The sequence below is a fragment of the Apium graveolens genome, chromosome 5 (genome assembly GCF_009905375.1).
Source record: "Apium graveolens cultivar Ventura chromosome 5, ASM990537v1, whole genome shotgun sequence".
NCBI lineage: Eukaryota > Viridiplantae > Streptophyta > Magnoliopsida > Apiales > Apiaceae > Apium > Apium graveolens.
Window position 1 is genome coordinate 241,367,183 of NC_133651.1, and position 72,089 is coordinate 241,439,271.

Genomic DNA, 72,089 nt, shown 5'->3' on the forward strand with positions numbered 1-72,089 from the left:
TTTCTAGTCGATCTTGGGCTGCTACCAGCTGTCCTTTGATTTGATCTATCATGTCCTTGCTTCTTTGGGTCACTGCTGGCCCGAGCATCTTGCGCTCTCCAACTTCATCTTGAAACAAGGGAGATCAGCATTGTCTTCCCTAAAGGGCCCCTAAGGCGTCATCCCGATATTGACATAAATCTATTATCGTAAGAAAACTCGATTCGTGCTAAGTGATCATGTTAGATATATTTGAGATGTCATGTCTAATCTATTGTGTTTAGTTTCAGAACTTAATATCAAGACTTACTGGAAATCAAAACTTACTGAAGTCAGAACTTATATCAGAACTTAAGACCGTCAGGATTTATATCAGGACTTAAGTGCGAATACTTCAGATAAGGAAAACAGCTGATTAACAGGAAATGATCGTGACTAAAATAATAGAAGATATGCATGAAGAGTTAGAAGACTAGAAGACTTATAGAAGATAATATCTGATTGATATATTTTAGGAGACAGAATTATATTCCATATCAGTTAGAAGATATCTTATAACTGTGTACTATATAAACATAGCTTAGGGTTTACACTATATGTGTTATCATTCACGAGAAAGATTATACATTGTAACCTAGCAGCTCTTAGTGATATTTTTCATCACTGAGAGAGAACAACTGTTCTATTGTAACAGAGTTTATTATATTGAATATATTTGATTACTGTTACATACTTGTGTTCGAAATCGATTTGATTGTATAAACACTATATTCAACCCCCTTATATAGTGTTGTGTGACCTAACAAGTGGTATTAGAGCCTTTCTGTTAACACACATACAGTAAGATCCAAACAATCAATCATAACTGAAGAAACACAAACTCCAACTAAGCCCACCAAAACTCAAGATACTCAAAACACTCAAACCCACAGTCGATATGAGACTATTAGGGTTCCCATACTGAGACCATCTAAGTATCCCATATGGAAAGTGAAGATGGTTATGTTTCTGGAAGCTACAGATCCAGAATACCTTGATAGAATTAATGAAGGACCATATAATCCTACAAAGCTCTCTGTTGTAGTTGCTGATCAACCAACAAAGACCATACCCAAAGAGAAAGGTGAATACACACCTGAAGATATCTCATCTATTGCCAAGAATGCAAGGGTAAGGCATTTGCTGCATAGTGCAATTGATAATGTCATGTCAAACAGGGTAATTGGATGCAAGACTGCAAAGGAGATATGGGATGCTTTGGAAATAAGATGCCAGGGAACTGATGCAATCAAAAAGAACAGAAAGACTATACTCACTCAAGAGTATGAGCACTTTGACTCAAAAGCTGATGAGTCATTAACTGATTTATATGATATGTTTGCCAAACTCTTGAATGATCTGTCACTGGTGGATAAGGAATATGATCATGAAGATTCAAATCTAAAATTCCTTTTAGTTCTTTCCTGAAAATTGGGATTTGAAGTCAACTACCATAAGAGACAACTATGACCTTACTGAAACTACTCTTGATCAAATTTATAGTATGCTCAAGACTCACGAACTTGGGATGGATCAAAGGAGCAAGAGGCATGGAAGAATGTCAAGGACAGTTGCTCTTAAAGCTGAGGAGGAATCTCCTAAAGTGGTTATCTCAAAGAGGGGAAAAGGAAAGGCTCTCATCATAAAGTCTGATTCAGAATCATCAGATTCTGATGATGATGATTCAGAAACTGAAAGTTTATCTGAAGTGGATGTTGATGCAACTGTGTGCTCTTATGGTGAAGGGTATTACAAAGATAGCCTACACGAAATTCAGAAAGGGCAAGAAGTTTTCCAGGAAAAGTGGAAGTTCTGAAAAGAAAGGATTCAGAAAGTCTGAAGGCAAAGGAGGAAAGTCTGACAGAGAAGACAACTCAAATGTCAAATGCTACAATTATGGTGAAAGAGGCCACATATCTCCTGAATGCAAGAATGGAAAAAATGATAAAGGCACGGCACTTGTTAGAAAGAAGAAAAGCTGGACAGACACTTTAGATTCTGAAGATGAGGTGAACTATGCCTTGATGGCAAATGCTGATAGCAGTCCTGAAACTGCTGAATTGAAGGTACCTCAAACAACTTTTACTTTTCATACTGATGATATTACTGAGTTGAGATTATATCTTAAAACTGAAAGGAATATGTCCTAAGTCCAATCATGTATAAGGATTTAGGAATAACTTTTATGTAATCTGTTTTGATTTCATTGATATTAATAAAAGACTTGTTTTGTTTTTATTACGGGCTTTATCTATTTAAGTGTTTAAATAAGATATACCATAGTTTAGAGTAAAGCTTTTTATGGATTATGATGAGATCATAATAGTGAGACCTAAAAAGATGATAACTCTAAACTTAAATAGTTCCTGGTCATAGGATTACTAACTGGTAATTAATAATCCGAAAGATCGGTACATACTATGCTTGCTTCATTATGAAGGATGTCTGTTCTCATAGACATTTGTGTGGTGACACTATAGCTAGTATGTAGGTGCTTATTATAGAATAAGTTCACTGAACATGACTCGCACAGCTGAACAACTGATGGAGTTCACTCACGTGTCAGTAGTTGTTCACATAGTGATAGTTGTACAAGTATCCTTAGACTTGATGTCATCATAGTCATCTTGTGTACACTAAACTATGCTTTGGTTTAGTTCTTAGTCTCCAGGGATAATTATTAGGGCTCTTCTGGGTATAGGAATTTGTACACGAAGATAGTGTATGATCAATAAAGGATCTACCCCTTCCAGTGAAGGAAGCGAATGTTCAAGGCTGATCCACTTATGCTAGTTCAGGAATCTCTGGCCAGAGTGAATGAAATTAGAAAGGAGTTTCCAATTTGCATAGAACTACGCATAGTAAATGGTAAGCAAGTGATTGAATTAGATAGGCTTGACACGAGATCCATGCCTTGTATTTAATCGGGACATTGTAGGGTAGAAGGAGTTTATTGTACGGTAACTATTCACTGAATAGGTTCTTGGTATTCTAAGCAGTGAATTCATATTATCCGGATAGTCGCGATATGCTGAGAAGTATCCCTCACGATGTAGAATAAATGTGATTAATTAATTAATCATATTTAATAAATTAGAGAATTTATATAAATAATGATAAAATAGTTTTATTATTATTTATTTCTACTACCGGCTTAATATTGAACCTACAGGGTCACACCATAAAAAGAGAATAATTTAATGGTGGAGGAATTAATTAATAATGGCTAATAATTATTTATTTATGAAATAAATAATTAATTGGCAAATTTAATAATTGATTAAATGAGATTTAATTGATTATAAATTAACTAAGAAAAGTTCTTAATATTATTAATTAAGGATTTAATTTTTAGAAATTAAATCAAGAGAGAGAATTATTTCTAAAGTGTTTAGAAAAAGGATTAATAATTAAAAGGTGTTTTAATTATTAATGAGAATAATAAATGGGATAATAATAATATTATTTATGGGAAAATTTCAGCTGAAAATTTTCCCTATAAATACACTATTATAGACCCTAATTTTATTATAACCCCATCGAACCCGAAAACCCAAAAAGTTTGGAAAAACCAATTCTCTCCACCTCCTTCCTCCTCCTTAACATCGTTTTCTTGGTGGATACCGGTGGAGTGCTTCACACTTGAGGAGCAACTGCTAAGGATCTCTGATCGTTGTCTCCGAATTATTTTAAAGGTTAGATTCGATCCCTCGAATTTTTATTCATGATTTATATGCTTTTATTTGGATTTTGTATGTGTAAAAGTGTTTTGCCATGCCCCCGCTGCGTTAAAAATCCAACATTGATATTAGAGCATAGGTTGTATGCATATAGATCTGTGGTAAAAATTTCAGAATTTTATGTGTTTGTATGAATTAATTATGTTTTTTACAAGTTATATCATAGATTAATTTTGTCTGATGAGAAATCGTTTCTCAGAATAATTTTGAATGTTGATCTGGGTTCTACAAGTGTTGTGGATCGTCTGGGTATTTTTTTCATAATTTTATGATGTATAGATTTTTTATTATGAATTTTTGAAGTTGTTGCAATTAAATTCGTAATTGAATAAATCATATATATATATAAATTGTTTGTAAGTATGTATATATATATGTACTACATCTGTGTGTTGTCTGTTGATGCTGTTGGCAAGGAGGCAGACAGAGAACAGCGGCTGTCAAGCGCTGTCATGCGCGGTTTCCGAGATTGCGGCGGCTGCTGAAATAATAAAACAAAAAAAAAATTGTGGTGTCACGCATTCTGGGAATGCGTTACACACCTGTGACGCATTCACGGAATGCGTTACACCCTTAAATGGCTTAAAACGTGTGTAACGCATCACCGGAATGCGTTACAGGGCTTGTAACGCGTTCCTGTAATGCGTTATAGCCCGTCTGTTGATTTTAAAATTGATTTTCTGGGAGTTTCGTAACTCCGTTTTGGGCGTGCAATATACCGTTGTATTCCATGAAGTGTTTTAAAGCTGTTTTTGACTGTTTTAGTTGCTTTTAAATGCTTCATGTGATACATAGAGATGTATATTGCTTAGACCAATATGCTAGATGATGTAACATGCCTACCTTGATGTTTATTCATGTTTATATATGTGATATATGCTTAGTTTATCATGCGATGATAGATTTAAGTGAACTTAAATGAACATAAGGCGTTTGTTAGACAACCTAGTATAGTGAAATTGTTTCATAACCTTAATAACAATATTATGAATACAATCATGAGATTCTTGTGTTTATGAAACACGTAATTGAATATGAATTTTCGATATGAGAGAAAGGATGATTCTGTCAACAACAGATTTCTATCTATAAGAAAGGGTTATTAAGTGACGCCTCTTGACAATGTTCCACCCGATCTGGGAATCATCTGATTATTGATTATTGATTTGAAATATTTAATTTAAAAGGAAGAATCTCTTTATAATATGATTATGATTGTAACGTAATATAATCCCTCTAAAATTAAATAATATCAAGTAGTAATTGGTCGATGACACAACGGGATTGTGTCAGTCATAACCTTCCAACATGGTAGAAAGTAGTTCTTATTTTTGAATCATTGTCGTTTCATGCCACAGCCGAGGGCTTTGATTTCGAAATAAGAAATACTTGTCTATTACATAGAGATGTGTACATTGAATAAGAATCTAAAGGTCGTTACGTGCCACAGCCGTGGGCCTTTGGGGACTGATTCAATTGTACGGAATGTTGGGTTAGACTTGACTTAGAATATTGAGTTTGTCGTGCCACAGCCGTGACTCAATTATTCAAGAGGCTAAAGTTTGATTAGGGAATAACATTAGATGTAATTGATAAGAGTTGTCTGCCTATTGAACATTACATGGCGTTTCGTGCCACAGCCGAGGTTGTGTAATGGAATGTAGGATCCCAATTCTCACTAGCATTATGAATGCTTAATTTTTCACGTAGGGGGTTGAATAAATTAGGAAAACTAGTGGGAGCCACTTATGAATAAAGACCCGATTCATATAGTGTTTTGAAATGAAATCGAATATTTGCTAAGTGTTGTTATATGTTTATCATTTACAGATTTACTTTGTACGTTATGTCTTCTGCACTATCACTCAGGAGCATACTGGATGCTCACAAATTGACTGGTCCTAATTATGCTGACTGGCTTCGAAACTTGAGAATTTTTCTCAGGATTGAGAAGTTGGAATACGTGATTGACTCACCTAAGCCTACTGAACCTGCTAGTGATGCACATAATGATGAACATGTTGTGTATCGTAAGTGGATAAATGATGTAAATGTTGCTCAATGCATCATGCTAGCTTCCATGAACATTGAGCTACAGAAGCAACATGAGCATATGGATGCTCACACTATCCTCATGCATCTACAAGAGTTGTATGATATGGCAGGGAGGACAGCTCGATATGAGATATCGAAGGAGTTGTTCGGTTGTAGGATGTCTGAGGGATCATCTGTGAATGACCATGTACTTAAGATGATCAATTTGATTGAACGTCTTGGACAACTTGGTTTTGCCATGGATGGGGAGCTGAGCCAAGACTTGGTCTTGCAATCGCTTCCGAGTTCGTTCTCGCAGTTTGTTGTGAACTTTTACATGAATAAGTTGGATGTCAGCCTGCCTGAACTCCACAACATGTTGAAGACCGCGGAATCGAATTTTCCCCCTAAGAAGAGTTCTGTTCTTCTAATTGGTGAAGGTTCCAATCCTAAGAAAAGGAAGTGGAACCCTTCTAAGAAGAAGAAAGTATGTGAGAAAATGCCGGTTCCACCAAAAGCTGAAGACCCCAAGAGCAAAGTTATTTGCTTTCACTGTAACAAGGTGGGGCACTGGAAGAGGAACTGCAAGGTTTACCTTGCAGAATTGAAGAAGAAGGGTAGTGAGACTACCGCTTCTGATTCAGGTATGTTCATGATAGAAGTGAATATGTCATTTCTACTTGGGTATTCGATACCGCCTGTGGTTCTCATATCTGCAATTTGTTGCAGGGACCAAGGAGAGGTAGGACTCTTGAGGAAGAGGAGGTGATTCTACTGATGGGAAATGGAGCAAGAGTTGCTGCTGAAGATGTAGAATCATTTCATTTACATAGGCCTACGGGCAAGACTATTGTTTGAAATAATTGTTATTTTGTTCCCTCGATTGTGAGGAATATTATTCCCATGTTAGACTTGGCTGGATTTTCATTTATTATTGAGAATAATGAATGTTCTATTCTTAGAGATAATATTCTTTATGGACGTGGTACTTTAAATAATGGTCTGTATAAATGTGACATAATTTACTTCAGATTGAATAAACTAATAAAAGAAAAGGGATGATGAAAATCTCACTTTATAGTGGCATTGCAATCTCCATTTAGTAGACATGGAGAGAGGGCTGCAAATTTGCTAGGAATGGTACACACAGATGTATTTGGACCAATGTCTACGCAAGCCATGGGTGGATTTTCATACTTCATTACTTTCATAGATGATAGATCTGGATTCGGATATGTGTTTGATGAAACACAAGTCTGAGGCCTTTGAAAAGTTCAAAGAATATAAGTATGAAGTGGAGAAACAACCAAACATAGTATTATAACTCTTCGATTAGATCGAGGTGGTGAATACTTGAACGGAGAGTTTCTGGATTATCTCAAAGTAAATGGTATAGTCTCCCAGTGGACTCCTCCAGATTAGTATCTGAAAGGAGAAATCAAACTTTGTTAGACATAGTTCGGTCCATGATGAGCTATGCAAATCTTCCAGTATTCCTATGGGGTTATGCATTGGAAACCTCAGCATATTTACTGAATAAGGTGCCTTCCAAAATCTGTTCCTCAAACTTCGTATGAGATATGGAAAGAAAGGAAACTGAGTCTTAAACACGTTAAGATTTGGGGATGTCCAGCTTATGTCAAGAAAGTTGACCCAGATAAGCTGGAATATCGTTCCGGAAAATGTAGTTTTGTGGGATATCCTAAAGAGACTTTAGGGTATTACTTTTGCACCGATCATCGGGTGTTTGTCTCCAGACATGCTACCTTCTTGGAAAAGGAGTTTATCCTTGAAGGAAACAGTGGGAGCAAAATTGAACTTGATGAAGTTCAAGAAGCACAAACTACTACAGATCGAGTGGAAACACCTGTTCTGACTGAACAACCTTTTGTGGAACATCCCATTCATAGATCAGGGAGAGTGTCTCGCCAACCTGAGAGGTAATATGGCCTTGTCATTGAGAATGACAATGAGTTGTCGATCATTGATGATGACGACCCTGTGACCTATAATGAGGCTATGAGTAGTGTTGATTCAGAGAAATGGCATAGTGCCATGAAATCCAGAATGGAATCTATGTATACGGTATACAAAAGATAAATTATAGCAGATGGCCAGGTGGAGACCTTTAATGCCAGGCTTTTGGGAAAAGGATTCAAACAAAGGCAATGGATTGACTTTGATAAAACCTTTTACCTGTAGCCCTGTTAAAATCAGTTCGGATTTTGCTTGCGAATGCTGCTTACTACGACTATGTGATCTGGCAAATAGCCAGATGGTTTTCTTTCCAAGGGAAATGAAAACCTAGTGTGTAAGCTGCTGCGAACCATATGTGGTTTAAAGCAAGCTTCTCGAAAGATGGAACATTCGTTTTGATGAGACAATCAAAGAGTTTGATTTTATCAAAAAACGTAGATGAACCATGCGTCTACAAAAGGGTTAGTGGGAGCGCGGTAACATTTCTTGTATTGTATTGAATTAGAGTTGACACACATAACAACATAGCAGACCCACTCACAAAGCTACTTTATGAAAGTCACTTTGATCGTCATAAAGACAAGATGGGTATTAGATACCAGAGTGATTGGCTTTAGCACAAGTGGGAGATTGAAAGGAATATGTCCTAAGTCCAATCATTTATAAGGATTTAGGAATAACTTTTATGTAATATGTTTTGATTTCATTGATATTAATAAAAGACTTGTTTTGTTTTTATTACGGGTTTTATCTATTTAAGTGTTTAAATAAGATATACCATAGTTTAGAGTAAAGCTTTTTATGGATTATGATGAGATCATAATGGTGAGACCTAAAAAGATGATAACTCTAAACTTAAATAGTTCCTGGTCATAGGATTACTAACTGGTAATTAATAATCCGCAAAGATCGGTACATACTATGCTTGCTTCATTATGAAGGATGTCTGTTCTCATAGACATTTGTGTGGTGACACTATAGCTAGTATGTAGGTGCTTATTATAGAATAAGTTCACTGAACATGACTCGCACAGCTGAACAACTGATGGAGTTCACTCACGTGTCAGCAGTTGTTCACATAGTGATAGTTGTACAAGTATCCTTAGACTTGAGGTCATCATAGTCATCTTGTGTACACTGAACTATGCTTTGGTTTAGTTCTTAGTCTCCAGGGACAATTATTAGGGCTCTTCTGGGTATAGGAATTTGTACACGAAGATAGTATATGATCAATAAAGGATCTACCCCTTCCAGTGAAGGAAGCGAATGTTCAAGGCTGATCCACTTATGCTAGTTCAGGAATCTCTGGCCAGAGTGAATGAAATTAGAAAGGAGTTTCTAATTTGCATAGAACTACGCATAGTAAATGGTAAGCAAGTGATTGAATTAGATAGGCTTGACACGAGATCCATGCCTTGTATTTAATCGGGACATTGTAGGGTAGAAGGAGTTTATTGTACGGTAACTATTCACTGAATAGGTTCTTGGTATTCTAAGCAGTGAATTCATATTATCCGGATAGTCGCGATATGCTGAGAAGTATCCCTCACGATGTAGAATAAATGTGATTAATTAATTAATCATATTTAATAAATTAGAGAATTTATAAAAATAATGATAAAATAGTTTTATTATTATTTATTTCTACTACCGGCTTAATATTGAACCTACAGGGTCACACCATAAAAAGAGAATAATTTAATGGTGGAGGAATTAATTAATAATGGCTAATAATTATTTATTTATGAAATAAATAATTAATTGGCAAATTTAATAATTGATTAAATGAGATTTAATTGATTATAAATTAATTAAGAAAAGTTCTTAATATTATTAATTAAGGATTTAATTTTTGGAAATTAAATCAAGAGAGAGAATTATTTCTAAAGTGTTTAGAAAAAGGATTAATAATTAAAAGGTGTTTTAATTATTAATGAGAATAATAAATGGGATAATAATAATATTATTTATGGGAAAATTTCAGCTGAAAATTTTGCCTATAAATACACTATTATAGACCCTAATTTTATTCTAACCCTATCGAACCCGAAAACCCAAAAAGTTTGGAAAACCCAATTCTCTCCACCTCCTCCTTAACATCGTTTTCTTGGTGGATACCGGTGGAGTGCTTCACACTTGAGGAGCAACTGCTAAGGATCTCTGATCGTTGTCTCCGAATTATTTTAAAGGTTAGATTCGATCCCTCGAATTTTTATTCATGATTTATATGCTTTTATTTGGATTTTGTATGTGTGAAAGTGTTTTGCCATGCCCCCGCTGCGTTAAAAATCCAACAAAAACCATGTTCATTAGTTTTAGAGATCAGACTTTAACAAATGAAAGATTAACATCTGAAAGTATTGCTCTTAGAAACAGAAATGACTATTTAGAAAAAGAGTTAGTTATGTTCCATCAAACTCAGAAAGAAAGAGATGATGCTTTGTATGTTAGAGATGAAGTGCTAAAACTGAATAAATCTCTTAAATCTGAATTAGAAAAAGGAAAGAGAAATCATCAAAACTTGGACTAACTCTGACAGAACAACTCACAATATACTAAGTAGTGGAAACTGGAAAGAGGGCTTAGGTTATGAAGATGATAAAGTAGAAAAGGAAAATGTGTCATATAAACTAAACTTTACCAAGAAAGCTGAAAAGCCTAAAGTTAATCATGTTAAGTTTGTAGCAAAAACTGTAATGTCTGATTATGAAAAGATGAAAGATTTTAGAACAGAAGTCAAAGAAAAGTCAACTTCTGACAAATTAAAACAGGACAAACCAGCTTCAATAAACATAAGTTTAATGACTAAGAAGCAGCTTAAGTATAAGCTGAAAGAGACTAGAAATGTGAACAAGGTAAAGGAAGCTAGGAAAATTAGGAATGGAAAGGAAAGTGTGAATAAAAGCAATAATATATGCATGTTCCTAATGCTCCTAGAAATAAATGTTATAACTGTGAAAACTCTAACCATCTTGCTTCTTTTTGTAGGAAAAATAAAGATATAAACTCTTTACCTCCTAGATCAGGAGTTAAGAGTCAGTCTGTTAGGTTTAAACCACAAAATCCTTGTTTTCATTGTGGTAGTTTAGAGATTTCCATTTATACTTGTAAGGAATATCATAGTTTGTACTTGTAAGGAATATCATAGTTTGTCACTGGCTCTTCAAGTTTTGATTCATCAAGTTCTGATGAGCCAAATTCTGATAATTCTGGAAACTCTGATTCTTCAATTCTTGAAGGATCCAACTCAAATTCTGAAATTTCAGAGAGCATAACTTCAGGGGGAGCATCAGAAAATGCTAATGGAGACAACATGGATTATGGGGGAGGATCCAGTTCTAGAGATCAACTTCCATCTGCAAGGAAGTGGACTAAAGCACATACACCTGACTTAATAATTGGAGATCCTGAAGCAAGTGTCAGAACTAGAACAACAACATCAAATGAATGTCTCTATCATTCCTTTCTATCTCAGACTAAACCAAAGAAAGTGGAAAAAGCTCTTCAAGATGCTGATTGGGTGCAAGCAATGCAGGAAGAGTTAAATGAATTTGAAAGAAATAAAGTCTGGACCTTAGTGCCAAGACCAAAGAACAGATCAATTGTTGGCACAAAATGGGTGTTCAGAAATAAAACTGACAATGATGGCATAATTATAAGAAATAAAGCAAGGCTGGTTGCTAAAGGTTACTCTCAACAGGAGGGCATTGACTATGATGAAACATTTGTTTCAGTTGCTAGATTGGAAGCCATAGGAATCTTTTTGGCTTATGCTGCTAACAAGAAGTTTAAAGTCTTTCAAATGGATGTGAAAAGTGCTTTTTTCAATGGAGAATTGGAAGAAAAGGTATATGTTGAAAAACCTCCAGGATTTGTAGATCCAAAACTTCCAAATCATGTCTACAGACTTGACAAAGCACTTTATGGCCTTAAGCAAGCTCCAAGAGCATGGTATGAGACTTTAGCTTAATTTATCTTGGAAAGTGGATTTACCAGAGGCACGATTGACAAAACTATGTTCTACCTCAACCATGGAAATGAATTACTTTTGGTACAGATATATGTTGATGATATCATCTTTGGTTCTACAAATGCCAAACTCTGTGAAAGGTTTGCAAAGCTAATGCAGTCAAGATATCAAATGAGTATGATGGGAGAACTTAGCTATTTTCTAGGACTTCAAGTCAAGCAAAATGAAGAAGGTACTTTCATAAATCAATCCAAGTACACTAGAAATTTACTCAAGAAATTTGGAATGCAAGACTGTTCAACTGCATCCACTCCCATGGCCATTGCAACCAAGTTAGGTAAAGATACTGGAGCATCAGTAGATATTACTAACTACAGAGGTATGATTGGCTCTTTACTCTATTTAACTGCAAGTAGACCTGATATCATGTATACTACCTGTCTTTGTGCGAGATTTCAGGCTGATCCAAGAGAACCTCATCTAATAGTCGTGAAAAGAATTTTCAAATACCTCAAGGGTACAGCTGATCTAGGATTGTGGTATCCTAGAGAATCAGATTTTAAGCTACTAGGTTACTCAGATGCAGATTTTGCGGGATGCAAAATAGACAGGAAAAGCACTAGTGGAAGCTGGCAGTTTCTTGGAGGCAGATTGGTTTCTTGGTTTAGCAAAAAACAGAAATCAATTTCCACATCAACTGCAGAAGCAGAATATATTGCTGCAGGAAGCTGTTGTGCACAGATTCTTTGGATGAAGAATCAGTTACTGGACTATGGGTTAGAATTTTCTAAAATACCCATTTACTGTGATAATCAAAGTGTTATTGCTATGACAGGTAATCCAGTTCAACACTCAATGACAAAGTACATCAGCATTAGGTACCATTTCATAAGGGAACATGTGATGAAAGGTACAGTGAAATTGCATTTTATTCCAACAGATCAACAACTAGCAGATATCTTCACAAAACCACTATGTGAAGCTACTTTGATAAGCCTGATAAATGAACTTGGAATGGTTTCAGGTCCTTTCTCAAAATTTGCTTAGTTTTTGTTCTCATGCATCAGACTTTATGATTAGTGTTTGCAGATAGTCTTATCTCCATATAATTTGTGCTTAAATTGTTATATATTAAATACTGATTGTTATCTGGTGTGATTCTGTATACTCTGATAGTGTTTTGAATGTTCTGTGACTATTCACTCCAGTGAGGATTATATGTTAGATGCTGACTTAGTAGTCTTTAACAAACTATGTATCCCATGTTTGAATTAGTTGTTTATGTGGAAATCAATAACACAAGCAAACTCTGATTTTGATCTTAGTCAAATTTACTTTGTGTATCTTATTACTAAGTCACAAACTGGATTTTTGCTTCTTATCTGTCAAATTCTGATGTCAGTAAATCTTAAGGATGGACTACATGCTTGATAAGCCTCACTTATCTGAAGAAAAGAAAAGCAAAGAAAATTGAAGTCAGGTACTCCTTTGAGATCTAGAGTAAATATGTGAAAGGGAAGACCCAAGTGCATTGCTGGTATTAAGTTATATGCATTAGAAAAGCAAATAAATTTTTCTTGGTGACTTTTCACATTCTCTGATTACTGGAGAAATACTCTGATAATAACATAAATTCTGATAGCAATTGTGACTCACTTACACTGAGAAGCCACTGTAGAAAGAATGTCAAAAGACGCATAAAATGAGCATAAACAGTTGAGGTGGACTCATGCATAAATTTATTCTATAGTAGACTTCAAAATTAAAGACAGATTTTAAGCACATTTCTTAGTTATGCCTTATATTTAAGATATACTGAAGTTTATCATACTTTAATCTTTATCTGATCATTTGCAAATGCACACACTCTCACTCCATATGAATGATGAAAATTACTGTGGTGATTAAGTTGTTTTTGACAAACAGTTAAGTTTTATTGGTATAAATTCTGAGGACAAGTTCTGATGAAAGTTCTAATGATTAAACTCTGAAGAAACCAGTCAGTATTCGTATAAAGAATCACATAAATAGACATTCACTTTTTGAGTACAGAAGCCATGTTCTGATGACCGTTAAATTCTGATAATAGTCAAGTTATGATGTAAATCCTGATGGAAACTCTGATGCTTACGTGGCATTATTTATTTACTTGACTTATTTGTGGTATTTACTGTAACGGTCATATTTATCATAAAATAATTAGGTGAGATAAAACAGTGATAATCATTTGGTTTATGGGTTGCGTGTTTGTTTTGAAAAATGGCATGTGAGCAATAATTACTGCACATTTCCCGTGCCCACTAACCACTGTTTTGACTATTTACTGCGTGACAGGTGTCTAATGTCGGTTCTGCTTCAAAATTTAATCGTTGTAATTAGTGGGTGTATAAATAAGAGAGTTAAAAGATTTTATAATCTTTTACCTACTTTTCTTATTCTCTAATCTCTCTTATTCTCTCTCACTCTCTAACATTCTCTGAAGCTATTTTCTTATAGGCATTTTATTAAACACCTTGTGTACACACTATTCTCACTTGATTTTTTACCGAAATGGCACCAAAGGACATCATTTTTAATGGAGCCAAGTTTGTTCCCAACAACTACATGGCTATTCTTAGCAAGGACGAAGCTCCATCAGATCTTCATTTCGTTTAGGACTTTCTTGCTAACAGTGAGATCGGGTATGCATTGACCTAACCTCAATCACTCTCAGGAACACAGATACTGGAGTTTTAGAGGTCAGGAGTTTATGATGATGGTGGTGAAGCTGGATCCCCAAGTATTATCTTTACAACAGGGGAAGATGAGCACCTGGTTACTTTGGCTACAGTTCGCCAAACTTTACATCTTCCAGAAGATTATACTTTTAATGCTCAGATTGATGAGCCATTTCTACAAAGTATGATGGCCAATCTTGGCTATGAGAAAGGTTTGTCCAAGCTGGGACAACTGAAGAGGCCATACATAAGAAAGGAGTGGAGTTTCTTCTTTGACTGCATCACCAGAGCTTTTGCCAACAAATGCTCAAATTTTGATGATATCCCTATACTGAGTCAACAAATCGGGTATGCTCTCATTAATCAAAGTCATTTTGATTATGCTAGTGTTGTGCTAGGATTTATTGGGGATAAGATGCAAGAGGAAAAAAATACTGTTTGTTTTGCTAGATTTTGTCAACTCATTTACAGTTTTTGTTGCTCTGATAAGCCCCATAATTTTAGTGAGTCAATTCCACCTTTTAAACTTGCTAAAAGGGCTTTTACTGACTTATTATCTACTGATAATAAGAAGAATGTACTAAGACCACTCCAAATTCCCATATCTGTTAAACAAATCTTAGTAAATTCTGACCCCAACAAATACAGAACCATATATCCTGATGTAGCACCATCTCAACCTCCATCAGCACCTACAACCAATACACAACCAGCTCAAACTTCTCAACCACAACCTACCATCAGAACATATTTTCAACCAGCTCAATCATCTCAACCATTAGTACCTACCATTAGAACCTCACCTCTAAAAACCAACCCAACCTCTGGTACTTCTCAAAAGGTGCCAGTTGTAAAAACTGACAAATCCTCTAGGCCTAAAAGGACTATTTCTGTGCCTAAATCTCCACCAAGGAGAAGGAGAAGGATCATTCTGAGGGATGAATCTGATGATGAAGATGAACAGATACAGGTTCCCACATCAAGAGCTGTAGAGTTAGAAGCTGAAAATGTAATTTTTCAGAAGGAGGTAGAAGCTGAAGAGGCCACCCCTCAGAAAAAGTCTGAAGCTGAGGGTTCTAGTCTTCAGAAAAGAAAAAGGTTATCAAACTCTGATATAGAAAATGTCTCTCCTCCATCAAGAAAATCAAGAATAAAGAAGAAGAGAGTAGGTGTGAAGATTACACAAGCTCAATATGAAGAAGCTAAGGAAGGGGATCAGGAATCTCTGATCTCACAAGAACCAATTATCATTGAAGCCCTTCCAGCACCCAAAGACACTGTTCATGACACAGTGATCACACCTCCTATCTCTCCAATCAAAGCTACAGATAATGTTGAAGAAAAAGACACAAGTCCTGAAATAGATATTCACAATTTGAATATACCTTATGTTCTCTATCTGGAAGCTCCAACTGCAGCTTAGCCATCTACTGTTACTTCTCCAATCTTACAAGCTGAGATACCATCTACACCAATTCTGGATCTGGAAACTAAAGATCAGAATGAAGTTGTTCCAGAATCTCCTTCAGTTACACACACTCTTGTGTTATCAGAAGATGAGGAGATGTTATCAAGTTCTGGAGACAGTGCTCTAGTTAATGCTCCCATTCTTGGAAAGGAGGAACTGCTTACAAAGTTTGTTGAACAAGATGCTCCTGTTCCTTGGGAAGAAACTCACAGAGGAGTTGAGTGGACAAAGAAGGGGAATGAATCTGATTTCATTCCAAGCTCTAAAGTTCTGACAGAACATATTGCAAAAGCTGATGAGTTGTTGACAAACTCTGATTTCAAGCACCAACTCAAAGCCACAACTCTAAGTACTAAAAACCTTCAAGGTCAACACTCCATTACTCATGAAAAACTTGACAAACTCCTGGAAAGAGATGATAAGCTAGATATGGAGAACAAGATAGACAAAAAGAGGTTTATCAGACCTATTCATGAGAAAGTAGAGGTAATTGAGAATGTTCAAGAAAAGCAACATGCCCAAATTACTGAGGTCCTAATGAATCAAGCCTCTCAACAAGCTCAACTGGATGAAATTCAATCTTCAGTAGAACTTCTTCTATCTGTACTCCTACCAGATGATGCCAAAAAGGGGGAGAAGGTAATGAAGTCCAAATGTTCAACTAGTCAAGTACTGAAGAAGAAGGATGACAAGGAAGATGACCAGGGAAATCCAAGTAAGGGTCAAGGTCAAGGGCAAAGCAGCAAAGTTTCTTCAAGGAAACTAATTACTGATGTTAGCAAATCTTCTACTTCTACACAGAAGAAGACAAGTTCTGAAGCTGTAGATGCTCAAGCTCTGATAGCAAGTTCTCATAATCAAAATATGATATCAAGTTCTGATGTTCTGATTCAAGCTGAAAGTCAAGACTCTCAGAAGTTCTTGCAAACTCTGAAGCTCAAGGAAAGAGAGACTACAGTCTATTATAAAGATCCCAAGATTCAGACTCTTGATGAAGAAATTGCTAGAAGACTATTTCTTAAGCATAATCCTGGAATGGATTGAGAGACTCTTAAGGAGGAAGAAGCTAGATTTACAGCTGAGAAGACAAATCTTAAATCTAAAGCTTCTGATGCAAAGAAACCTCCAAGGCCTAAGGTAAAAGGCATTGTGATCAAGGAAAAGTCAAATTCTGAGGCTTCAAAGCCCAAGACAAGATCACAAGTTAAAGTTGATCCCAATGATAAAGGGAAAGGAAAGATTGATAAACCAACAAAGCCACATGAGATGAAGATTCCTCAAATCCTGATTAAACCTGTATGCAAACTGGTTCAAGTATTTGATGATGCTGCTGCAGTAGATGAAACTGTTGAAACTCTGAAAAGAAGGAAGATAACTGTAGAATCCAAGACAACCTCTGACACAGCTCAAGTTGTTCAGAATGAAGAACAATAAGCTATAGAAGAAATAACAAATTCTGATCAAGTCATCAAGACATCAACCTCTAACAGTGCTCAAGTTGATTTGAACAAATTGACAGTTACTGATAAGAGAAAACTCCTATGGCAGAATGTTAATCCATCAGATCCTAAGAAAAGCCAGCTGCTATCTGATTTCATGATTGTTGGATTGAAAGCCTGAGAAGCAAGAGACAGAGCTGGATTAGTTTCTGAAGAAGCCAAAATCAAGACAAGAGTTGAAGTACTTACAAGAGATCCATTCTTATTGACTGACAAACCTCTTGAAGTAGTTACACAGAAACACCTTGATAAGGTTATATCTGTTCAAGTGGTACCGGATGCTCATGATAAAAGTAATGTCAAAGAAAAACTGATTATATTTCTTGAATATGGAAGGACATATAAAATGTTAGAATCGGATGTGCTGAACAAATCTCTGAAAGAACTTCAATTCTTTCATTATCTTTTGGAGATAAAGTCTGAGATTACTAGGAGATGGTCAAATTTCATAATGAAGACCATAAGGGATAAAGCAAGAATTTCTGGATCAAGGGTTACAGAATTTATTCCAAATATTGTTGAAGATGATGGAAGTGAAATTCCAATGAAGAAGGATTCTGCTAAACTTGAAGTCATTCTGAAAGAGAAATGTTTGTGCTATAATGAAGATTCAACTCACCCAAGGGTAATCAGACTTGGTGATGGTTTGGAAAGAAATCATATCTCAGCACTTATGACTGCAATCTACCAGATTGAAAGTCAAGATGAAGAATTGTAGCAAGTCAAAGCTACACTAGCTCAAGTCCTGAGGAATGCAGAAGAAAAGCTGAAATCAAACTTTGTCAAGAATCACTTTGGATTCAGATTGACTCAGTAAATTTGGTAAAAGCTACAAGGACTGTAAGTTGTAGTTAGTTGTCTGATTAAACTCTTATTACATTTGTACTTAAATGTTTTTGACATCATCAAATCTATTAACTTGTATATTTTTCTTAATTTATAAGTTGGGGGAGATTGTTAGATATATTTGAGATGTCATGTCTAATCTGTTGTGTTTAGTTTCATAACTTAATATCAGGACTTACTGGAAATCAGAACTTACTGAAGTCAGAAATTATATCAGAACTTAAGGACGTCAGGATTTATATCAGGACTTAAGTGCGGATACTTCAGATAAGGAAAGCAGCTGATTAACAGGAAAGGATCATGACTAAAACAATAGAAGATATGCATGAAGAGTTAGAAGACTTGTAGAAGATAATATTTGATTGATATATTTTAGGAGACAGAATTATATTCCATATCACTTAGAAGATATCTTGTAACTGTGTACTATATAAACACAGCTTAGGGTTTACCCTATATGTGTTATCATTCACGAGAAATATTATACATTGTAACCTAGCAGCTCTTAGTGATATTGTTCATCACTGAGAGAGAACAATTGTTCTATTGTAACAGAGTTTATTATATTGAATATATTTGATTACTGTTACATACTTGTGTTCGAAATTGATTTGATTGTATAAACACTATATTCAACCCCCTTCTATAGTGTTGTGTGACCTAACAGATCATTCTAAATTTCTTTCAAGTCTATCACACAGACTCTCATTATATCATCTAGCTCTACAACTTCCGCTTCTCAATACTTATTCTTTTCCAGTTTGCAATCGTTACTATCTTTAGTACAAAATACTACTCTGGATATACCTTTACTTGCTATAGTTTTATAACCTTTTAATAAACGCGTCAACCTTAGTATCACGAACGCGTTTCCATTCCGAATACCATCATACTTATACTACTTCTTTTCTAGCTGCTTCTATCTTCGAAAGCTTGATCCAACATATAGAAGTAAAAGAATTTATTGAGAGATCACTATGATCATGAACACTTGTTACACCGTATAGTTAGTACAGAAGGTGGCCAGCCTTTTGTACTTAACAAGCAATTAAACAACATGTGGTATCCTACTAGGCTTCTATCACACAGATAGATAGTCATTCGGCAATACCTCCCCTTCTAGAAGGGTTGTTCTTCTTAGTTTACACGAAATGAAAAGGAGAGAAAGAATAATTTTAAGAAAAAATATGGTCACAATATATCTGTTTTGGAATCTGCCTCTGAACTATAGAGGTTTATCATATGAGAATGAAACATATATGTATATATATATATATCAACATCAAGTATTATCGCATCGCAATTCACGTGCTTGAATATTTACTATTCGGTCCATCATTCTATGGACCCATGCTCTTACTCGAGCTTATAAACAATCACCTTTGAAACTCCCTCGACATTGAAAATTGAATATGTGATTTCATTCTAGACATCATCGTTATTAGAATTATACACTTTCCCCACAACCTTCCTCGTTATAGTAATACGACTCTCTGTCGATAAGAAGGAATAAATATTCAATAGGTAGATAATCGACTAGTTAGTCTATCAATGATAACTTATACACCACCATGACCCGATTAGTGGTACTCAATCTTAACATCCATTACAATACAACTCTCACGGTTGTTATCTTCTCATTATTCAAAGAATCGTTGCTGCATTGCTATAGTCCATCGCAGACCTACGGTAGTCATTCGTTTTCCATGAAATCTTAATAGCTAACCATACGGAGTCCATACCTGTCGTATCGAATTCTTCTAAAGAGGCAACATGATCACTATTCATGATTCATGAAGAACATTCCTGAACTTGACGTACATATGACATAAAGCAGATAAAATTACATAAGAGTTTCAATCAAAGCAACGCTAGCGTGTTAACACCATTACTAACCATATGTCTTTATTAGGAGATATGAAGCTCAAAGGTTCATTTAGTCTTTTCGTGACATGGTCCTGGCTTATCTCAAGATAGGACCTTCTAAGATAGATAGCCCGCTCACAGCGATTACATGAATTAAATCTTTACTAAACTACTATTACAGTTGAGTATCGCACAATTATCAGAAGGAATGTCAATTTTTCACACCATAATACAACCTTCACAGCTTTAACCATCATCACTGTATTCCTCTGGCACGAGTGCCTATAACTGCTCTATTATACTTAGAGTGCTGGCCACCTTATTGGCCTTTCCTGATAGTAATAGTTCCTTATAATCAATGTCTTTTGAACGATCTTCAACTAAATTTTCTACCTCATTTCCAATCACTGCTTGTGTGAAAATGCTCTTCCTTAAGCTATGGTGAGAAAAAAAAATATCACCATTTTTCATAAGTTATTGCCTCGGTCTTTAGAGGCAAGCATTGTCACGACTGACCCTCAATCATACTTAGGACGTCTCTTATCTTCGGTCCTTCTTGTTTTCACCAATCTCGACCTTCATTGGGTCGATCTATACTTCTTATGGTTCAACACGTGCCCACCTGGCATTATTATAATTACGTCATATTTCCTTTATTAAAATTTCTATTCTTGAGAACTTTGAATATTACCTTTCTCCTTGTAAAACCTTTAAGGTTATCCTTAAATCCTTCATCATGTACTCCCTAGGTACAGGGTATATCAAGATATTATTTACTAATATTAAAACCATTGTTTATATAGTTCTGAAAACTCTTTCCACTGATCTTTAAAGGTTGTTGTTGCCTTAGTCCTTCATTTCGTACTACCCAAACTCATAATGTCCCTATTAAGGGTGAAATGCCAACCTTTATGCATTCCCCCATGGTTCATCTCAAGTTATTGAGGTTTTATCCTTAATTCTACCCTTAAAAGGTACTTGCATCCATCCATGGATAAATCAAGTCATATATCCCTAATAAGAGTATCTTATTCAATCATTCCCACCTCGATAGTCTATACCTAATTTCACAATAGCATCCTTCTTCAAACTGAGGTCAATCCATATGGCCTCCAAAAGATAACAACGGTTATCCGCTTTTCTTGCCTGATTTAGTAATGATAACAAGGATGTTCTGGAAGATATTGGTTGTGTTCAACGTGAACATTTTAGTTCTAATTACTCATTTACCCTATTATGTATCTCCACAGTCATCTCAATATTAGGATATCATTTATACCCGCAGTCTCCCTTTTGGGCATCAAGTCATAGGTGTTACATACACTTCATATTTTTGAAGGTTACTTCCTTCATCCAATTTCTTAATTTCTTGCTTTCCTGTCTCCTCAGTCCATCCGTGTTCCCTTATTAATCCATCGATCTATCTCGGAGTTTCATCGAATACTCCCAACTTAAAGGGGATTAATTATATGTATCGCTTACGCCTTCAAACCTTGACTTTATCTCATGATCAATCATCATTGCGCTGATGATGACACACTTGTCTATATTTATTGCTAGGGTTTCTTAGGGTTTCACATACCTAACTCACTTATCGCTTCTCAACTCTATTTTCTTTATATTCCTTTATACTCCTTCCCATTTCAGTCTTTTATTTTCGTTTTTATTGCAACCATTTCGTGAACCAACATAACATAAGCATTGATTTCAAACATCCCGTCATTCTGGATTCGTGTCCTTCGAACGAACCTTGACAAATTTCACAACCTAGATTCATGATTCATCATACTTGTCCGCCTCTAGTCTGGCTCTAAAACTTTTACACTATTTCTCTATCTTCTTTAGCCTTCCACCAGCTGGTGGCCTCTCTCTTAGGAATGTAAGAGGAAAAAAAATAATCTTCTGCACTTCATCAATCATTTAGAATCTCAAATAATTCCTCCATTTCCTTTAGCCAGGGTCTTGCCCGGACTGGGTCAGCTTGTTTCTTCTAACTCTGAGAGCTTATCGACTTAAAGGTCCTGAAAGAATTTCCCACCGTATTGTTTCCTCAGGGTGGTGGTAGGGGATAAAAGTATAATTTGTGTTTAGGAAGGTCCATGAATTTCCCCATAGGAGTACCATCCTGGTTCTCCCTATCTTGCTCGACTTCTGATTTCTCAGTATGAAATATTTCATCCTTCTCCCATAATCGGGGTTATCTTGTACGTTAAAAATCCTTGTTTTTCACTTCATTATGTTATGGGTTCCTTCTTTCTTGATGGTGACCTCCCTGACCATCATATTTAGGGTTTTCCCTAAATCTTATTCCTCAAACTACGGCTTTCATCTAAGATCCCGTCCTTAAGCTCTTGAATGTTTGGAACCCAAATTCTGTAGGAATATCTCATTATTCCCTTATCATCTTTCTCGATATTAATCTCTTCTCCCGTCACTGGATCTCTGCCTTCATTCATCATTTTTTCTTGGCATAGTCTGATCTTTTCCAATAATTCGGGTTGTATTGCAATCTGAAACAGCTTTTGGGTACTAGCTCCGGTTACCTTCACTTCTATTTCTATTTTCTCGAAATCTCTTATCAACTCTTCAGAAGACATTATCACCTTGAGTCTCTACTTTCTACTAAGGGCGTCAGCCACCATATTGGCTTTTCCTGGATGATAAAGAATCTCACAATCATAATCCTTGATTTGCTCTAACCACCTCCTCTGGCGCATGTTGAGCTCTTTCTGCGTGAAAATATACTAGAGCTCTTATGGTTTGTGTAAATCTCACACTTCTCTCCATACAAGTAGTGTCTCCAATATTTAAGGTAAAACTATTACCGTGAGCTCAAGATCATGGGTGGGGATATCGAATTTTATATTCCCTTAATTGTCTTGATGCGTACGCGATTACCTTACCGTGTTGCATAAGCACGCACCCTAATCCCTTGTGCTAAGCGTCACTATAAATCACAAAATCTCCATTTTCCCTCCGGCAACGCCAATACAGGGGCCGTTACCAATCTTATATTCAATTCGTTGAAGACGTTCTTGCATTCCTCTGTCCATTGGAACTTCTCAGTCTTACAAGTAAGCCACGTTTAAAGGGGCTGCTATCTTTGCAAACTTGAACGAACCTACGGTAGAAACTGGCCAATCCTATCTCTAGTAGTCACCCTGACTAAGGTAATTAATTCCTTAGTAATCATCTCCCCAGTCTTGTTAGGATCCTTCACGAGATCCTCCTCAGCAACAATTCCTTCTGGGATAACATCCTCAACCGCTACATCCTTAATGTGAACATCGTCTGGTCCCTCGTTAGGGTGCTCTATTGGATCCACAATCTGATCCCCAATATGTAGTAAAACATCATCGCATTATTGCTCTTGAACTCAGGGTTCGGAGTCCCGCTACCATATATGATAACGAACTACGCTTCTATCATGATATTCATAAGGTTTCCCGTAATGGTTTTAACTGTCAGTACTACGTTAGGTAGTCTGACTATGAAATTGGCAAGAGTTCTTATTATCTTAGTAAACTTATGATTTTAACGTCTCATCATCTCTGAGGTTTATAACGCTTAACTCTGATACCATTTCTGTAACACCCCCAAATCTGGGGTCGGGGATCCGGGTTGTCACGAGTTCCATTTCCCTTAATAACACTCAATCTTAATAAACAACCAACTACTGCTTATGGTGACACCACAATATACACACACACCACAAGTTATAGTCTCATAGATGAATACCAAAAATAACACAAGTCATTTTATTCCACAATTATAAGTCATTACACCTCAAAAGGGTTTCTGAATAACTTTACATATTCTTTGACATGATTACAATTCATAAATATACATAAGTCTGGTACATCAACAGTTGGAAACCTAGTCTATTGGTAGTTCCTACCTCAGCTACAACGGCATCAGCGCCTACAGGAAACTGCGGAACGTTTCCTATCCGCTCGAGAATTGGGAGCTTGGTCCTGTTCATCTTGTCTAGTTGTTGTTGTGTGATGAAAGAATAAAGCAAGGGTGAGCAACAAGCCCACCAAAATAACATGTATAATAATTAACAATATATGAGCATTCTCATAGTACTCATGAAAGTCTTGGTCAACCAGAATTGAACCAAGTTTGATATCTTAACGCGACCAAGTCGTAAAATAATCTGTATATATGTATATATACTTTTTAAAATCTTGGAAATCATCTTCCATGCATAATATACACAGAGTTCCAGTTTATAACTGTATAAAAATATCGTTGCAAGGTGATCTCATATATCTAACCTTGTCTCAACGTTTTTCTGAAAATTTTTGTCATGCATAAGATAATTATTAACTAGATATAAGTTGAAAAGATGAAGTTACAAGATACTCCAATATACTTATATCTTTTCCGAATACTACTTGAACTACCACCGTTCAAGGTATAATCAGTTTCAAAAGTTCACCACATAGATGAGACTACAAGATAAGACTTGAATAAAATCAATATTTAAAATATCATTCAAAAGAAATGAAGTTACGGGATACTTAATTAAGTCTTGATATATATATATACACACCTATATATCTCTTTCATACTTTCCTTGAAAACCTCTGTTACGAACAGTATAAACAGAGTTGTAATACCCAGTGAATTTGGAAAGAAGAAAACTTTGGCATAAACCTGATATCTTCCTGATCAGGCAAAGATACCAATTAAGTCACCTTTTTTACTAGTAGATGGATGAATTCCCCACTGGTCATCACCCTGGCCGCATTAGGACCTTATGTTGGACTGCCACTCAGCCACTTATGCTTTGATGGACTGCCAGTCAGCCACTTACACCTTGATAGACTCCCACTGAGCCCATGTCGCTTATGCCGACGTATTTAGATTTGGCTTACTTCCCGAATGTTGGGCAAGTAATCAAACTCTTTTATCAAATTAGCAACTTCGTTGCGTCAAAAATACACCACAGAGCCGAATCCCTTAGGTTTTGAGCGAGTATTTAAATCCCCATCGAAAGGAAGATCTTAAAATTTGAAAATGAGTTTTGGGATCAGCTCTAACTTTTAAAACCATTGTGAAGACTCGAAAACATTTTTAAAAGCGTTTGGAATAAGGATGATTTGATAGAATAAATCAATTCCAAGATAATCAAAGAATATCTGTATATTATGCTATAAATTATATTTCACTAACGAATAGCTTTTATCAAAGCAAATGTAGTAAAAGTTTTGAAAATAAATTTCTGAAAATATTTAAGGTAAGAATGATTGACGATATCAATCCTTTCTCGAATACTTGACGAATAACGAAACATTATTCTTTAAGAAAATAAAAAATATTATTTAATAAAATAATTGGAGTCATAAGTCCTCGAACGAATATTCAAACTAATGTTCACTTATAATTTAAAACTATCGAATAAACATTATTCGATTAATAGTTTAGAAAACTATATATATATATAATATACTCGGGAACATCGCCTCCCGGTTTAGAAAAATCTTCAATTTTGGGTCCGCTATACTAAGGGTATACGCAAGTACTGCTTATCTCTAGCATAGATATTATGCAGTTTATAAGCAAGTGAATTGATAATGAATATTAAGATCTCAAAACAGGCATGCATATATGTATATATCATATCAACATGCTTCAATATATCGCAAGATTTTCTAATAACAATCATGCACTTATCACAAGATAATGTATATATATATTTACATCACAACAACAATATAACGGGTAGAAAACTTGTCTGAGTGTTCTGGGGTAGACTTAAGCTTAGAGTGGGTCCGGTAACCTATGAACAACAATATAAGCCGGAATTAGACCACGGTCACTTCAGAAACTAATCAAAACTCACTCATACCCTAACGGTCGCTTACGGTCGCTTATACGCTTAACGATTTGCGTTAAACGCTCGCGTACCCTCGGCTCCACTAATTTTAATAAATTAACTGTTATGAATTTTAAGGCGACTCTTTAACGAGAACTTTACTAACTGCCTTATTCACTTGACATAATTCTCTCATGTTTCAATTAATCATTTAAGGGTCTCCATTATGGTTTCAAAGTTACTCGAGGTTTCGGGGTTCGCTCGCGAAATGCCGTTACTTAAAATGGTCGTTTCTCATCGCTCATAACTCGGATTTAGGAGAACGACATATCAAAACGAAGTTCGTAACATGAACTATCTAAACATGGCAAAGGTTATAATCTTGTAGTGAGTTCATGGGTCCTAAAGTTAAGCACATAAACAGTTAAGGAAATTTGGGCCTAATGACGACTAGAACTTAGCGATTTCCAATATTTTTACCACTCCAAATCAATCCCTTCCAACTACAATCCATCCACAACTTCAAGATTCAAACCTAGGCTACTGATCTTAGCCAAAACAAGCTCAAGAATATAAATCCAATTTAATATTATACCATCTCCATAACCAACTACTCTACTTAACAATCAAAGTTCAATTCAAGCTCAATCATTCAAACAACTACTCATCCATCCAAACCATCCCAAAATTCAAGCAAAAAAACTTAGTACTTAAAGGTCCAGAAGTTTTATACCTTTATTTGTGAGTGGAAAGTTGCTAGGAAGCGTTAAAACCTTGATTAATCCTTATACAAGCTTGGATCTCACAAACAATCAAGAAAACACAAAGTTAGATTTTAAAGTTTCTAAAAGTACAATTGAAAACAACTATAAAATTGAGGGTCTTACCTTATTTATTTGGATGAGACTTGTGAAGAAGAGTTGTAGGCCATCTCAATACCTTTCCAAAGAGCTATAGAACATACTATTTTAGTGAGTATTGAAGGAGATATGGCAGTTTGAAGTTGTTGATCTGGTTTTGGCCGAGAGCAAGCTTTGAAAAATGGGGTGATGAAATGCTTCTTGGATTTACCTTGGTTAATTGGCGTGATGTTTTATTTGTTTAGTTAATATAACCTTGATTTGATTAACCAAGGTCATAATACATGGCCATAAATCATCCTTGGATAAATATCTTTTAAACCATGCTTATGTCATCAAGCACGTGTCATCTTGCATCCACTTGTAGACACCTTGTGGTTTGATGATGTCATAATCCTTGGCTTCTTGTACAAGCTTGTCTCCATGTCGCTTATTTGTTTTACGGTTCGCTTAACTCTGGTTCTCATTAATAGTTTGAGAGATCATATTCGAGATCTTATTACTTGGGCTTCCCTGAACCTTTATTAATATCTTATATTCCTTTAATGATCCTCTGCTATAATCCTTAAATAAAAATCCTTTTAATTATGTTTCCTTATACTTAATCCTTTCGATATCTGGAGGATTTTCGGGAAAAACCAAAGTGTTCGAATCTGAATTCTGACGACCTTTACATACACTCATTTACTTTATGGAATACTAATACACTCTCAAAATTTCCATAACAGTACTACTATATAGTGTGGTTTGATAATTTTCCTTAATCAGCATCATCAGCAGAAAGTTACTATTCATCAGGGTTTCAAATATTTCCAAAAATTGGGGTTATTACACAAAGTCTCCTAAGAACTTAATAACTCAAGTACTAAAGAGCTCACTCGTGATCAATTATACATACCACTTATTTTTTTTCTTTTTTTTCTCTTTTTCTTTTTTTTTTCTTTTTTTTCACAACTTCTGAACGAGTGCGTTTCGCTCCATCTCGTTCAACCCTAGACTACTCATATAAATATGAGCCGGTTACTAGCCATTTGACACCTAGACAACACAACTTAGCAATGAAATCTAATTTTTCTCCAATTTCTAAAAATCCATGTTATATTATTATTAAGAGAATATCCTAAATTCCAAATATAAACAAGTGATTAAACCTCGACAAACAAACAAACCATGACCATGATCTAGTACTTTAGCAACCTATAAGACTTAGTGAAAAACAGTTGTCTCTAGCATGCAAATCAATTCGATAAGACTTCACATCACTAAATACGACATCACTACACTAGCATCAATATCACAAGTCAATCAGAAAAATTATCTACGGGATCATGTTATTATGCAAATGCATGAACTATATGAACAAACTACTATAAAACTACCAAAAATAAAAAAAACTACATGGCAATATATGCAACTATATGAACTAAATTATTATGAATATGCAAACTATATGCGACTCATACAAAACATATTCCTTCAACTACTACCCCCAAACTTAAAATATTCACTGTCCTCAGTGAAGGTAATAGTAAGGAATCAGGCATACCTAATCCGAATTAGGATCCTCACCCTCAACGGGTGGAGTGTCATGCTTGTCTGGAGGTGGATACGTGGAGCCCTCATTGAATACTGGCCACTGGATGTCAACACCGGTGGCTCTGAAAGCTGTCCCTAATGCATGGGTGAGATCACCTGCAAACCTGATGTGGATGTCATGCATCGCATCCATCCTCCTAGCCAGACGCCTATACTGCGCCATGCTCATGCCAGCTCCAACATCATCTCCTTCCTCCTCCTCATCTGCCTGTTGTGATGGCCTCACCTCATCTCCTAGCTGAGATCTTCAAGCAGTCATGCTCGTCTGGGTGGCCCCAGCAGTTGGCCTCCCACCAGGTAGATGGAAAAAAGTATAACCAAGCCCCTTCAGATCGGGCTTGCCTCCATCCCACTCTTGCATCGTAGCCAAAGTAGTGCTGTCGAAAGGAGCACTCAGGATCTGCAACTGCTCATGTGCTGGCCAATGAACACCAACTGCCACACACAATTTTATCACAATGGACGCATACTGTATAGACCCCGTGGTACTCCCCCTCAAGAATTTCAGAATACCCTGATAAATCACCATCCCAATATCCACATAATCGCCCTGAAGAATGCCCCACAATATCCGTGCACGCTCTACATTAATTTCATTCACATGCGAAGATGGCATGATGTTAGCACAAATAAATGTGTTCCATGCACGGGCAAACCTGTTCATGCTGGAAGCCAGGAACGTAAAGTACTTAGAAGTGCCCCTCTTGATCTTCCAGTGTGTATCAGGCATGCATAGTGTAGCAACAATAAGATCCAGATTAAAGTCCTCTGGAGTCTTATCATTCCAAGTATCCTGACCGGGCTTCCTCGCGGGCTGCTCAATCACTCTCCTATTGGCATCAGCACTATACTCCACAATCATCCCTCGCACCACTGTGAAGCCATTCTTCTCAGCCTTCGCGTTCGCATAGAACTCGTGAACAATACTCATGGGCACAGCAGCGGGTGCCTCACAAAAAGGAACTCATCCCATCTCCAGAATCATCTCCAATAGCTACCATCCTTCCCCGATGACAGAAAACCTCTATCCCTAATGATAGGCTTTGAGAGAAGCCGCGTATACTCCGCTTCAGCCTATGAAGTAGAAAACCTCGGCCTCACACCATCAGCACTCGAAGAATCGGTGGTGGTACTGCTTACTTATGTTCTTTGTCTCTTGGGTGCCATTGGAATTGAGTAGAGAGAATAAGAGTTTATGTTTGAGAGAGAATTTATGTTTGAGAAATTTGTGAAGTGGTGAAGAAGTTTGTGTATGAGTGTATGTATTTATAGGAGGTGAAAAGAGAATTATATATGGAATAGAAGTCGGATTTGATTATGGGAATAGTGGAAATAATGGGTTTGATTTGGAGAGGGAAATTTGGGATGTGGTAGAATAAAATTCGGGTAGTAATTGATTCTGTAGCAAAAATCCCGTTTTTCCTCTTCAAAATTTCTATTTTGATTTTTCTCAGTCGGGAACTCGGCGCGGCCACGCGCTGGGACAGCGCGGGCGCGCTCTACTTCTTCCAAATCGGCGCGGCCGCGCGCTAGATCAGCGCAGGCGCGCCATGTTTCTGTAATTTCAGCGCGGCCGAGCCCTAGATCAGCGCGGGCGCGCCTGGCTTCTGAAGCTCGCCCTGAATTTTTCTATTTTTCATATTTTTTGTGATTTTCTCTTTTCCTCTTACTTTCTCTACTTACTAATGTACAACAAACTTGGGTTGCTTCTCAAGAAGCGCTTGCTGTACATCATTAGCTTAACGTAGAAACTCGAGATCAAACATATAATAAAACGGCACTAACCACCTCGCGGTTTGCCGTGTCACCATAGTAATGCTTCAACCTCTGGCCATTTACCTTGAATGCTTGGCCCAGATCATTCTCAAAAATCTTCACCCCTCTGTGGAAAAACAGTATGGACAAAAGACGGAGATGAGAGTTGAACAAAAGAACTTGTTGCCCCGGCACAAATAATTTGAGAACTAGACCCCGATCGTGCCACCTCTTGACTTTCTCCTTATACATTTTGTTATTCTCATAAGCTTGAAGTCGAAACTCGTCGAGCTCATTTAATTGAAGCATCCTCTTCTTACCAGTTGCATCCAAATCCAAATTCAATTTCTTCAAAGCCCAATACGCTTTATGCTCTAGCTCCACCGGCAAATGACACCCCTTACCATAAACCAACTGGAACGGAAACATTTCCAACGGAGTCTTGTATGCTGTTCTATATGCCCAAACAGCTACATCAAGCTTCAAAGACCAGTCTTTCCTCGATGGACACACAACTTTCTCCATGATGCGCTTGATCTCTCTATTAGACACCTCAGCTTGCCCATTTGTCTGAGGATGATAAGCCGTAGCAATGCGATGATTCACATTATACCTTTGCATCATAGAGGTGAACTTGCGGTTGCAAAAATGCGACCCCTCATCACTGATTATAACTCTTGGAGTTCCAAACCTTGTGAATATCTGCTTGTGAAGAAAATTAAGCACCACTTTCACATCGTTCGTTGGCAACGCCTTAACTTCAACCCATTTTGACACATAATCAACCGCCAACAAGATGTACTGATTGTTACAAGATGAGACAAATGGCCCCATGAAGTCAATTCCCCAAACATCGAAGACCTCAACCTCGAGAAGCACATTAAGAGGCATCTCATCCCTCTTAGACATATTACCCATACATTGACATCGATCACATTTCAAAATGAACTGATGAGCATCTTTAAACAAGGTTGGCCAAAAGAAACCTGCTTGAAGAATACGAGCTGCTGTCTTTTCTCCACCATAATGTCCTCCATAAGCCGTTGAGTAGCAATCTCGCAAGATCCCCCCCATTTCACTGTAAGGAATACATCTTCTGATGATTTGGTCAGTTCCTTTTCGAAAAAGAAATGGCTCATCCCACAAATACCACTTCACTTCATGTAGAAACTTCTTCATTTGAGCATATGACAAGTCGGGAGGCATGATGTTACTCACAAGGTAGTTCACAATATCTTCAAACCACGGTTCTTCTTCTTGCACTCCAAACAACTGCTCGTCGGGAAAAGACTCATTTATCAATGTCTTATCCAATGAAGTAATATTAGGGTTCTCCAAATGCGAGAGATGATCAGTGACTTGATTTTCAGTCCCCTTTTCCTTGATCTCTAGTTCAAATTCTTGAAGCAAAAGAACCCATCTAATCAATATTGGCTTCGAGTCCTTCTTTGAGACGAGATATCGAATTGCAGTGTGATCAGTGAAAACTGTCACCTTAGTCCCAAGTAGATAAGATCGAAATTTCTCAAAACCATAGAATTTCGCCAAAAGTTCTTTCTCCGTAGTAGTATAATTCAGTTGAGCACCATTTAGGGTCTTGCTAGCGTAGTAGAACACATAAAATATGTTATTCTTCCTCTTCCCAAGAACTGCTCCAACTGCATAGTCACTTTCATCGCACATCATCTCAAAAGGTTCATTCCAATCAGGTGTAGTTATGACAGGTGTCGTGATTAAACTCTGTTTCAATGTCTCAAAAGCTGCAAGGCACTCGTCATCAAACTTGAAAGGGACATCTTTCTCTAGTAACCTGCACATCGGCTTCGAAATCTTAGAAAAGTCTTTGATGAAATACCTATAGAAATCCGCATGCCCAAGAAAACTGCAAATTTCCTTAACAGAAATAGGTGGAGGAAGATTCTCAATGACCCCCACCTTGGCTTTGTCCACCTCAAGACCCTTATAAAAACCTTGTGCCCAAGAATAATGCCATGCCGCACCATAAAATGACATTTCTCCCAATTGAGAATCAAATTGGTCTCAACACACCTCTTGAGAATGTGTCCAAGATTTTGCAAGCATTCATCAAAAGAATCGCCAAATACAGAGAAGTCGTCCATGAACACCTCCATATTCTGGCCAATTATATCAGAAAAGATGGCCATCATACATCTCTGAAATGTGGCTGGTGCACCACACAGACCAAAAGAAACTCATCTGAAGGCGAAAGTACCAAATGGACAAGTGAAGATAGTCTTCTCCTGATCCTTAAGAGCGATACAAATCTGATTGTAACCTGAATAGCCATCCAGAAGACAGTAGTACTCATAACCAACCAATCTATCAAGCATTTGATCAATGAAGGGTAAAAGGAAGTGATCTTTCCTAGTGGCCTTGTTCAGCTTCCTGAAGTCCATACAAATTCTCCACCCCGTGACTGTTCATGTAGGAATAAGCTCATTATTCTCATTTGCTACCACAGTAATTCCACCTTTCTTTGGCACACATTGAACTGGGCTCACCCATGAACTGTCAGAAATAGGATAGATGATCCCTGCATCTAGCCACTTAAGAATTTCCTTCTTTACTATTTCCTTCATGATTGTATTAAGTCTTCTTTGCTGCTCGACCGTAGGCTTGCTACCTTCCTCTAGCAGAATTTTATGCATGCAATAAGAAGGGTTGATTCCCTTGATATCTGCTATACTCCAACCAATTACTGATTTGAACTCTCTCTGAATACTCAAAAGCTTTTCCTCGTCACTACCTGAAAGGTCAGATGCACTAATCACAGGCAGAGTAGATGAATCACCTAAAAAGGCATACCTCAAATGCTCAGGTAAAGGCTTAAGCTCGAGAATGGGAGCTTCCTCAATAGATGGCTTGAGGCGTTTAGGAACTTTTTTCAATTTCTCCATTCCAAGATATTCAAAAGGCATATCAATCTTCCTCTTCCAGGGAGATGCATTCAAATATTGCAATTACTCTTCACCTTCATCATCTTCACTGTTTGAATTCCCCAATAAGGCCTTTTCTAAGGCATCAGACTGTTGAGTGGCATTTATGACACTTTATAATGCTCTAATAAGCTTTGTACTGATGCATTTGTACTCAAGTTGTTAAGTGTTTTAACGTGTTTTCTAGTGTTTGCATTTCAGGCATTAATCTGTGAATCAGGTGAATTAGCATTGTTTTGGTGCTAATTTGGTGTCAAGGTGGTGTTGGAATCAAAGCTCGTGGAAAGCCGGATCGAAGCAGCAAGGAAAAAGATGAAATCTGAGTTTTTCCCAGAAGGACGGCGCGCCTATGCTGTGATAGCGCGCGCCCGTGCCAGGATTCCAGAAAGGCAGCACCCCCGCGCTATGATAGCGCACGGCCGCGCCGGTGTGAAAAATATGAATCCTGATTCTAATTCGATTCTAAGTGGGGAGACTTCTAGATCGTAAAGGGCTGCTATATATATTCAAATAAGAATGTTTTCATGGGAGATATGTACCAGAAAACAAGGAGAGCCGTAAGAAGACAGTTTTTAGCACGATTCAACGAAGACGGAGAAGATCTTGTTTTTACTTGTGACTCTTTGTTTTATATTGTATTTGGATGCTAGTTTTCTTACTTGTGAACCTTACTCTTGTTTTGTACTTGGTTTTATTTATTCGTTATAAAGACTACGTTTGTTATACCATGCTTTCATCGGAACCCACGTTGATGATGAGTCCGATTATGGGCTAATCATTTTCGTGGGGTTCTAGCGGATTAATTTATGGATTTATTTAGATAAATTATTTCGATGCCTTAGTATGTGGCGATTGATTGATAGCCTAGTATTGGTTGTACGTATTCATCTTATGAGCGTCGCGAGCTTATAAGATAGCGTGTTAATTCTTAATGAAGTGAGAGTGAATTTAAGGATTTAGAACTTGCCATGCTAGCATAGGTTCATGTATTATTATGCGTGATTCGTAGGTAATTTTAATCATCTTACTTGCCCTGTGTAATCAAGATAGATAACTTGTGCTTAAACCGTAATGTTGTCAAATTCTATACACATATAGGGTCTCAATATAATTGGTGTCTATTCAGCTTCTATCTCTTTTGTGGATGTCTGGTAGTATGGTACTTGTGCAACGAAAGTTGGCGTTTATCAATTTCGTATGTCTGATTAGTGTCATCACTATTGCATGCTAAGGTTGAGAACAATAAGGCTATTGAATAAAGTATTTAATGAAGTTGGAATCCCATGTTTGTCATATATATTAATTTAATCAATCTTATTTTCTTAGTTATAATTGTTAGTTTAATTCTTAGTTGTAAACAACCTCAATTTGTTATCGTCTTAGCATTGAATAATAACCATACATTGTTGCTCAAGTGCGTGAATTAATTAGTTAACCAACAAAGTCTCTGTGGGAACGAACTAGAAAAGATTCTATATTACTCGCAAACGCGTATACTTGCGTATATTATTAGCGCGTGTTTAGCGACCAAAAAGTTTTTAACACCGCTACCCGGGACTGCAGTGTTAATTATTATTTTATGTATTTTCCATCAGTGGTCGTTAAAGTTCATTGACTCGGACATTGTTACTTAGCTGTTTCCTTGTCTTATTTCAGGTACTCTAGCGAGGGTGTATGCATACGCGTTCGCGTACTCATAAGAAAAATCTGGATCAAGCCGAGGAGGAAGCGATAGTGGTTCATAAGGAAGTTTTTTAGGAAGAAAAGAAGGTAGAAGAAGAAGAGAAAGTTGAAGAACCAGCTTTAGTAGAAATGGGTGATCAAGCGGAAAATCCTAATATTTTTATGGACTATTCTCAGCCTAAGATTAATGACATTCAGTCAAGCATCATCAGACCAGCCATCAGGGCTAACACTTTTGAGATCAAGTCAAGCACGATTCAAATGATACATAACTTAGTTCAGTTTGGGGGTTCTCCTACTGAAGACCCCAACATGCACATCTAGGATTTCATCGAGATCTGCGACACTTTGAAGTTCAATGATGTGATTGAAGATGCTATCATGCTGCGACTCTTCCCATTTTCTCTAAGGTACAAGGCTAAGTGCTAGTTATATTCTCTACCAACAGGGTCTATCACCACTTGGGAAGATCTTGCTCAAAAGTTTCTCACTAAAGTCTTCCCTAAGGCGAAGACCGCTGTAATCAGGAATGCTCTAACTCAGTTTTCTCACAAACAGGAGAATCTCTGTGTGAGGCTTGGGATTGATATAAGGAGATGCTAAGGAAGTGCCCACACCATGTCATGCCTGATTGGATGATTATCAACTATTTCTACAATAGATTGGGTGCTACTTCTAGACCCATGCTCGATACAGCATCAGGAGGAGCCTTGTGGGCTAAAAGCTATGATGAAGCTTATGAATTTATTGAACAGATGGCTGCTAATGAGCACCAGAATCCTTCTCAGAGGCTGACTCAGGGAAAAGTCACAGGAATTCTGGAGTTGGACGCAGCAACTGCTATCGTTGCCCAACTTAAGGCCTTGACGATGAAGGTGGATACTTTGACTAATTATGGAGTTAATCAAATCACCAGTGTCTGCGAGCTATGTGCTGGTGCCCATGAGATTGATCAGTGCGAAAATTCTAGTGAATCAGCTCAGTTTGTGAGCAACTTCCAGCGATCGCAGCAACCAGTGCCAGCCACCTATTATCCCAACAACCGTAAACATCCTAAATTCAGTTGGAGAAACACTCAGAATGCGGTTCAACATCCTTATCAGCAGTATCCAGCTAAGCAGTACAACCCCCTGGTTTTCAGCAACCGCAGTATGCACCAAAAGTCAAGTTGTTTCTATCAAGACCTTTGAAAATCAAATTAGGCAAATTGCTAATGCCTTGCTAAATCGTCAGCCTGGTACACTACCCAGTGACACTGAAGTGCCAAGAAAGAGGGAAGCTAAGGAGCAGGTAAAGGCAATCACTTTGAGATCTGGAAAGGTTGCGAATTCCGAAAAAACTCAAGAGTTGACTGAAAAAGCTGGGGCTAAGAAAATAGTAGAGCAGCAGGATGAAGAAGTTGAACCAAGGAAGACTAGTGTTGAGCACACTCTTCCTGAGGGTAATACAGAGGAGAAACAGATCTATCTTTCATAGCCTTTTCCTAAGCAGCTGCAGAAGAAGAAGCTGGACAAGCAATTTGAGAAGTTTCTGGGGGTGTTCAAGAAACTTCATATCAACATACCTTTCGCTGAGGCTCTTGAGCAGATGCCTAGTTATGCAAAGTTTGTGAAAGGTATTCTCTCTCGGAAAGTGAAGCTAGATGATTTAGAGACTGTCGCTCTCACGAAGGAATGCAGTGCTGTGCTGCAACAGAAGTTGTCTCCGAAGCTTAAAGACCCAGGAAGTTTCACTATTCCATGTACTATTGGAAAAGTGTCTTTTGACAGATGCTTATGTGACTTGGGAGCTAGCGTCAATCTAATGCCTTTGTCAATTTTCAAGCAGTTGGACTTACCTGATCCCAAACCGACTTATATGACCTTGCAGTTAGCCGACCGTTCTATTATATATCCGCGAGGTATTGTGGAGGATGTCTTGTTCAAGGTTGATAAACTCATCTTCCCTGCTGATTTCGTAATTCTTGATTTCGAGGAGGATAAGAAGATTCTCATAATCTTGGGAAGACCTTTCTTGGCAACTAGTCGAACCTTGATAGATGTGCAGAAGGGTGAGCTCATAATGCGAGTTCTGGATCAGGATGTTACTTTTAATGTGTTCAATGCTATGAAATTTCCTACTGATAATGAGGAGTGCTTAAAAGTGGAGTTGGTCGATTCGGTGGCCACATCGGAACTTGATCAATTGCTAAGGTCTGATGCCTTAGAAAAAGCCTTGTTGGGGAATTCAGATAGTGAAGATGATGAAGGTGAAGAACAATTACAATATTTGAATGCTTCTCCCTGGAAGAGGAAGATTGATATGCCTTTTGAATATCTGGGAATGGAGGAATTGAACAAAGCTCCTAAATGCCTCAAGCCATCTATTGAGAAAGCTCCCACTCTTGAGCTTAAGCCTTTACCTGAGCATTTGAGGTATGTATTTTTAGGTGATGCATCTACTCCGCCTGTTATTATTGCATCTGACCTGTCAGGTAGTGATGAGGAAAAGCTTTTAAGGATTCTGAGAGAGTTCAAATTGGCAATTGGATGGACTATAGCAGATAATAAGGGAATCATCCCTTCTTACTGCATGCATCAAATTCTAATAGAGGAAGGTAGTGTTGAGTGGCATTAATAACACTTTATAATGCTCTAATAAGCTTTGAATTGATGCATTTGTACTCAAGTTGTTAAGTATTTTAACGTGTTTTCTAGTGTTTTTGCATTTCAGGCATTTATTTGTGAATCAGGTGAATTAGCAATATTTTGTTGTAAAGGTGGTGTTGGAATAAAAGCTCGTGGAAATCCGGCTCGAAGCATCAAGGAAAAAGAAGAAATCTGAGTTTTTCCCAGAAGGACGGCGTGGTTGTGCCTAGAAAGGCAGTGCGCCCGCACTGTAATAGCGTGCGGCCGCGCCGGTGCGAAAAATATGAATCCCGATTCTAATTCGATTCTAAGTGGGGAGACTTCCAGATTGCAAAGGGCTGCTATATATATTCAAATAAGAACTTTTTCATGGGGGAGACGTACCAGAGCGCAAGGAGAGCCGTAAGAAGACCGTTTTTAGCACGATTCAGCGAAGACGAAGAAGATCTTGTTTTTACTTGTGAATCTTTGTTTTAAGTTGTATTTGGATGCTAGTTTTCTTACTTATGAACCTTACTCTTGTTTTGTACTTGGTCTTATTTATACGTGATAAAGACTACGTTTGTTATACCATGCTTTCATCGAAACCCACGTTGATGATGAGTCCGATTATGCGCTAGTCGTTATCGTGGGTTTATAGCAGATTTATTTATGGATTTCTTTACTTAAATTGTTTCGATGCCTTAGTATGTGGTGATTGATTGATAGCCTAGTATTGGTTGTGCGTATTCGTCTTATGAGCGTCGCGAACTTATAAGATAGCGTGTTAATTCTTAATGAAGCGACAGTGAATTTAAGGATTTAGAACTTGCCATGCTAGAAGAGTTCATGTATTGTTATGCATGATTCGTAGGTAATTTTAACCATCTTACTTGCCCTGTATAATCAAGATAGATAACTTGTGCTTAAACTGTTATTTTGTCAAATTCTACAGATATATAGGGTCTGAATATAATTGGTGTCTATTCAGCTTCTATCTCCTTTTTGGATGTCTGGTAGTATGGTACTCGTGCAACGAAAGTTGGCGTTTATCGGTTTCGTGTTGTCTGATTAGTGTCATCACCATTGCATGCTAAGGTTGAGAATAATAAGTCTATTGACTGAAGTATTTAATGAAGTTAGAATCCCATTTTTGTCATATATATTAATTTAATCAATCTTATTCTCTTAGTTATAATTGTTAGTTTAATTCTTAGTTATAAACAACCTTAATTTGTTATTGTCTTAGCATTGAATATTAACCATACATTGTTGCTAAATCCGTGAATTAATTAGTTAACCAACACAGTCTCTGTGGGAACGAACTAGAAAAGATTCTATATTACTTGTGAACGCGTAACTTGCGTGTATTATTAGCGCGTGTTTAGCGACTAAAAAGTTTTTGGCGCCGCTACCCGGGACTGCAGTGGTAATTATTAGTTTATGTATTTTCCATCAGTGGTCGTTAAAGTTCATTGACTCGGAAATTGTTACTTAGTTGTTTCCTTGTTTTATTTCAGGTACTCTAGCGATGGTGTATGCATACGCGTTCGCGTACTCGTAAGAGAAATCTGGATCAAGCTGAGGAGGAAGTGATAGTGGTTCGTAAGGAAGTTTTTAGGAAAAAAAGAAGGTAGAAGAAGAAGAGAAAGTTAAAGAACCAGCTTTAGTAGAGATGGGTGATCAAGCGGAAAATCCGAAGGCTTTGATGGACTATTCTCAGCCTAAGATTAATGACATTCAGTCAAGCATCATCCGACCAGCCATCAAGGCTAACACTTTTCAGATCAAGTCAAGCACGATTTAAATGATACATAAGTCAGTTCAGTTTGGGGGTTCTCTTACTGAAGACCCCAACATGCACATCAGGGATTTCATCGAGATCTGCGACACTTTCAAGTTCAATGATGTGATTGAAGATGCTATCAAGCTGCAACTCTTCCCATTCTCTCTAAGGGACAAGGCTAAGTGCTGGTTACATTTTCTACCAGCAGGGTCTATCACCACTTGGGAAGATCTTGCTCAAAAGTTTCTCACTAAATTCTTCCCTATGGCGAAGACTGCTGCAATCAGGAATGCTCTTACTCAGTTTTCTCAGCAAATAAGAGAATCTCAGTGTGAGGCTTGGGATCGATATAAGGAGATGCTAAGGAAGTGCCCACACCATGGCATGCCTGATTGGATGATTATCAACTATTTCTACAATGGATTGGGTGCTATTTCTAGATCCATGCTCAATGCAGCATCAGGAGGAGCCTTGTGGGCTAAAAGTTACGATGAAGCTTATGAACTTATTGAACTGATGGCTGCTAATGAGTACCAGAATCCTTCTCAGAGGCTGACTCAGGGAAAAGTCGCAGGAATTATGGAGTTGTACGTAGCAACTGCTATCGCTGCCCTACTTAAGGCCTTGACGATGAAGGTGGACACTTTGACTAATTATGGAGTTAATCAAATCACCAGTGTCTGCGAGCTATGTGTTGGTGCCCATGAGACTGATCAGTGCGCAATTTCTAGTGAATCAGCTCAGTTTGTGAGCAACTTCCAGCGATCGCAGCAAGCAGTGTCAGCCACCTATCATCCCAACAACCGTAATCATCCTAAATTCAGTTGGAGCAACACTTAGAATGCGGTTCAACAGCCTTATCAGCAGTATCCAGCTAAGCAGTACAACTCCCCTGGTTTTCAGCAACCGCAGTATGCACCAAGAGAGCAACTCCAGCTATAACAAGCTAATGAAAAATCTGAATTAGAGGAGTTAAAGCTTATGTGCAAAAGTAAAGATGTTTCTATCAAGACCTTGGAAAATCAAATTGGTCAAATTGCCAATGCCTTGCTAAATCGTCAACCTGGTACACTACCCAGTGACACTGAAGTGCCGGGAAATAGGGAAGCTAAGGAGCAGGTAAAGGCAATCACTTTGAGGTCTGGAAAGGTTGCGAATTCTGAATAAACTCAAGAGTTGACTGAAGAAGCTGGGGCTGAGAAAGCAGTAGAGCAGCAGGATGAAGAAGTGGAACCAAGGATGACTACTGTTGAGCACACTCCTCCTGAGGGTAATATAGGGGAGAAACAGATATATCCTCCATCGCATTTTCCTAAGCGGCTGCAGAAGAAGAAGCTGGATAAGCAATTTGAGAAGTTTCTGGTGGTGTTCAAGAAACTTCATATCAACATACCTTTCGTTAAGGCTCTTGAGCAGATGTCTAGTTATGCAAAGTTTATGAAAGGTATTCTCTCTCGGAAAGTGAAGCTAGATGATTTAGAGATTGTCGCTCTCCCGGAGGAATGCAGTGATGTGCTGCAACAGAAGTTGCCTCTGAAGCTTAAAGACCCAGGAAGTTTCACTATTCCATGTACTATTGGAAAAGTGTATTTCGACAGATGCTTATGTGACTTGGCAGCTAGCATCAATCTAATGCCTTTGTCAATTTTCAAGCAGTTGGACTTACCTGATCCCAAACCGACTTATATGACCTTGCAGTTAGCCGACCGTTCTATTACATATCCGCGAGGTATTGTGGAGGATGTCTTGGTCAAGGTTGATAAACTCATCTTCTCTGCTGATTTCATAATTCTTGATTTCGAGGAGGATAAGAAGATTCTCATAATCTTGGGAAGACCTTTCTTGGCAACTGGCCGAACCTTGATAGATGTGCAGAAGGGTGAGCTCACAATGCGAGTTCTGGATCAGGATGTTACTTTTAATGTGTTCAATGCTATGAAATTTCCTAGTGATAATTAGGAGTGCTTAAAAGTAGAGTTGGTCGATTCGGTGATCACATCGGAACTTGATCAATTGCTAAGGTTCGATGTCTTTAAAAAATCCTTGTTAGGGAATTCAGATAGTGAAGATGATGAAGGTGAAGAATAATTGCAAAATTTGAATGCTTTTCCCTAGAAGAGGAAGATTGATATGCCTTTTTAATCTCTGGGAATGGAGGAATTGAACAAAGCTCCTAAACGCCTCAAGCCATTTATTGAGAAAGCTCCCACTCTTGAGCTTAAGCCTTTACCTGAGCATTTGAGGTATGCATTTTTAGGTGATACATATACTCTGCCTGTTATTATTGCATCTGACCTTTCAAGTACTGATGAGGAAAATCTTTTGAGGATTCTGAGAGAGTTCAAATCGACAATTGGATGGACTATAGCAAATATCAAGGGAATCAACCCTTCTTACTGCATGCATAAAATTCTGTTAGAGGAAGGTAGCAAGCCTACGGTCGAGCAGCAAAGAAGACATAATCCAATCATGAAGGAGATAGTGAAGAAGGAAATTCTTAAGTGGCTAGATACAGGGATCATCTACCCTATTTCTGATAGTTCATGGGTAAGTCCGGTTCAATGTGTGCCAACGAAAGGTGTAATTACTGTGGTAGCAAATGAGAAGAATGAGCTTATTCCTACTAGAACAGTCACGGGGTGGAGAGTTTGCATGGACTAAGGAAGCTGAACAAGGCCACTAGGAAGGATCACTTCCCTTTGCCCTTCATTGATCAGATGCTCGACAGGTTGGCTGGTCATGTGTACTATTGTCTTCTAGATGGTTATTCGGGTTATAATCAAATTTGTATCGCTCCAGAAGATCAGGAGAAAACTACCTTCACTTTTCCATTTGGTACTTTCACCTTCAGAAGAGTTTCTTTTGGTCTGTGTGGTGCGCCAGCCACATTTCAGAGATGTATGATGGCCATCTTTTCTGACATGATTGGCCAGAATATGGAAGTGTTCATGGACTACTTCTCAGTCTTTGGCGATTCATTTGATGAGTGCTTGTAAAATCTTGGACACGTCCTCAAGAGGTGTGTTGAGACCAATCTGGTTCTCAATTGGGAGAAATGTCACTTTATGGCGTGACGGGGCATTATTCTTGGGCACAAGGTTTCTAGTAAGGGTCTTGACGAATGCCTTGTAGCTTTTGAGACATTAAAGAAGAGTTTAATCACGGCACCGGTCGTAACTGCGCCTATTTGGAATGAACCTTTTGAGATGATATGCGATGCAAGTGACTATGCAGTTGGAGCAGTTCTTGGGCAGAGGAAGAACAACATATTTTATGCGGTCTACTATGGTCCTATGACCCTAAATGGTGCTCAACTGAATTATACTACTACGGAGAAAGAGCTTTTAGCTATTGTGTATGGCTTTGAGAAATTTCGATCTTATCTACTTGGGACTAAGGTGACAGTTTTCACTGATCACGCTGTAATTCGATATCTCGTCTCAAAGAAGGACTCGAAGCCTAGATTGATTAGATGGGTTCTTTTGCTTCAAGAATTTGAACTAGAGATCAAGGACAGAAAAGGAACTGAAAATCAAGTCGCTGATCATCTCACACATTTAGAAAATCCTAATGCTACTTTATTGGATAAGACATTGATAAATGAGTCTTTTCCCGATGAGCAGCTGTTTGGAGTGCAAGAAGAAGAATCGTGGTTTGCAGACATTGTGAACTACCTTGTGAGTAATATCATGCCTCCCGACTTATCTTATGCTCAATGGAAGAAGTTTCTACATGAAGTGAAGTGGTATATGTGGGATGAGCCGTTTCTTTTTCGACAAGGAGCTAACCAAATCATCAGGAGATGTATTCCTTATAGCGAAACGGGGGGGTCTTGCGAGATTGCCACTAAATGGCTTATGGAGGACATTATGATGGAGAAAAGACAGCAGCTCGTATTCTTCAAACAGGTTTCTTTTGGCCGACAATATTTAAAGATGCTCACCAGTTTGTTTTGAAATATGATTGATGTCAACGTGTGGGTAATATGTCTAAGAAGGATGAGATGCCTCTTAATATGCTGCTCGAGGTTGAGGTCTTCGATGTTTGGGGAATTGACTTTATGGGGCCATTTATCTCATCTTGTAACAATCAGTATATCTTGTTGGCGGTTGACTACGTGTCGAAATGGGTTGAAGTTAAAGCGTTGCCAAACGATGCGGAAGTGGTGCTTAATTTTCTTCACAAGCAGATATTCATAAGGTTTGGAACTCCAAGAGTCATAATCAGTAATGAGGGGTCGCATTTTTGTAATCGCAAGTTCACTGCTATGATGAAAAGGTATGATGTGAATTATTGCATTGCTACGGCTTATTATCCTCAGATGAATGGTCAAGCTGAGGTCTCTAACAGAGAGATCAAGCATATTTTAGAGAAAGTTGTATGTTCATCGAGGAAAGATTGGTCTTTGAAGCTTGATGAAGTTGTTTAGGCTAATAGAACAGCATATAAGACTCCATTGGGATTGTCTCCATTTCAGTTGGTTTATGGTAAGGGGTGTCATTTGCCTGTGGAGCTCGAGCATAGGGCATACTGGGCTTTGAAGAAGTTGAATCTGGGCGTGGATGCAGCTGGAAAGAAGAGGATGCTTCAATTGAATAAACTCGATGAGTTTCGACTTCAAGCTTATAAGAATAATAAAATGTATATGGAGAAGGTAAAGAGGTGGCACGATCGGGGTCTAGTGCTCAAATCATTTGTGCCAGGGCAAGAAGTTCTATTGTTCAACTCTCGTCTCCATCTTTTTCCTGGAAAGTTGAAGTCAAGATGGTCAGGGCCGTTTATTGTCAAAACTATGTTTTCACATGGAGCGGTGGAATATTTTGAGAATGATCCGGGCCAGGCATTCAAGGTAAATGGTCAGAGGTTGAAGTATTACTATGGTGACACAGCAAACCGTGAATTGGTTAGTGTCGTTCTATTATCCGTTTGAGCTCAAGGTTCTACGTCGAGTTAGCGCCGTCAAAGAAGCGCTTCTTGGGAGGCAACCCAAGTTTGTTGTACATTAGTAAGTAGAGGAAGCAAGAAGAAAAGAGAAAATCATAAAAAAATAAGAAAAAGAAAAAAATTCAGGGCTCACTTCAGAAGCTTGGCGCGCCCGCGCTGTCCTAGCGCGCGGCCACGCCGATTTGGCAGAAGTAGTGTGCGCTCGCGCTGTCTCAACGCGCGCCCGCACTGTCTCAGCGCGCGCCCGCGCCATGTCCCGACTCAGAAAAAATAAAACAGCAGTTTTAAGAGAAAATCGGGATTTTTAGTCAAAAATCAATTCCAAACCGATTTTTACTCTCCTATATCACATAATTCCCTCTCCAAATCAAACACATTACTCCCATTATTCCCATAATCAAATCCCACTTCTATTCCATATATAATTCTCTCTTCACCACCTATATATACATACACCTTATACACAAACTTCTCCACCAAATGAAAAATTCTCAAACACAAATTCTCTCTGAAACACAACTCTTATTCTCTGTACTCACTTCCAATGGCACCCAAGAGACAAAGAACACAAGTCGACAGCAGCACCACCGATTCATCAAGTGTGGGTGGTGTAAGGCCAAGGTTCTCTACTCCCGAGGCTGAAGCGGAGTATACTAGGCTTCTTTCGAAGATGATCATCAAGGAACGAGGTTTTTTGCCATCAGGGAAGGATGGTCAGCTGTTGGAGATGATTCTTGAGATGGGATGGGTTCCTATTTGCGAGGCACTCGCTATTGTACCCATGAGTGTTGTTTGCGAGTTCTATGCGAATGACAAGGCCGAGAAGAATGGCTTCACGGTGGTTCGAGGGAGGACGGTGGAGTTTAGTGCAGACGCTATCAGAACTGTGATTGAGCAGCCCGCGAGGAAGCTTGGGCAGGACACCTGGAATGATAAGACTCCAGAGGACTTTGATCTGGATCTTATTGTTGCTACTCTATATCAGCCCGATACTCACTAGAAGATCAAGAGGGGCACGACCGAGTATTCTACGTTCCCTGCTTCCAGAATGAACAGGTTGTCTGTGCATGGAATGCTTTTATATGTGCTAACATCATGCCATCTTCGCATGTGCATGAGATTCTTGTGGAGCTTGCACGGTTTTTATGGGGCATTCTTCAAGGCGATTATATAGATTTGGGGATGGTGATTTATCAGGATATTCTGAAGTTCTTGAGGGGGAGTACTACGGGGTCTATTCCATATGCGTCCGTGGTGACGAAGCTGTGCGTGGCAGTTGGTGTTCATTGGCCCACACACGAGCAGCTGTAGATCCTGAGTGATCCTATTGACAACACTACTTTGGCTATGATGCAAGAATGGGATGGAGGCAAGCCCGATCTGGAGGGGCTTGGTTATACTTTTGACCATCTACCTGGTGGGAGGCCAGTTGCAGGGGCCACACAGGCGAGCAGGACTGCATGGAGATCTCAGCTAGGAGATGAGGCAGGGCCATCGCAGCAGGCGCATGAGGAGGAGGAAGGAGCTGATATGGGAGCTAGCATGAGCATGACGCAGTACAGGCATCTAGCACAGAGGATGGATGCGATGCATGTCATCCATAGCAGGTTCGCGTGCGATCTTACGCAGGCACTTGGGACAGCTTTCAGAGCCACCGGTGTTGATATCTAGTGGCCAGTTTTTGGTGAGGATTCCGTGTATCCACCTCCGGACACACCCGACACTCCACCCGTTGAGGGTGAGGAGCCTGATTCTAATTAGGATTTCCTGAATTCCTTACTATTACCTTCACTGAGGACAGTGAATATTTTAAGTTTGGGGGTAGTAGATGAAGGAATATGTTTTTATGTGTCTCATATAGTTTGCATATTCATGATAGTTTAGTTCATATAGTTGCATATTTTGCCATATAGTTTTTTTTATTTTGATAGTTTTATGTTATTTTGTTCATATAGTTTTCATGCATTTGCATTATAACATGATCCCTTAGATGATTTTTCGGTTGACTTGAGATATTTTTAGAGATGTTAAGTCATATTAAGTTGATTTGCTTGCTAGAGACACTTGTATTTCACTAAGTCTTATAGGTTGCTAGAGTGCTAGATCTTAGTCATGGTTTGCTGGTTTGTCGAGGTTTAATTGCTTGTTTATATTTAGAATTTAGGATATTCTCTTAATAATAAAAGACATGAATATTTAAAAAATGGAGAAAATTTGATTTCATTGCTAGTTGTGTGACAAGGTGATAAATGGCTAGTAGCCGGCTCATAGTTATATGAGTAGTCTAGGCTTGAATGAGATGGAGCGAAACCCACACATTCAGAAATTCATTGAAAAAAATAAAAAAATAAAAAATTGAAATATAGAAAAAAAAAAGAAAAAAGAATAAGTGTTATGTATAATCGATCACGAGTGGGCTCTTTAGTACTCGAGTTATTAAGTTCTTAGGGGACTTTGTGCCTAATGACCTAAGGCTTTTATAGTTTGGGATCTGCTAACCTAACGCTCGCTACATGGGTACTATTGTATAAGTCTTTTGTGGACCTCACTAATTGCACGCTCAAAGAAGCATAAGTGTTTATTTTGTTTTGAATAAAAGCATGAATCCATATAAATCTCTGATATAAAAATTGAAGTGTTATAAATAATTTTGAGTCTAGCTTTTATTCTGTTTATAAAATTGCGATTGTCTTGATAAGTAGTGAGTCGTGATTATTGATCTAGTTGCGATAGTATATCTGTAAGCATCTACACACACGCACGTCTCTAGTTTGTAAGTTGATTTGTATGATTTAATTGGTCTTTATGCAAGTAGCTGCATTTGTTGATATATTGCTTATTGATTGGTTGAGTTATTCTATTGGGATCGTTGCATTCATATTAGTTGCATTCATTGTTATTCCCAGTGGACTAACAATGAGATTTATAGAAGGGGGGTTGAATGTAAATCTCAAAACTTTTTCAAGTTTTGAGCAGTTTCTAAGGCTAAGTGTTTGAGTGATCAAATGTGTGTGAATTGCTTGAAGCTGATGCAGACAGATATATATTCAAACACAAATGTAATGAACACAAAGAACTTAAAAACTTTTCTGGTGGATTTATTGTTCCACCAGAGATGTGTTATTTCAGAAAATCTGTGATTCAAAATTAAATCACAGCTGCTTCCTAGTACAAACTAGATGATTTTCTCTCTTGATATTTCTAAACAGCTCAGGGAAAATTTATATCTAATTACTAGCTACTACTTGGCTTATATATCACCAAGTTTACAAGTGAAGACAAAGATAAATATAATAAGACAATAGTTCTCCACTTGTTTCTATTCCATTTTTATCCAGTGTGATATGGAATTATCTGTTGACTTTCCATTTTGAACCAGACTAAAAACGGCTGCTTTTTCTGCTGTTCCTGAAATAGGCTACCACATCTCTGTCAATCCATGTGCCTCTGTCAGCTTTGTTAACTGTCACTATCAACTGCTATGAGACTGAGCATCCGTTGAAGCTTTCATCCATTGATGGCTTTATCCGTTGATGCTCTAGCAGTTGAAGCTTTATCCGTTGAAGCACTTATCCGTTGATGGATATTATCCGTTGAAGCATTAGAGACATCCGTCGAAGCTTTGTTTCTTATCCGTTGAAGGTCTTCAATATTCGTTGACACTTCTTCACTTATACAAAATTACAAGGCATGAAATATTTACAATTAGCCTTCCTATTTGTACATCCATTAGTAGTCAACATGACTGATTATTTCCTAACAACATCTAAGAATTACAGCTTGAAACCAGAGAGTGAAATATGCTACAATACCAAACTTATTGCTAAGTAAGGCTACTCCTTCAACGGATAACCAAGATGGTCTTATCCGTTGAGGCTACAAATACTAGATTTCTACTTAAGTGTTTTGCTTAACTTATCATCAAACTAATACACATATTCCTAACAATCTCCCCCTATTTATGTCTACTAGAACTGTAGGCATAAATTTGGGTTTAGCTTGATGATAACAAAACACTTAACAAATATATAAACTGTAACAAAGCAGAAATTCAAAAGTGCTACAAAAGTGTATATGCTGAGATGAAATTGAAGAAATACATTGTTTCCAAGGGTGCTCCTTTAGCCTGAGCAAATTACTTTCTTTTCCTTTGATCCCTGGTTTTCTTTCCTAGCCTCCTGTCATTCTCCTCTATTTGAAGTTTAAGTTGTCTGTAGAATTCAGCTTCATCTTCTTCATTGATATCTAACTTAGACTGCATATCCTTGAGAGTTTCATTACTGGCAATCTTTAGCTGATCTTCAATTCTAAAAAATCTTCTAACTCCTTTGTTGTCTCTGAACTCCATCAACCAATGAGGTGATTTGTGAATTGTAATACCTCTCTCTTGAATGAGTAAAGTTCTAGGCAAGGCATTGGGCTCCCTCCAAGTTTTCCTTATGTTGGCAATCTTGTTGAGAATCTCAGTCCTGGCAGTCCTGGTAAAGCCAGAATCCTTTTGTATGGCTGAGTAGACTCTAATCAAGGTAGAGTAGCCTTCATTCAGAATTCTGTGAAGAGGCCATGTTCTTTCCCCAGCTCCTTTGTATTTGAACACTAGTCTTTCTGGTAGCTGTCTGTAGGCAGCTATTCCCCTTACATCCTCCAGCTCATCCAGATAGAGTTCAATGTCTGAAAATTCTTTTATGTCACAGATGTGAACATAATCATCTTTAGAGGTTTGAGATTTTGGCTTAGGCTTCTGTGTGAATTTGATTGAGGCTTTAGAGGGTGTTGATTTAGTTCTTCTTTTCTGCTTCTTTGGTGGTGTAAAAGAGGTTAGGAAGGTGGGCAATTTGATGGTGTCCCAATCAATTGGTTCCTCTTTGGGAATGATTATTTCACCATGAATGTTTATGAAGGGGTCAGGTACAATGGGTTCAGGAATAGAGGGTAGTGGTTTAGATATTGATTGGTTTTCTTCAGTCTCATCTACCATCTTTCTCTTTGCATTGACCTTCTTTCTATTCCCTTTCTGCCATTCTTCCTTACTTCTCTCCTCCATCTCAGTACCAACCATGTCCCCCATAGCTCTATCTTCACCTTTGTCTTCAGTTTCTTTCTGTTCTTCAGCCTGACTTAACTTTAGCTGTTTTTCAAGCTTTGCTTGTGCTCTTTTGTTAGCCTTTAGCTATTTGGCTTCTTCCTTCAACCTCTTGGTTTCTTCCCTCTTGGCTATTCAGAATTTGGGATGTCCTTGCATCACATAGATGCTCTTTCCCTCTCTAAAGATAACAGCCTTGTTCCTTCTTACAGCCTCATCCATGTTCTCTTTGAGCTTTATGATACTTCTACCCAAAAGCTTGTCTTCATCAGGCTTTGGAAGAGGAAAATCCACTCCTTTCATTTGAGCAAGGCTTAGAGGGTTCTTTGTAGAGTCCTTGTTGAAGCTGTTGTTGGGCTTGAGAACCATAGGTTGCAGATCTTTGAAAGAAGTTTCTCCATCCTTATGCTTCCCTACTGGCTTGAGTTCCATAATAATTGATTCCACTTTTGTGCTATGCTTCACAGATTGTGATTGAGAAGTTGTAGAACCAAATATTAATTGCATCTTTTCATCAATCTTCTTCCTTTGCTCTTTGACTTGCAATTCAGCTGCTGCTATCTGGATTAGATCAATTCCATCTAGCTTTCCTTTGACTTGAATTGGTGGAGAAGTTGTGATGACAGGAACTAGCACTTGAGAAATCTGAACTGTTGTTGTTGTAGATGGCTCTCCTTCCCCTTCCCCTTTATTCTCCCCCTTTTTGTTATCATCAAGGGTAGGGGTCAAGCCTTGTGCTTTTGCCAGCTGCATCAGTAGATTTGTTTGAGTTTGTTGATTCTGAAGAATGGTGACCATAGAGTCTTCAATGATTTGAACCCTATCTTCCAATCTGGCCAGCCTCTTGTCAGCATCAGATGCTTTCCTCAGTCTCCCCAACAAATCTTGCATAGTACCATAGGGTATAACTGAATCCAATTTCTCAGCATTGTAGGATTTCAGATCAGCAATGTCCTGCTTGAGCTCATCCACACTTAGATTTTGCTGGTAATGCTGCAACTGCAAGAGATGCAGAGATTCCAGATGAGCTTGAAGAATTGCCTTGGTACCAGCATCTTGAGTCTCCTGAAAGGCCTTCTGAATTGTCATGACTTGTCTGACCAAAGTGACACCAAATTCTCCTGGTGTTGGTGATTTGGCCAGTGCCCATTCAGGAAGAGCAGGAGCAGAACTTGGGCCTTCTACTCCCCCTAAGTTCATGCTCTCATTCAAAGAATTAGAGTCATCATCATTAGAATTTACTCCAAATTCTTCAGATGGCTCACCAGCTTGAGAAGGCAGCCTGTTGACAGCAGCTTTGTCTCTGAGAAGAGATTCTGAAGTGTGTACAATGTGTAGTGTCTGTTCTGCCTCCACATTGCCCTGAGCAGCCAAAAATTGAAAGGCTGAAACAGGGTGAGTAAAAGTGTCAGCATCCAAGGAAATGTTATCAATGACAGTTTTGTAATGTTGCTGAAATTGTCTTTCCTTATCTACATCATCCACTTTCATTAACTCACTAGCAATGGCTGGTTCCACCCTTATAGCTTCTGTACCTGCCTTTCTCTCAATTTCTCTCTGTTCTTGCATCAGGGGCTCCCCCTGGCTCACACACACCCTCACACCCTCACCCTCACCTTCTAAGGTGGCACTCCTGTAATAACCCCAATTTTTGAGAAATTTTGAAACCCTTATGAATAGTGTTTTTGCTGAACGAGAAAACTTTTCATGCCACACTATGTAGGGGTTCTGATATGGATATTCTGAGATTTTATTAGTACTTTATATGGGATATAAGTGTATGTAAATATCGTCAGAATCCAATTCCGAACACTTTGGTTTTTCCCGGAAATCCACAAGATACGGAGAGAATTGAGTATAAGGTAACAGGATAAAAAGGATTTAAATTAAAGGATTATGATAGAGGATCATAAAAAGGAATATAATGTATTGAGAAAGGTTAAGGGAACCTAAGTAATAAGATCCCGGGTATGATCCTTCAAACGATAAACGAGAACGAAAGTTAAGCGAACCGTATAACAGATCAGCGGTCATTAGGCAAACGATTAGGAAGTTAATCAAAGGGATTAATGGGAATGATGTCATCCAACCAATAGAAAGAAGACAAGGAAGGAAGGATGACATCATGAGGATGAGGTAAGCATGACATGGAAAGGAAGGAGGTGTGGTTGAATAAGGACCACACAAATTCAAGGGCAAGGTAGTAATTTACTAAATCAAATACAAATCAAGCCAACCAAGCTAGCAAAATCATTTCATCAAAAATCAAAAACAACCAAGGCATTTGTTCTTCATCTTAGCTCTCGGCTTTTTACATTTTTAAAGGCTAGATTTTTCAAAAATCAAGATCCAAGCATCCTAAATTGGTAAGAAAATTCCCTAATCATCTTTATGCTTAGTTATGGCTATATCATGAGTTTAAGCCATTAATTCTTTCTCTAACTTCTTCATTTAATCAAAGAAGAAGACAATGAATAGTGTTTTCAAGTTTTTAACTTGAACTTTTTCTTGTTTTCTTGAAGATCCAAGCTTTCCTAAGGCTTCTCAAAGCTTCTTAAGGCTTCTTAGCTCCACCCACCACTTCAAGGAAGGTATACCATTTCCAAACCCTAGGTTCATATATATTATAAGGTGATTTTGAGTAGTGGGTTGATATTGTATCTTGTTGTTATGATTTAGAGTTTGAGATTTGGAATGGTAGTGTAATGGAATGGTAATTTTGTGGTTTTGATTTAAAGGAGCTTAAGTATGATTAAAGTTAAGTTTAAGCATAAGTATGAAAGATTAAATTGAATTGGTTGGGGTGGTTAGGATGTGATAAGGATGGAGGATGGTTGTATGTTGGATTTGAGGTTGATTTGGGTTGTTTGTGAATGGGTTAAAATTTGGAAATCACGTAAACATAGCCGTCGTAACGTCCGATTTTCTTTGGACTGTTTTTGTGCATAGCATTAGGACCCGAGAACCCCCTGCTAGATTGTGACCACTGCCATTTTTAGATAGCTCATGTTACGAGCTTCGTTTTGATATGTAGTTCGTTCGATTCCGATTTACGGTTTAGGAGAAACGACCGTTTCAAGTAACGGCGTTTCACGAACGAAACTTTTTCCCTCGCCTTACTTTGGAATGTAGGTTAAAGACCAAAAAGGGTTATTTAATGTGTGAAACATTTATGGTAAGTGAGTTAGGCAGTTGGTAAGTCATTCGCGAAGGAATCGCTTTAAAACTCGTAAAGGTTAAATTATTAAAAATGGTGGAGCCGAGGGTACCCGAGTGACTTAAGCAAATCGGTGAGCGCAAAACTAGCATTAGAGTCTAAGTTAGTTAAAGTATAGGTTTACAAGTGATTTTGGTTTAATTCCAACTTACTTGTTGTTTATAGGTTATCAGACTCGTCCCGAGCCTTTCTCACTCCCAAGTCGCTCAGGCAAGTATTCTATCCGTTATACTGTTGTTGTGATGAATACACTTGTATATGCATTATCTTGCGATAAATGCATGTTGGTTATTTAGCAAATTATTGCGATATATTGTAGCATGTGATATGGTATATATGCATGCCTGTTTCATATTCTTGAAATATATATCTGTTGGTTCAGTTGATAATACCTATGCTAGAGGATAGCGGTAACTTGCATATACCCTTAGTATAGGGACCCAAAAGGTGAAAATATTTTCTAAAACCGGGAGTCGAGGATCCCGAGTAGATTTTGTATATATATGGATATGGATATATATATATATATATATATTTATATATACATATATATGGTCATAGTTTTCAAAACTATTAATCGAATAAGGTTTATTCGATAACTTTAAACTTTATTTATTATTGAATATTATTTCGAATATTATTCGAAGGCGTATGACTCCTTTTATTATTTATTGAATATTATTTGAATATTCATTCGAGGGCTTATGACTCTTTTATATTATTTATTGAATATTATTTGAATATTCATTTGAGGATGTATGACTCCTTTATTTTATTTAATGAATATTATTTATAATATTCATTCGAGGTATTATGACTCAGCTTATTTTATTTATTGAATATTATTTGAATATTCATTTGAGGATCTATGACTCCGATTATTTGCTGAAATATATTCTTTATTTTATTAAAGAATAAGATGTCAATAATCAAACTTATTTTCGATTATTCAAATAAAGATAATACTTTCATATAAGTATAGCTTTGGTTAATTAAAACTCGTTTCAAGTATAAATTCTAATACTTCTACTTCAATTATTTTTATAAAGACTATTCTTTATGGGAATATTATTTATTTAATAATATTCAGATATTTTCTAATATTCTGGGGACTGATTTACTTCATTAAATCAGCCTTACTCCAAACACTCTTTAAAGTGTTTTCGAGTCTTCAAAATGATTTTTAAAAGTCAGAGCGGATCCCAAAACTCATTTTTATATTTAAGATCTTCCTTTTTAAAGGGGATTTAAATACTCGCTCAAAACCTGGGGAATCCGGCTCTGTGGTGTATTTAATATTCACAACGAGGTTGCAGATTTGGTAAATGAATTGATTACTTGCCCAACGTTCGGGAAGTAAGCCCATCTCATTGAGTCGGCATAAGCGACAGGCCGGGGTACGGTCTATTATTGTGTAAGTGGCTGGGTGGCAGTCCATCAACGCGTGAGGGGCCGGGGTACGGTCTAGCGCGAGGTCCTAATGCGGCCAGGGTGATGACCGGTGAGGAATTCATCCATCTACAGTAGAAAAGGTTACTTATTGGTATCTTTGCCTGATCAGCGAGATATCGGGTTTATGCCAAAATTCTTTTCCTTTCCAAAATTCATTGGATGTTTCAAACTCTGTTCATACTTTGCATAACAGAGGTTCCAGGAAATGTTTAAAGGGATATATATATATATATGTGGATATATATATATATCGGGGCTAAATAAAGTATCTCATAACTTTTTCATTCAATAATATTTCAAAGATTGAATCTATTCAAGTCTTATCTTGTGGTCTCATCAGTGGGATGAACTTTTGAAATTGATTATAACTTGAACGGTGGTAGTTCAAGTAGTATTTGGGAATGATATAAGTGTAGTGAAGTATTTGGTAACTTCATCTTTTAAACTTATATCTAATTAATAATTGTCTTATGAATGACAAAGATTTTCAGAAAAACGTTGAGACAAGGTTAGATATATGAGATCACCTGGCAACGATATTTTTATACAGTTATACAATGGGACTTTGGGTATATTATGCATGGAAGAGGACTTCCATTACTTTGAAAAGTATATATGTATATATACTGAATATTTTGCGACTTCATCGCATTAAGATATCAAACTTGGTTCATTTCTTTTGACCAAGATTTTCATGAGTATTATGAGTAGACTCATATACTATTAATCATTATACATATTATTTTGGTGGGCTTGCTGCTCACCCTTGCTTTCTTCTTTCATCACACAACATCAGATAGATAAGATGAACAGGACCAAGCTCCCAATTCGCGATCGGATAGGAAGCGTTTCGCAGCTTCCTATAGGCATTGAAGTCACTGTAGCTGAGGTAGGGAACTACCAATAGACTAGGCTTCAACTTTTGATGTACCAGATTTATGTATATTTATGAATTGTAATAATGGCAATGAAATGTAAATTTATTCAGACCCTTTTTAAGGTGTATTGACATATAATTGTGGAATAAAACGACTTGTGATTATTTTTGGATGTTCATCTCTGAGACTATAACGTGTGGTGTGTGTGTTTATTGTGGGGTCACAGTACAGAGTAGTTGAGAAATTATTAAGATTGGGTGTTAATAAGGGAAATGGAACTCGTGACAACCCGGATCCCCGACCCCGGATCTGGGGGTGTTACAGAAATAGTATCAGAGCTAAGCGTTATAAACCTCAGAGATGATGGGACGTTAAGATAATAAGTTCACTAAGATAATAAGAACTCTTGCCAAGTTCATAGTCGGGCTACCTAACGTAGTACTGACAGTTAAAACCCTTATGGGAACCCTTATAAATATCGTGATAGGAGTGTAGTTCGTTATCGTATATGGTAGCGGGACTCCGAACCCTGAGATTGAGGAGCAACATCGCGATGATATTTTATTACTAATTGGAGATCGGATTGTGGATCCGATAGAGTGTCCTAATGCAGGACCGGATGATGTTGATATTGAGGATTTAGCGGTTGAGGATGTTGTCCTAGAAGGGATAGTTATTGAGGAGGATCCCATGGAGGATCCTGACAGGATTGGATAAAGGACCACTGATGAATTGATGACCATGGTTTGGTCGACTACCAGAGGTAGGATTGGCCGGTCACTACCGGAGGTTCGTTCAAGTTGTAAAGATAGTAGCCCCTTTAACGCGGCTTACTCGTAAGACTGAGAAGTTCGAATGGACAGAGAAATGCGAGAACAGCTTTCAAGAACTGAAGCAGAGGTTGGTGATGGCCCTTATGCTGGCGTTGCCGGATGGAAAAAGAGATTTTGTGAAGTATAGTGACGCTTCGCACAAGGGCTTAGGGTGCGTGCTTATGCAGCACGGTAAGGTAATCGCGTACATGTCAAGACAATTAAGGTAATATGAAATTCGATATCCCCGCTCATGAGCTTAGGCTCGTGGCAATAGTTTTACCCTAAGGATTGGAGGCACTACTTGTATGGAGAGAAGTGCAAGAATTACCTAAGCCATAAGTGCTCTAGTACATTTTCACGTAGAAAGAGCTCAACATATGCCAGAGGAGGCAGTTAGAGCTAATCAAGAATAATGATTGGGAGATTCTTTATCATTCGAGGAAAGCCAATATGGTGGCTGATGCCCTTAGTAAAAAGGAGAGACTCAAGATGATAATGTCTTATGGAGAGTTTATAAGAGATTTTGAGAAAATGGAAATAGAAGTGAAGGTAACCGGAGCCGGTACCGAAAAGCTGTTTAAGATTGCAATACAGCCCGAATTATTGGAAAAGATCATATTGTGCCAGAAAAAGTTATGAATGAAGGCAGGGAGCCAACAATTAGATAAAAGATTAATATCGAGAAAGATGATAAGGGAATAATGAGGTATTCCTATAGAATTTGGGTTCCAAAAGTTCAAGAGCGTAAGGATGAGAACTTAGATGAGAGCCATAGTTTGAGGAATAAGATTTAGAGCAAACCCTGAACGTGATAGTCAGGGAGGTCGCCATCAAGATAGAAGGAACCCATGACATAATGGAGTGGAAAATGAGGATTTTAAATTAAAAGATGACCCCAATTATGGGGAGTAGGATGAAACATTTCATACTAAGGAAACAGAAAGTCGAGTAAGGAAAGGAGACCCGAGACGGTACTCCTATACGGCAATTCATGGACCTGTCTAAAAAGAACTTAGACTATTATCCCCAACCACCACCCTGAGGAGACAGTGCGGTGAGAAATTCTTTCAGGACCTTTAAATCGCTAAGCTCTCAGAGTTCCAAGGAACAAGCTGACCCAGTCGAGGCAAGAGCCTGGCTAAAGGAAATATAGGAATCATTTGAGATTCTAAATGATTGACGAATCATAAAAGACTGTTTTTATCACTTACCCTCCTAAGAGAGAGACCACCCGACGGTAAAAGGCCAAGGAAGGCACGGAGCAAGAGATTATAATAAACTGATTTAAGTTCAGTCAATTGTTTTCGGGAAAGTAATTCCCAAAGATAAGGAGATAGTGTAAAAACTTTAGAGCCAGAACAAAGGCAGACGAGTATGATAAATTATGAATCTAAGTTGTAAAAGTTATCAAGATTCGTTCTGAGGACACGAATCCAGAATGACGGGATGTTTGAAATCAATGCTTATGTTATGTTGGTTCATGAAATAATGATAAGAGAAAGGAAAATAAAAAGAAATTGAAGTGGAAAGGAATATAACGGTAATAGAGTTTGAGGTATGATAAGGGAGTTGGGTATGAGGAAACCCTAACGACTCGTAGCAATAGAAATAGAAAAGTATGCATTCGTCAGGATGAGGGTGATTCACCATAAGTTAAAATTGATGGTTGAGGGCATAAGAGATACATGTAGTTTATCCCCTGTAAGTTGGGAGGATTCGAGGAAACCTTGAGATAATTCGAAGGATAAATAATGAGACGCGGATAGACTAAGGGGATAAGGAAGTAAGAAATTAGGAAAAATTGGATGAAGGAAGTGACCTTCAAGAAGGAAATGTAAGACCGGTGGCTTGATACCCAGAAAGGGAGACGCCAGGTATGAAAGATATCCCAACATTGAGGTGACTGTTGAGATAAACAACAGAAGTAAATAAGGAATTATTAAGAAGAAGTTCACGTTGAACACGACCAATATCTTCCAGAACATCCTTGTTATCGTTACCAAATTAGGCAAGACAAGCGGATAACCGTTGTTATCTTTTGGAGGCCATATGGATTGACCTCAATTTGAATAAGGATGCTATTATGAAGTTAGGTATAGACTATCGAGGTGGGAATGATGAATATGATAATCTATCAAGGAAATATGACTTGATTTATTCGTGGAAGGATGCAGGTACCTTTTAAAGGTGGAATTAAGGATAGAACATTGGTAACTTAAAATGAATCCTAGGGGACTGCATAAAGGTTGGCATGTCACCCTTAATAGGGACAGTATGAGTTTTGACAGTATGATTGGGAAAGGGTTAAGGTAACAACAACCTTTAAGAATCAGTGGAGAAATTTTGCAGAAGTATATAGACAATGGTTCTACTATTAGTAAATGGTATTGTGATATGCCCTGTATCTAGGGAATACAGGAGGAACGATTGAAGGATAACCTTAGAGGTTTTATAAGGAAAAAGGTAATATTCAAAATTCTCAAGAATAGAAATGTGGATAAAGGAAATATGACGTAATTATAATGATGCCAAGTGGGGCACGTGTTAAACCACGAGAAAGTATGGATCGAACCAGTAATGGTCGAAATTGTTCAGGGCAATTAGGACTTAAGATAAAAAAAAATGTTCTAAGTATGATTGAGAGTCAGTCTTGACAGTGATTAGCCTCTAAAGACTGAGGCAATAACTTATGGAAAAATGGTGATATTTTTTTCCCATCTGATTTTAAGGAAAACATCTTCACTCAAGCAGTGATCGGAAATAAGGTAGAAAATTTATTTGGAGGTGGTTAAAATGACATTGACTGTAAGGAAATTTTACTATCAGGAAAGGCCAAAGAGGTGGCCGACACTTTAAGGGTAAGAGGATAATTATAGGCGCGTGTGCCAAAAGAATATAGTGATGATGGTTAAAAATGTGAAGGTTGAATTATGGTTTGGAAGATTGACATTCCTTCTGATGACTGTGCAATACCCAACCGTAATAGTAGTTGGTAAAGGTTTAATTCGTGTAATCGCCATGAACGGGCTATCTATCTTAGAAGGTCCTATCTTGAGATAATCCAGGACCATGTTTCAAAAAGGACTAGATGAACCCTTGAGTTAATTCTTCTATTTAGGGCGTATGATTAAGAATAGTATTAACCTGCTATCGTTGCTTTGATTGAAACTCTTCTGCACTTTTATCTGCTTCATGTCATGTATGTATGTCAGGATCAGGAGTGTTCTTCATGAATCAGAAATGGTGATTATGTTACCTCCTTAGAAGGATTTGATACGACATGTATGGACTCCGTATGGTTAGCTAATAAGATTTCATGGAAAGTGAATGATGACAGTGGGTCAGTGGTGGACCATAGTAAGGCAGCAATGATTCTGCGAGTAGTGAGCTGATTACAATCATGAGAGTTGTATTGGAATGGGTGTTGAGATTGAGTACCACTAATCGGGTCGTGGTAGTGTATAAGTTATCATTGATAGACTAATTAAGTAGAGTATCTACCTGGTGAATAATTATTCTTTCTTATCAATAGAGAGTCGTATTATTATACGAGGAAGGTTGCGGTGCAAGCATAGAATTATAGTAACGATGATGTATAGAATGAGATCCCAGATTCGATTTTCGATGTCGAGGGAGTTTCAAAGGTGATTATGTATAAGCTCGAGGAAGAGTGTGGGTCCATGGAATGATGGACGGAATAGAAATATTTAGGCATGGGAAATACGATGCTATAATACTTGATGCTGATATAAATACGTTTATGTTTTGTTCTCCTATGACAAACCTCTATAATTCAGAGGTAGGTTCCAAGCCAGATATTTTGTGGCAGTATATATATTTTTTTATATATACAATTCTCTTCAGTTCGTTCTTTTCTCTTCTTTTCATTTCATGTAATCTGAGAAGAACAACCCTTCCAGAAGGGGAGGTATTGCCGAATGACTATCTATCTGTGTGATAGAAGCCTAGTAGGATACCATCTATTGTTTAATTGCTTGTCAAGTACTAAAGGCTGGCCACCTTCTATACTAACTATGCAATATAACAAGTGTTCATGATCATAGTGATCTCTCAACAAATTCCTTTACTTCTATATGATTGATCAAGCTTCCAAAGATAGAAGCAGCTGAAAAAGGAGTAATAAAGTGGTGGTAGTATGCGGAATGGGAACACGTTCGTGATACTAAGGTTGACGTGGTTATTAAAAGGTTATAGAACGCTAACGAGCAAAAGTATAACCAGTATAATATTAGGAACGGAAGGTGATAGCGATTACGAACTGGAAAAGAATGGGTATTGAGAAGCAAGAGCTCTAATGATTGGAAGCTATGATGAGAGTCTGTGTAATAGACTTGAAAGAATTTGGAATGATCACTTAATTCGGATTGAGTTATCTTACGACAATAGATCATATGTCATTATCGAGATGTCGCCTTATGAGATCCTTGAAGGAAGACAATGTCGATCTCCCTTATGTTAGGATGAAGTTGTAGAGCGCAAGATGCTCGGACCCGCAGTAGTCCAAAGGACCAAGGGTATGATAGATCTAATCAGAGGACGGCTGGTAGTAGCCCAAGATGGACATGATAAGTATGTTGATTTGACACGAAAGGATAAAGAGTATGAAATAGGGGACCTATAATGTTATAGGTATCCCTTGGAAAGGATTGATGAGGTTCGGAAAGGAAGGAAAGCTAAGTCTACAATTTGTTGGACCCTTGGATATATTAAGACGTTTGGGAAGTTAGCATATGAGCTAGCCCTAACCCCGAACATGTAGCAGGTCGTAACGTGTTTCACGTATCAATGTTAAGGAAGTGAAATTCAGATGCCAGATAAATAAAGGCATATGAGCGCATAGATATGTAACCCGACGTAACCTATATGGAGCAACCAGGAAGGGTTATAGAGTGAAAAGGGAACAAGTGCTTTGGAGAAGGGTTATCAAACTATTCAGAGTTTGATGGAAGAACCACAATGTGGGAAAATTTACTTGAGAGTTAGAAAATGTAATGCTAAGAAAGTATCCCCATTTGTTTTCTATCTGATTCCGGGACGGAATCCTTTTAAGGAGGGGAGACTGTAATAACCCCAATTTTTGAGAAATTTTGAAACCCTTATGAATAGTGTTTTTGCTGAACGAGAAAACTTTTCATGCCACACTATGTAGGGGTTCTGATATAGATATTCTGAGATTTTATTAGTACTTTATATGGGATATAAGTGTATGTAAATATCGTCAGAATCCAATTCCGAACACTTTGGTTTTTCCCGGAAATCCACAAGATACGGAGAGAATTGAGTATAAGGTAACAGGATAAAAAGGATTTAAATTAAAGGATTATGATAGAGGATCATAAAAAGGAATATAATGTATTGAGAAAGGTTAAGGGAACCTAAGTAATAAGATCCCGGGTATGATCCTTCAAACGATAAACGAGAACGAAAGTTAAGCGAACCGTATAACAGATCAGCGGTCATTAGGCAAACGATTAGGAAGTTAATCAAAGGGATTAATGGGAATGATGTCATCCAACCAATAGAAAGAAGACAAGGAAGGAAGGATGACATCATGAGGATGACGTAAGCATGACATGGGAAGGAAGGAGGTGTGGTTGAATAAGGACCACACAAATTCAAGGGCAAGGTAGTAATTTACTAAATCAAATACAAATCAAGCCAACCAAGCTAGCAAAATCATTTCATCAAAAATCAAAAACAACCAAGGCATTTGTTCTTCATCTTAGCTCTCGGCTTTTTACATTTTTAAAGGCTAGATTTTTCAAAAATCAAGATCCAAGCATCCTAAATTGGTAAGAAAATTCCCTAATCATCTTTATGCTTAGTTATGGCTATATCATGAGTTTAAGCCATTAATTCTTTCTCTAACTTCTTCATTTAATCAAAGAAGAAGACAATGAATAGTGTTTTCAAGTTTTTAACTTGAACTTTTTCTTGTTTTCTTGAAGATCCAAGCTTTCCTAAGGCTTCTCAAAGCTTCTTAAGGCTTCTTAGCTCCACCCACCACTTCAAGGAAGGTATACCATTTCCAAACCCTAGGTTCATATATATTATAAGGTGATTTTGAGTAGTGGGTTGATATTGTATCTTGTTGTTATGATTTAGAGTTTGAGATTTGGAATGGTAGTGTAATAGAATGGTAATTTTGTGGTTTTGATTTAAAGGAGCTTAAGTATGATTAAAGTTAAGTTTAAGTATAAGTATGAAAGATTAAATTGAATTGGTTGGGGTGGTTAGGATGTGATAAGGATGGAGGATGGTTGTATGTTGGATTTGAGGTTGATTTGGGTTGTTTGTGAATGGGTTAAAATTTGGAAATCACGTAAACATAGCCGTCGTAACGTCCGATTTTCTTTGGACTGTTTTTGTGCATAGCATTAGGACCCGAGAACCCCCTGCTAGATTGTGACCACTGCCATGTTTAGATATCTCATGTTACGAGCTTCGTTTTGATATGTAGTTCGTTCGATTCCGATTTACGGTTTAGGAGAAACGACCGTTTCAAGTAACGGCGTTTCGCGAACGAAACTTTTTCCCTCGCCTTACTTTGGAATGTAGGTTAAAGACCAAAAAGGGTTATTTAATGTGTGAAACATTTATGGTAAGTGAGTTAGGCAGTTGGTAAGTCATTCGCGAAGGAATCGCTTTAAAACTCGTAAAGGTTAAATTATTAAAAATGGTGGAGCCGAGGGTACCCGAGTGACTTAAGCAAATCGGTGAGCGCAAAACTAGCATTAGAGTCTAAGTTAGTTAAAGTATAGGTTTACAAGTGATTTTGGTTTAATTCCAACTTACTTGTTGTTTATAGGTTATCAGACTCGTCCCGAGCCTTTCTCACCCCCAAGTCGCTCAGGCAAGTATTCTATCCGTTATACTGTTGTTGTGATGAATACACTTGTATATGCATTATCTTGCGATAAATGCATGTTGGTTATTTAGCAAATTCTTGCGATATATTGTAGCATGTGATATGGTATATATGCATGCCTGTTTCATATTCTTGAAATATATATCTGTTGGTTCAGTTGATAATACCTATGCTAGAGGATAGCGGTAACTTGCATATACCCTTAGTATAGGGACCCAAAAGGTGAAAATATTTTCTAAAACCGGGAGTCGAGGATCCCGAGTAGATTTTGTATATATATGGATATGGATATATATATATATATATTTATATATATATACATATATATGGTCATAGTTTTCAAAACTATTAATCGAATAAGGTTTATTCGATAACTTTAAACTTTATTTATTATTGAATATTATTTCGAATATTATTCGAAGGCGTATGACTCCTTTTATTATTTATTGAATATTATTTGAATATTCATTCGAGGACTTATGACTCTTTTATATTATTTATTGAATATTATTTGAATATTCATTTGAGGATGTATGACTCCTTTATTTTATTTAATGAATATTATTTATAATATTCATTCGAGGTATTATGACTCAGCTTATTTTATTTATTGAATATTATTTGAATATTTATTTGAGGATCTATGACTCCGATTATTTGCTGAAATATATTCTTTATTTTATTAAAGAATAAGATGTCAATAATCAAACTTATTTTCGATTATTCAAATAAAGATAATACTTTCATATAAGTATAGCTTTGGTTAATTAAAACTCGTTTCAAGTATAAATTCTAATACTTCTACTTCAATTATTTTTATAAAGACTATTCTTTATGGGAATATTATTTAATTAATAATATTCAGATATTTTCTAATATTCTGGGGACTGATTTACTTCATTAAATCAGCCTTACTCCAAACACTCTTTAAAGTGTTTTCGAGTCTTCAAAATGATTTTTAAAAGTCAGAGCGGATCCCAAAACTCATTTTTATATTTAAGATCTTCCTTTTTAAAGGGGATTTAAATACTCGCTCAAAACCTGGGGAATCCGGCTCTGTGGTGTATTTAATATTCGCAACGAGGTTGCAGATTTGGTAAATGAATTGATTACTTGCCCAACGTTCGGGAAGTAAGCCCATCTCATTGAGTCGGCATAAGCGACAGGCCGGGGTACGGTCTATTATTGTGTAAGTGGCTGGGTGGCAGTCCATCAACGCGTGAGGGGCCGGGGTACGGTCTAGCGCGAGGTCCTAATGCGGCCAGGGTGATGACCGGTGAGGAATTCATCCATCTACAGTAGAAAAGGTTACTTATTGGTATCTTTGCCTGATCAGCGAGATATCGGGTTTATGCCAAAATTCTTTTCCTTTCCAAAATTCATTGGATGTTTCAAACTCTGTTCATACTTTGCATAACAGAGGTTCCAGGAAATGTTTAAAGGGATATATATATGTGGATATATATATATATCGGGGCTAAATAAAGTATCTCATAACTTTTTCATTCAATAATATTTCAAAGATTGAATCTATTCAAGTCTTATCTTGTGGTCTCATCAGTGGGATGAACTTTTGAAATTGATTATAACTTGAACGGTGGTAGTTCAAGTAGTATTTGGGAATGATATAAGTGTAGTGAAGTATTTGGTAACTTCATCTTTTAAACTTATATCTAATTAATAATTGTCTTATGAATGACAAAGATTTTCAGAAAAACGTTGAGACAAGGTTAGATATATGAGATCACCTGGCAACGATATTTTTATACAGTTATACAATGGGACTTTGGGTATATTATGCATGGAAGAGGACTTCCATTACTTTGAAAAGTATATATGTATATATACTGAATATTTTGCGACTTCATCGCATTAAGATATCAAACTTGGTTCATTTCTTTTGACCAAGATTTTCATGAGTATTATGAGTAGACTCATATACTATTAATCATTATACATATTATTTTGGTGGGCTTGCTGCTCACCCTTGCTTTCTTCTTTCATCACACAACATCAGATAGATAAGATGAACAGGACCAAGCTCCCAATTCGCGATCGGATAGGAAGCGTTTCGCAGCTTCCTATAGGCATTGAAGTCACTGTAGCTGAGGTAGGGAACTACCAATAGACTAGGCTTCAACTTTTGATGTACCAGATTTATGTATATTTATGAATTGTAATAATGGCAATGAAATGTAAATTTACTCAGACCCTTTTTAAGGTGTATTGACATATAATTGTGGAATAAAACGACTTGTGATTATTTTTGAATGTTCATCTCTGAGACTATAACGTGTGGTGTGTGTGTTTATTGTGGGGTCACAGTACAGAGTAGTTGAGAAATTATTAAGATTGGGTGTTAATAAGGGAAATGGAACTTGTGACAACCCGGATCCCCGACCCCGGATCTGGGGGTGTTACAACTCCTCTCACTCACTTTTGCCATGCTGGAAGAAATAGCATGCATATGGTGACTCTCAACCTCTCCTTTTTCCTGGGAGCAACCCAGCCTCTCACTCAAAAAATCACTCCCTTCTTTCAAACCTAAAAGTGATTGTACAGTTGCCATGTCCTCTACAGTTGGAATTGTTTCTGTTAAGTGTGTAGAGACCATCAACGGATAGGGAATATCTGTTGAAGTGGAAACTGATGGTATCAACGGATAACTGCTGTTAAGCTTATCCGTTGAAGAACAACCACTTGTCAACGGATGAGAGATATCCATTGAAGAAGGAAAAGATGTAGATATAGAAAGTGACATAATTGTTGAATCTGTGTGGATTGATTTTAAGTGTAGTGACATAGATTCTGCAACTACATCTGAAAGAATTGGCTGATGATCCAACAAATCATCTAAAAGATGATGATCACCAGGTTTTGAGTGGGGCTCCTCCCTGAGTTTTAATGAGGGAGAATCAGGAATTGATGTGAATATCATATCCATATCCAGAGAGGGTGTTGGAGAGTTTGATGAATGGTGTGTTTCTATATTGAGAGAATGGGGCTGTGATTCCACATTTGCTGGAATCACATCAAGCTGAATTTGAGAAGGCACAGATACTGGTGGATGTATATGTTCTGTGTGTGTCCCTTGTGTGGAAACTAGGGTTTTGGCCTTCTTCTTCCTTGAAAAGGCTTGAATTGGTGAATGTGTAGCTTCAGTGTCCCTCCCTCTTTTGTTCTGTGTCCCTGGTTGGGGACTATTTTCAATAGTTACATCCTTTTGGGAGGATGTAACTAGGGATGTGCTGGACTCCTTTTGAACCACCACAGTCTTTTGAGAGACTGTGGCTTGGCTGGTTTGGGTACCACTTGTAATAATCCCAATTTTTGGAGATTTTTGAAACCCGGATGAATAGTAACTTTTGCTGACAATGCTGATTAAGAAAAATTATCAGACCACGATATATAGGAGTACTGTTATGGAAATTCTAAGATCGTATTAGTATTCCATAAAGAAAATAAGTGTATGTAAAAGCTGTCGGATTTTGAAAACGAGCACTTTTATTTTTCCCCGAGATTTCCACCAGACATTAAGGGATTTAAGGAATTAATATTAAGATGAAGGATTTTAAATTCAAGGATTATAAAGGAGAATTAATTTAGGTATTAAAAATACTAAGAAGATTTTATCAATAAAACCATTAAGGTATTTAACCAAACGATCAACGAGATTGAGTGATAACCGTACAAAGAAATGAATAACGACTCTTGTAAATACCTTCGCAAGTGGCAAGGCAAGTGGATGGTTGATCAAACAAGAAACCAAGTGATAGTTAGGAAGGAATGGCTAGTTAATTATATAGTTAACTAGGGATGATCTCATCTCACCACAAATCACCAACACATGGCAAATGGTGAGATCATCTTCCACTAACTCCTTTGTTTATTATTAACCTAGCAAAATATCAAGACAACCCATCATTATCCACCACATTATTCCACCAACACAAGAAAGCAAAAGCATTTCCTCCCCCATTTCCATTGCTCTCGGCCAAAACAGAACCAGCACACTAAAACTGCTGTATCTCCTTCATTTCTCACTCAAATATTGTGTTCTATAGCTCATTGGAAAGGTATTGAGATGGCCTACAACTCTTGTTCACAAGTCTCATCCAAATAATCATGGTAAGACCCTAATTTTTACAGTTCTTTAAATCGGACTATTAGAAACTTCAAAGCCTAACTTTGTGTTCTTGATTTCTTTGGAAAGATCAAGCTTGTAGGAGGCTCCCTAAGGCTTCCTAGAAACTTAACACCTCCCAAGGAAGGTATAAACTTCAAATCCTAGCCTTTAATTTATTTGTTAGTAAGTTTAATGGTTGGTTTTGTGAAATGAGAAGCATGGATTGTGATTATTAGTAGTTTGGTTTGATTTGGAAGTGTTTTGGTAATTGAAACTTGATTATAGTTCATAGGTCTTGATTGTGGTTGTTTGAGTTGAAAACCTTGAAGATTATGGACTGATGTGGTATGGTTTAGGTGAAGTTTTGTTGTATTGATGGTTATGAGTTGGTTGGTGGTAAATTGGAGTAGTTTAAACATTGGTAATCGCGTAAACATAGCCGTCGTAATGTCCGATTTACTTTAGACTGCTTTTGTTCATAACATTTGGACCCGAGAACTCCCTGCTAGATTATGACCATTGCCATGTTTAGATAGTTCATGTTACGAGCTTCGTTTTGATATGTAGTTCGTTTGATTCCGATGTACGGTTTAGGAGAAACGACCGTTTTAAGTAACGGCATTTCGCGAACGAAACCCTTACCCCTCGCCTTACTTTGAAACATAGGTTAAAGACCTTAAAGGACTAATTGAAGTATGAAACATTTATTTAAGGTGTAATAGGAAGTTGGTAAGACACTCGCGAAGGAATCGCCTTAAAACTCGTAATGGTTAATTTATTAAAAATGGTGGAGCCGAGGGTACTCGAGCGACTTAAGTAAATCGTTAAGTGCGAAAGCGAACATTAGGACTCTAAATGGTTAAAGTCTAGTTTCTTAAGCGACCGGGGTCTAATTCCGACTTATGTTGTTGTTCATAGGTTATCGGACCCACTCTAAGCTTAAGTCCATCCGGGAGCACTCAGGCAAGTTTTCTACCCGTTATACTGTTGTTGTGATGTATACACTTGTATATGCATTATCTTGTAATAGATGCATGACGGTTATATTAGCAAATTCTTGCGATATATTGTAGCATGTGATATGGTACATATGCATGCCTGTTTCGTATTCTTTCTATATATATCTGTTGGTTCAGTTGATAATACATATGCTAGAGAATAGCGGTAAATTGCATATACCCTTAGTATAGAGACCCAAAGGTGAAAACATTTTCTAAAACCGGGAGTCGAGGATCCCGAGTAGATTTTATATATATATATATTTATATATATATGGTTATAGTTTTCCAAACTATTAGTTGAATAAGGTTTATTCGATAACTTTATTTTATTATTGAATATTATTTCGAATATTCATCTGAGGACTTATGACTCCTTTATTTTATTTAATGAATATTATTTGAATATTCATTCGAGGACTTATGACTCTGTTTATTATATTTAATGATTATTAATTGGATATTCATTGGAGGATGTATGACTCCGTTTATTTTATTTAATGAATATTATTTATAATATTCATTCGAGGTATTATGACTCCGCTTATTATTTAATAATATTCTTTATTTTATTAAAGAATAATGTTTCGATAATCAAACTTATTTTCGATTATTCAAATAAAGATAGTACTTTCATATAAGTATATCTTTGGTTATTTAATATCCATTTCAAGTATAAGTTTTAAAACTTCTACTTCGATTATTTTTATAAGGATTATCTTTATGAGAATATTATTTAAATAATAATATTCAGATATTTTCTAATATATCAGGACTGATTTATTTTAATAAATCAGCAGTACTCCAAACATTCTTAAAAATATTTTCGAGTCTTCAAAATGATTTTTAAAGTTAGAGTGGACCCCAAAACTCATTTTTTTATTTTTAAGATCTTCCTTTCAAAGGGGATTTAAATACTCGCTCAAAACCTGGGGGATCCAGCTCTGTGGTGCATTTTACATTCGCAACGTGGTTGCTGTTTTGAGAAAACAAATGAATTGATTACTTACCCAACATTCGGAAGTAAGCCCATCTAATTGAGTCGGCATAAGCGACAGGCCGGGGTACGGTCTATCAAAGTGTAAGTGGCTGGGTGGCAGTCCATCAACGCGTAAGAGGCCGGGTGGCGGTCCAGCACAAGGTCCTTATGTGGCCAGGGTGATGACCGGTGGGGGATTCATCCATCTACTAGTAGAAAAGGTTACTTATTGGTATCTTTGCCTGATCAGCAAGATATCAGGTTTATGCCAAAATTTCTTTTCTTTCCAAATTCATTGGATATTGCAACCCTGTTCATACTTTACATGACAGAGGTTTATAGGAAAAGTATGAGAGATATATATAGGTGTATATATATATCGGGACTTAATGAAGTATCTCGTAACTTCATTTCATTCAATAATATTTCAAAGATTGAATCTATTCAAGTATTATCTTGTAGTCTCATCTATGTGATGAACTTTTGAACTAATTATAACTTGAACGGTGGTAGTTCAAGTAGTATTTGGAAAAGATATAAGTATATTGAAGTATCTTGTAACTTCATCTTTTAAACTTATATCTAGTAAATGATTATCTTATGCATGACAAAGATTTTCACAAAAACGTTGAGACAAGGTTAGATATATGAGATCACCTTGTAACGGTATTTTTATACAGTTATACACTGGAACTCTGTGTGTATTATGCATGGAAGAGGACTTCCAATATTTTGAAAAGTATATATGTATATATATACTGAATATTTTGCGACTTCATCGCATTAAGATATCAACTTGGTTCATTTCTTTTGACCAAGCTTTCATGAGTACTATGAGAAGGCTCATATATTGTTAATCATTATACATATTATTTTGGTGGGCTTGCTGCTCACCCTTGCTTCTTCTTTCATCACACAACATCAGATAGGCAAGATGAACAGGACCAAGCTCCCAATTCGCGAGCGGATAGGAAACGTTCTGCAGTTTCCTATAGGCGTTGATGTCGCTGTAGCTGAGGTAGGAACTACCAATAGGCTAGGCTTTCAACTTTTGATGTATCAGATTATGTATATTTATGAATTGTAATAATGGCAAAGAAAATGTAAATTTATTCAGAAAACCTTTTAAGGTGTATTGGCGGATAATTGTGGAATAAAATGACTTGTGATTATTTTTGGATGTTCATCTCTGAGACTATAACGTGTGGTGTGTGTGTTTATTGTGGGGTCACAGTACAGAGTAGTTGATTAATTATTAAGATTGGGTGTTATTAAGGGAAATGGAACTCGTGACAACCCGGATCCCCGACCCCGAATTTGGGGGTGTTACAGAAGTGGTATCAGAGCTAAGCGTTATAAACCTCAGAGATGATGTGACGTTAAGATAATAACTAAGATAATAAGAACTCTTGCCAAGTTCATAGTCGGGCTACCTAACGTAGTACTGACAGTTAAAACCCTTATGGGAACCCTTATAAATATCGTGATAGAAGAGTAGTTCATTATCGTATATGGTAGCGGGACTCCGAACCCTGAGGTTGAGGAGCAACAACGCGATGATGTTTTATTACTAATTGGAGATCGGATTGTGGATCCGATAGAGCGTCCTAACGCAGGACCGGATGATGTTCATATTGAGGATGTAGTGGTTGAGGATGTGGTCCTAGATGGGATTGTTGCTGAGGAGGATCTCGTGAAGGATCCTAAAAAGAATGAATAAAGGACCATTGAGGAATTGATGACCATGGTTAGGGAAACTACCAGAGGTAGGATTGGCCGATCACTACCGGAGGTTCGTTCAAGTTTGTAAAGATAGTAGCCCCTTTAACGCGGCTTACTCGTAAGACTGAGAAGTCCGAATGGACAGAGAAATGCGAGAACAACTTTTAAGAACCGAAGCAAAGGTTGGTGACGTTCCCTATGTTGGCGTTGCCGGATGGAAAATGAGATTTTGTGAAGTGTAGTGACGCTTCACATAAGGAATTAGGGTGCTTCTTATACAGCACAACAAGGTAATCGCGTACGCGTCAAGACAATTAAGGGAATATAAAATTCGATATCCCCACCCATGAGCTTGGGCTCGTGGCAATAGTTTTGCCCTAAATATTGGAGGCACTACTTGTATGGAGAGAAGTGCGAGATTCACAAACCATAGGAGCTCTAGTACATTTTTACGCAGAAAGAGCTCAACATGCGCCAAATGAGGTGGTTAGAGCTAATCAAGAATTATGATTGGGAGATTCTTTATCATTCAGGGAAAGCCAATGTGGTGGCTGATGCCCTTAGTAAAAAGGAGAGACTCAAGATAATAATGTCTTTGGGAGAGTTTATAAGAGATTTTGAGAAAATGGAAATAGAAGTGAAGGTAACCGGAGCCGGTACCGAAAAGCTGTTTGAGATTGCAATACAGTTCAAATTATTAGAAAAGAACATATTGTGCCAGAAAAAGTGATGAATGAAGGCAGAGAGTCAATGACTGGAGAAGAGATCCATACCAAGAAAGATGATAAGAGGATAGTGAGGTGTTCCTACAGAAATTGGGTTCCAAAAGTTCAAGAGCTTAAGGATGAGATCTTAAATGAAAGCTAGTTTGAGGAATAAGATATAGAGCAAACCCTGAACGTGATAGTCAGGGAGGTCGCCATCAAGATAGAAGGAACCCATAACATAATGAAGTGGAAAATGAGGATTTTAACGTATAAGATAACCCCAAGTATGGGAGAAGGATGAAATATTTCATATTAAAGAAACAGAAAGTCGAGTAAGGAAAGGAGACCCGAGATGGTACCCCTATACGGCAATTCATGGACCTGTCTAAAGAGAACTTAGACTATTATCCCCAACCACCACCCTGAGGAGACAGTGTAGTGGGAAATTCTTTCAGGACCTTTAAATCGCTAAGCTCTCAGTGTTCCAAGGAACAAGTTGACCCAGTCGAGGCAAGAGCCTGGCTAAAGGAAATATAGGAATCATTTGAGATTCTAAATGATTGATAAACCACAAAAGACTGTTTTTGTCACTTACCCTCCTAAGAGAGAGACCACCCGCTGGTGAAAGGCCAAGGAAGGCACGGGGCAAGAGATTATAATAAACTGATTTAAGTTCAGTCAATTGTTTTCGGGAGAGTAATTCCCAAAGATAAGGAGATAGTGTAAAAGCTTTAGAGCCAGAACAAAGGCAGACGAGTATGATGAATTATGAATCTAAGTTGTAAAAGTTGTCAAGATTCGTTCTGAGGACACGAATCCAGAATGACGGGATGTTTGAAATCAATGCTTATGTTGTGTTGGTTCATGAAATAATGATAAGAGAAAGGAAAATAAAAAGAAATTGAAGTGGAAAGGAATATAACGGCAACAGAGTTTGAGGAATGATAAGGGAGTTGGGTATGAGGAAACCCTAAAGACTCGTAGTAATAGAAATAGAAAAGTATATGATCGTCAAGATGAAGATGATTCACCGTGAGTTAAAGTTGATGGTTGAAGGCATAAGAGATATATATATTG

At 37.5% G+C, this 72,089-nt stretch overlaps 2 non-coding genes across 2 annotated transcripts; both read right to left on the reverse strand.

The window, feature by feature from the left end:
• Nucleotides 1-35,329: 35,329 nt before the first annotated feature.
• On the reverse strand, nt 35,330-35,435 carry LOC141662214 (small nucleolar RNA R71). The gene has a single exon (XR_012550338.1). It is a non-coding gene; the product is annotated as a small nucleolar RNA R71 (small nucleolar RNA).
• A 4,046-nt stretch (nt 35,436-39,481) lies between these two features.
• On the reverse strand, nt 39,482-39,588 carry LOC141663414 (small nucleolar RNA R71). Its single transcript, XR_012551486.1, has one exon. It is a non-coding gene; the product is annotated as a small nucleolar RNA R71 (small nucleolar RNA).
• Nucleotides 39,589-72,089: the final 32,501 nt, after the last annotated feature.